We start from the raw sequence: 72089 nt of genomic DNA on the forward strand, positions 1-72089 counted from the left end.
GGAGGACTTGCGAAGCCTGTCAATGAAGCTGAAAGACACCATTGCACATTACTCAGAGAAAGTGAATATATTTTCAGATTATAAAGTGACAAAATGTGTTCACCCGTGCAACCACTTGTGATCAGAAATTCTTCACTTTTCTAAGCTGTAATGGCACGGTGGATGGTACTATTGACCCCCAAACAGTCAAGGAGAGATAAAGGAGCAGATATTTAGGTAAATCTCAGAGAAATGTAAAAATAATAAGATAATAATAGTAGGTGATTTCAACTTCCCCAATATTAACTGGAATAGGCAAAGCATGAAAGGATTAGAGGGGACAGAATTCTTAAAATATATCCAGGAGACCTTTTTAAACCAGCACATAGAAAGTCCTACAAGAAAGGGGGTGGTAATGGACCTAGCTTTAGGAAACAAAGCCAGGCAAGTGGTAAAAGTGTCGGGGGGGAGCATTTTGGTGATAGTGACCATAACTCAGTAAGATTTAAGGTAGTTATGAAAAAGGACAAAGGTGGACTGGAAATAAAGGCTCTGAATTGGGGGAAAGCTGATTTTAATATGATAAGACAGTACTTGGCCAAAGTGGACTGAGAGCAGCTACTTGTGGGAAAATCTATATCAGAGCAATGAGAGTCATTCAAAAATGAAATAGTGAGAGTGCAGGGCCAACATATTCCCATAAAGATGAAGGGTGAGACCAACAAGTCCAGAGAACCCTGGATGTTGAGGAATGTACAGGATTGGATAAGGAAAAAAGGAAGCTTATGATAGGTACAGAGGACTCAAAACAGCAGAAGCCCAAGAGGACTATAGAAAGTGCAGGGGGTTACTTAAGAAAGAAATTAGGAAAGTGAAGAGGGGGCATGAAAAAACACTGGCAGGTAAAATAAAGGAAAACCCAAAGACATTTTATAAGTATATTAGAGTCAAGAGAATAACCAAGGAATGAGTAGGGACCACAGTGGCAATCAGTATGAGGAGCCAGAAAAGGTAGGTGAGGTTTTAAATGAGTACTTTGCATCTGTATTCACTATAGCAAAGGATGATGTAGGTATAGAAATCAGGGAGGGGGGCTGTGATGTACTTGAACAAATTAGCATTGAGAGGGAGGAGGTAATAGTGGTTTTAGAGGGCTTAAATGTGAATATATCTCCAGGCCAGATGAGATGTATCCTAGGCAGCTGTGGGCGGCAAATGAGGAGATTGCAGGTTCCCTGACATTAATTTTCAAATCTTTTTTGGCCACAGGAGAGGTGCCAGAGGACTGGAGGACAGCGAATGTGGTACCATTATTCAAGACGAGAGTTGGGGTAAACCAGAAAACTATAGGTCAGTGAGCCTAACATCAGCGGTAAGGAAACCTTTGGAAAAAACTCTGAGGGACAAAATTAATTGCCACTTGAAGAGTCGAGGATTAATCAAGGATAGTCAGCATGGCTTTGTTAGTGGGAGATCATGTCTAACAAATTTGAATGAATTTTTTGAGGAGGTGACTAGATGTGTAAATAAGGGCAGTGTAGTTGATGTAGTCTACAGAAACTTCAGTAAGGCTTTTGACAAGGACTCACATGGTAGACTGGTCAAGAGGTTGGAGCCATGGGATCCAGGGCAATTTGGCAAAATGGATCCAAAATTGGCTTAGTGGCAAGAGGCAGAGGGTGAAGGTCGAAGGTTGTTTTTGTGGCTAGAAGCCTGTGCCCATTGGCGTACCGCAGGGTTCGGTGCTTGGTCCCTTGCTGTTTATAGTGTACATTAATGATATAGACATGAATGTTGGAGGTATGATCAGTAAGTTCGCGGATGACATGAAAATTGGTGGTATGGTAATTAGTGAGGAGGAAAGCCTTAGGCTACAGGGCAATATAGACGGGCTGGTGAGATGGACAGAACAGTGGCAAATGGGATTCTATCCTGAACAGTGTGAGGTGATGCATTTTGGGAGGACTAACACAGCAAGGTAATACACGATGAATGGTAGGACCCTAGGAAGTGCAGAGGATCAGGGGACCTTGGTGTGCATGTCCATAGATCCTTGAAGGCAGCAGGATAGGTGGATAAGGTGGTTAAGAAGGTATATGGGATATTTGCCTTTATTAGTCGAGGCATTGAATACAAGAGCATGGAGGTTATGTTGGAGCTATATAAAATGCTAGTTAGGCCACAGCTGGAGTACTGGGTGCAGTTCTGGTCACCACACTATAGGAAGGATGTGATTGCACTGGAGAGGGTGCAGAGGAGATTCACCAGGATGTTGCTTGGGCTGGAGCATTTCAGCTGTGAAGTGAGACTAGATAGGCTGGGGTTATTTTCCTTAGAGCAGTGAAGGCTGAGGGGGGACCTGATTAAGGTATACAAAATTATGAGGGGCATAGTTAGGGTAGATAGGAAGAAACTTATCCCCTTAGTGGTGATGTCAATAACTATGGGGCATAGATTTAAGGTAAAGGGCAGGAAGTTTAGAAGGGATTTGAGGAATGTTTTTTTCACCCAGAGGGTGGTGGGGGGATTGTAATCTGGAACTCACTGCCTGAAAGGGTGGAAGAGGTGGGAACACTCACAACATTTAAGAAGTATTTAGATGGACACTTGAAATGCCATAGCTGTAAAAAGGTCTAAGGAAGTGAGGTAAAGATAGGGTAAGTTTGTTTTTTACAAGTCTAAGAGCTAAAGTAAAGAATGATTTAATCAATTCTGGGAAGAAAGCATTTCTAAAGAGACTGGTTGAAACAATAGGCTGCGGGTCAAATGCTGGAAAATGGGATTAGAGTAGATAAGAGCTTGACGACCGGCATGGACATGATGGACTGAAGGGCCTCTTTCTGTGCTGTAAAACCCTATGACTCAAATACTGAGCTGGTCAACTACCAGAGGGAATCTTGAAACAGCTGCCAGAACAGTTTTTGTAATTTGTATAGTATGAGGAGCAGTTTTGAAATCAGGAAATTATTTCCCCAATACTTGCGATGATTTTATTGTGAAGTGAACATTTATTAAAAGAATAAAGGAAAAGGATAAAACAGAATTACATTTAAACACTAGAATGGCTTCACACAGTAAATAGTGCTTTAAAACAGTCCCACAAATCCTAACTACCCTCAGAGATAACAGTCCCCTTTTCTGTTCAGCAACTATCCCTACAGATTTTAAAATCTATAGAATTCCAGTAATTTTTACCACATTGTGCCTTTTTCCCTTGGGGTTTCCTCTGGGGCTGACAGCAACTGGGTCTTCAGGTCTGGCCTTGATCACACTGTCTTTTTAGAGTTCTGCCCAGCTTCCTGCTGTCTTCCAGGAGGTCTAAGCAGCTACCTCCCCACATAGGCTTCAGTATTTCCTTAAATGCATTCCTTCCTTTTGATCTCTCTATTGTTTCAACCAGTCTCTTTAGAAATGTTTTCTCCCCAGAATTGATTAAATTATTCTTTACTTGAGATCTTAGACTTGTAAAAAACAAACTTAGCCTATCTTTACCTCACTTCCTTACACCTTTTTACAGCCTGCATATATCCCCCTTTCAACTAAAACAACTCAGTTCGAACTATTCTTGTTATTGCTTTATGTAAAACTCTGATTGAAGTTTCTCTTGGTTCATTAACATTCAAAACCACTTCATACTGTTGACTTTAGACTCTTGTCACCATTCTAGCTCTTAATCCAATTACAGCCTGACTTCCAGTACATAAGAAAATATGTCAGGTTTATTACTAGAAGAAAAATATTATAATTTCTTGTTTTCTTGACAAGGCCAACCATTTCTTCTAGGTGCTGCCCTGACATCCACAGCAGGGGTGGAGACAGCCTGTGCAATGGTTGGCTCTGTTGCCGCTGAAGACTTTGGCGTGAGTCCTCTGGAGACCTGAGGCCTTGAGGGCCCCAGATTGCTTTGGCTGTTGTCCTGTGGGCCAGTTGCTCCCTCTGCGGTGACAGAGGACGAGGTTGAGGGGGTTACAGACAAAGGGGACACAGAGAGAGAGGAAAGCCTCTGAGATTCCTGATTGGATGACCCAGTGGTGTTCAGGTGCAGCTCCTCCTCCCTTTAGGTACCCGAGGGCCATGGCCTGACTCCTTGAGGAGAAGGAGCACCTGGAGGGACATCAAGATGCCCTGTTTCCCTGTCGTGTTGGCACTGCAGGAACTCATCCATGGATATCATGATGGAGCACAGGTCTGCACACATCTCCACGTTCTGCTGGACCAGGATCTCCATGATGTCTGCCACCCTCCCCATGGAGACCTCAATGTGTGCACATGTGGACACCACTTCATCAGTGAGCAGGCAGACACACTCCTCCAATTGCATGCCACGCTTTTAAGTGCTTCCAACAGCTCTGCTTGATTTCCCCCTGCCTTCTGCTGACTCGCCATGATGAGTTGGAAGGCTGAATCCAGAGGCTTGTCATCTGACTTGGACCTCACAGATCCCTCTTCCCCAGCATTGGGGCTGGTGATGGGTCTTCAAGGCTGCTTATTTCCAGCCCTTCAATGGAGGGGGTGTCCTCTTGGTTGGAGGTGAAGACCTGGATGAAGCTGAGGGGCTGGCTGGCTGAGGGTGTCGGTTGCTTGGCAGAGCTCCCTGTGAACCAAAGTAGAGATAATTAGTACATGGCAGCAGAGTCAAAAGCAGGAGAGAGAGCACTCACAGTTATGTTGAGAGAGGGATGATGTGGTGCAGGATCCTCACATGGGCGTTTGCTGCCAACCTCACCATCACCAAAGGCACAGTTCATGTCCTCACCAGTCAGCGCGATGACATGCTCCTCAAAGTGAGTGAGGGATCTAATGTGGGCCACTCCACCCCTGGTCTGGGATCTCTCCCTGCTGATGTGAGCCAGCTTCTCCTGCTTGAAAATAGATGGAGAGTGTGAGCAGGCCACATGACTCTGCGTGGAATGTTTGTATGGTGAGCGGAGCCATGGATGGGATGAGGACTCGAGCTTGAAAGATATGAGCCTGATGGAGATGTGAGGTGTGTGTGAAAGTTAGTGTTGTTGTCCCTTGAGGTGTGAGATCCCTGTGGATGTGTGATGGGTTTGTGAGTGTGTGAGTTGAGAGTGATAAGAAGAGTGACTTACCCTGGTGGAACAGATGACACCATTCATCCTCTCCCTGCACTAGATGATCCTCTTTTGCTATGATTATGATTATGAGAAAAGACTGGCAGCCAACATAAAGGGGAATCCCAAAGTCTTCTATAGGCATATAAATAGTAAAAGGGTGGTAAAAGAAGGAGTAGGGCCGATTAGGGACCTAAAGGTGAATTTACACATGGACGAAGGATCCACGGCTGGGGTATTAAATGAATACTTTGCATCCGTCTTTACCAAGGAGGTAGATGTTACCCAGGCCATGGTGACAGACGAGGAAACTCTGTCATTAGAAGGGTTCAAAATTGATAAGGAGGAAGTGTCGAATAGACTGTCAGTACTTAAAGTTGACAAGGCACTGGAACTGGACGAGATGTGTCCAAGGATATTGAAGGAAGCGAGAGTAGAAATTACAGGGGCACTGGACATAATCTTTCAGTCTTCCCTAGACTCAGGGGTGGTGCCAGAAGACTGGAGAATTGCAAACATTGCGCCCTTGTTCAAAAAAGGTTGAAAGAATAAGCCCAGCGATTACAGACCAGTCGGTTTAACTTCAGTGGTGGGCAAGATTCTAGAAACAATTATTCGGGAGAGAATTAGTAGTCACATGGAAAATTATGGGTTGATAAGGAAGAGCCAGCATGGATTTCTAAAGGGAAAATCATGTTTAACGACTAGCTGGAGTTTTTTGATGAGGTAACAGAAAAGGCAGATGAGGATAATGTTGTTGATGTGGTATACATAGACTTTAAAAAGGCATTTGATACAGTGCCACACAACAGACTTGTGAGAAAAGTTATTGATGGTGGGGCCTTCAATGGAGATGATGAGACCATGGGTTTAGAATTTAGTTGCAAGTTGGGCGCACCTCTTCAGTCTAACTGAACTCTGCTAGAATTAAGCCATTCCTGGCATCCCAGTCAGCTATGTTCTGTCGAAGGGTCATGAGGACTCGAAACGTCAACTCTTTTCTTCTCCGCCGATGCTGCCAGACCTGCTGAGTTTTTCCAGGTAATTCTGTTTTAGCTATGTTCAATGTTGCTGGTGCCCACATCACATCCTATGGATTTTCCTTCTCCTCCTCCTCCTCGGAAGAGCCAATGCACTCAGTACCTTCTTCCTCCTGGAGCTCCAGTTCTTCCTGCTGCACTAAACTATGCCAAGTGCAGGACACCACATTCATCCTCAATCCCAGCTGTTGCATACTGAACAACATCTCCAGGTCTATCTAGGCACCTAAGTCACATATTCAGCATCCCAATTGCTTGTTTTATGGCAGATCTTGCAGTCAGGTGTTGTCAATTGTATCCCTATGATGTTATGATCCCTGTGGGAGCTACAAACAAGAATAACCAAATTTACCAAAATGACACCCAAATGAAGAAATTGCCAACAAAATTTCAATTTTTTTAACTTATACTTTAACTTGAATCAGAAACAGTGCAAATTAAACATAATTAATGGACAAATGTTACTTCAAATATAATGGTAAATTTCACTTTAAATTGGCAATAAAACAAAGATACGTCTTACATGATGAGAAACTCCTGCATCACTTCCCATAGACATTTGGCACCATGCGCACTTCCAAAGTTCTCAAATTCGGCCTCTGGTATGTAGGATCTCTCACTTTCCCACCCAATTGATTTGGCTCTTGAGTCGCACTCCCTGGCAGCTGTATTCCGTTCAGGGTCCCTGGAAACAGACGTTACTCAAATGATACACACCTGCAGAGCCCCCTTAACTAGGTTCATGATAGTCTTGATGGCACAAATTCACCAGAGAATCCTTTATCTCATCTTTTGATAAATCCTGTTAAATGGCCGGGTCAGCTTTGGCAAAACTGAAACAACATCAGTGAAATTGTCTAATTCAAAATCTCTACTCTAACCCTGCTTCAGATTTCTATACTACTTAACTGTATTACGCATACACAGCTACTTTTGAATGTGCCTTCTCTACTCTTCCCTCTGCTACAGCTCTTCTTTGTGTGCAGCTCTCCTTTGTGGCTAGCCACACAGGTTTTGTATGTTGTTATGAAAACTATACTTACCTGGTTGCAGAGTGGAGGGCAGCAACTTCAATTCCCAATGGACCTTGGATGTTTGGCGCATGTACAGTCCAGGAGCAGGCTGCACATGCGCAGTTCTGCAATTTTTACATTCTTTGGGCCCAGCGCTTCTGTGCATGTGAGTTAATGCTTGAGAATCTTGACTTGGGAATCCAGGGAAACAGAAACTTGGGAGATGAGATTGAAATCCTATGAGGTAGGCCATTATTGATGCCGTTCAAGTTGGAGTGATTTTTGCAGAGAATTCCCAGGTTAGATCTTTGAAGGTGAAGACTGAAATTCCTCATTAGAGAGACAGATGGTGAAATCGTCCCAGATTTGCATTAAGTGTGGTAGTGGGTCGGGATAAAGGACATTTTATCCACTGGCTGCAATTGCGGCTTTTCACACTGTATTGCCTTAATCCTGCCTCATTAATAATGTATTCCTGCGAAACACGCCACTTCGATGGGGGAGGTGGGGTGGGCTCTCTTTCGCCCATCACACCATGAACTAGCTGCTTCATCGCACCAGGTGCCATATTTAAAGTGCAGCTGCGTGCACACCTCTCAGTGCTTCCAGCCCACAACTACTACAAAGAAGGCATGGCCCTGAAAGGCAAGGAGACTGCAGCCCCTGGTCTAATGACGTGTCCCTTGGGTGCCTTTTGGACACAGTGCAGGCGCACTGTGATATTCTCTACCCTGCTTTGGGTCGCAGGATGGGCAGCAACATCATTAGTCCAGCATGGGAGGCAGAGGCAGCGGTGGTCAGCACCAATGTCCTACCAAAGAGGACAGCCACCCAGAGCCGAAGAAGGATGAATGATCTCCTCTGTTCCACCAGATTAAGTCACTCTTCTCATCACTCTCAACTCACGCACTCAAAAACCCATCACACATCCACAGGGATCTCACTCACTGCCAGTTCAAGGGACATCACCATTCAATCTCTCATACACACCTTCATTGTCCTCATCCCATCCATGGGACCACACACCACCCACACATGCCAGGCATACTTATCATCTGACCTGGCAGGTGTCCTGCTTACATTTTATCCATCTCTATTCATGCAGGACAAGCTGATGCACAACAAGAGGGAGAAGTTGCAGACCGGTGGAGGAATGCCTGAAATCAAAATTCTCACAGACTTTGAAAACAGAGCCATTCAGCTGGCTGGCGAGGATCTGGACCATTCCTGTACTGATGGTGAGGTCAGTGGTGCTCTACCAAGTGAGGATACAACATTGCAACATCCATCAGACAACCATGCTGTGAGTGATATGTCCTATTCCATAAGCCCGTGCCATGCACTAATTATCTCTCCTTGCTTCCACAGGCACATTTGGGAAGCAATCGATGATGTCCAAGACCCAGGGCCTCCAATCAAGCCCAGAAGAAACCTCTGAAGAGGAGGTTTATTGAAGACCCACCACAGTGCTCGCCCACACCCTCCACCAACGCAGAGACACACACCTCAGTGGGACTTAGCTTTAGAGTAGCCTCGGGATCACAATCTGGTGAGCTCATCACACTTTCTGATCCACAGCAGGTGGCGGCAGGAACTTCCCAGGTCTTCGACACTCAGAGAACTGCTGGGAGCCAGAAATCTGCTAAGCCTGAGTCAGATGAGGAGCCTCTGGACTCGATCATACCTCAGTTGCTGGAGTTGCAAAGGTAAGCTCAAGAACATCAGGAAGGGATTTCTGCTGCACTCCTCAGATTGCAAGGGATGATGGAGGAGTCCATCCACCTTCAGGCTGAGGTGTTACCGAAGTCAGTCAAACAGACTGAGGTCAACACTGGTAGGATGGTAGCTGCTATGGAGACCTTGGTCCAGAACATTGGAACTGCACTGCTGTGAGGGCTGCACTCCATCGCTGATGCCACAAATGGTGTCCAATGGTGTGTATACGCGAGAGGTGCTGGACAGCTTGATCTCACTCTAGTTTCCCCTTCTCCTCAAGGAGTCAGCCTGGGGCCCTTGTGCACCCAAGGGGAGGATGATCAGTAGGTGCACACTCCGGGGCCATCCACCCAGCTGACTCCGGGAGTGTTTGTCCCATCTGAATCCCCGCTTCCTGATGGCACCAGCAGCTTCAGCTCCACAGGCCGATGAGGGTGCCACTGCCACACAGCAGGAGCCCGAATGCAGGCCAGGGCCCTCCAGGTCTCAGAGGACACCCACCAAGGTCATCATAGACAGGGCGTCACAGTCAGCAGGCTGCCTCCACCTCCACTGGGGCACTGCGGGAGCACCAAGACATAGCGGCAGGGTTAGGAAGGTCAAGATAGTGTAACTCTTTCAAGTACAAACACGTTTCCATCTGTTCCTATTCAGATGAAGTTACATTGTTTCATAGTTTGCCATCGTGAGATTTGAACTCTTGATAATCTTTTAAATGAAAACCAAATCAACAAAATTGGGATAAATCAGGCACAGCCCCTAATTCAGGTCAGCTGTAAAACCAAGAACAAAGTTTAAAGGAAACTTACAAACTTTAAATCAAAATGTGATTAAAGGGGTCTACAAAACACCCCAGTCCCCGCGGTGCCCACCGAGCACGGAAGGCCTCGAGAGTGCCAGCAGACACCGCGTGCTCCTTCTCCAGGGACATCCGGCAGCGAACGTAGCCGCGGAAGAGGGACAAACAATCGGGCGGGACTCCCCCGTCGATCGCCCGCTGCCTGGACCTGTTAATGGCCAACTTGGCCAGGCCCAGGAGCAGGTTCACGAGGAGGTCCTCCTCCTTCCCGACCCCCTTCCGCACCGGGTGCCCATAGATCAGGAGCGTGGGGCTGAAGTGCAAACAAAACATCAATAAAAGGTTTTTCAAATAACTAAAAAGGGAGTGCAGCCTACAACACCCTATGTATACATGGTCCACGGACTCCACAAGACCGCAAAAAGGGCATGTGTCCTGAGAGTCCGTGAACCTATGCATCCTCTTATTATAAGGGACTGCCGCATGCAACACCCTCCAACCCAGGTCCCCGATAGAAAGGGGGAGGAACCTCCGTAGAGGGCCTCCCATCGAGGGCCTCCGCCGCCGGACGGCAACAAGGCACGCCAGGGCGTGTCCGGTCGACGGACAAGGGCGAGAAAATGGAAGGTGTGCAGCAGCAGTCCATACAAAAAGCCCCTCTTTGCTGTGCCACAAGGCACAGAGGGCATGTCCCCGAGGCGGCTCATATTGCGGGGCACCAGCACCCGAGGGAGGGTTCGGGGCTTGGGGCCAATGTGGAATTCCGTCCGAACAGGGGAACGCTCAGACGGAAGACCACCGCGCACCTGGGCCACCTCAAGACCCAAAATAACGTCGGGTCCGAGCACGACCGTTCTCAGGTCTTGGATGGCATCGGCTGCGACCTGGACACTCACAGACGCGCGTCGCGCCAACTCCTGCGGGAGCATCCAGCCCAGTCCTCCGCCACCCAGCACGTCCCCGATCCTGGTCACCCCTGCGGCCACAGCCCTCCTCTCCGCCAACCACTGAAAAGGACGGAGGGGCGGATTCCTGAGCAGCGGCTCTCTGACGATAGCCGCTACTCCTGACGGGGGAGAGCTGCGTCGCGAGGTGACCACTTTCCAGACTTTGATCAGGTCCTGGTAAAAGACGGGCAACGCCTGCAAGGAGCCACCGAGGCCCAGCTGTTCTATAAACAGGAGCTGCACGTCATAATTCAGGCCGTGCACCTGACGGAAGAAATACGTCATCAGGGCACACCATCTAGGAGGAGGCTCAACGTAGAGGTATCGCTGCAGGGTTAAGAAGATGTAACTCTTTCGAGTACAAACCCATTTCCATCTGTTTCAGATGAAGTTACATTGTTTCATAGTTTGCCATTGTGAGATTTGAACTCTTGATTTTGGGGTTACAAACCCAGTACCATAACCACTTGGCTATTTAGGCCAAGCCACAAGATGTAACTCTTTCAAGTACAAACACGTTTCCATCTGTTTCAGATGAAGTTACATTGTTTCCCATTGTGAGATTTGAACTCTTGATCTTGGGGTTACAAACCCAGTACCATAACCACTTGGCTATTTAGGCCAAGCACCAAATTATTGAACTGAGTCACAGTAGCTGGAGCTTGTAACTCTTTCGAGTACAAACACGTTTCCATCTGTTCCTATTCAGATGAAGTTACATTGTTAGCCATGGTGAGATTTGAACTCTTGATCTTGGGGTTACAAACCCAGTGCCATAACCATTTGGCTATTCAGGCCAAGCCGTCAAGATGGTGTAACTCTTTTGAGTACAAACACGTTTCCGTCTGTTTTTCAGATGAAGATGGTGATACTCTTTTGAGTACAAACCCATTTCCATCTGTTTCAGATGAAGTTACATTGTTTCATAGTTTGCCATTGTGAGATTTGAACTCTTGATCTTGGGGTTACAAACCCAGTACCATAACCACTTGGCTATATAGGCCAAGCAAACATGTTTCCATCTGTTCCTATTCAGATGAAGTTACAGTGTTTCATAGTTTGCCATTGTGAGATTTTTTGAACTCTTGATCTTGGGGTTACAAACCCAGTACCATAACCACTTGGCTATTTAGGCCAAGCCGTCAAAATGGTGTAACTCTTTTGAGTACAAACACGTTTCCATCTGTTTTTCAGATGAAGATGGTGTAACTCTTTCGAGTACAAACCCGTTTCCATCTGTTTCAGATGAAGTTACGTTGTTTCATTGTTTGCCAGTGTGAGATTAGAACTCTTGATAATCTTTTAAATGAAAACCAAATCAACAAAATTGGGATAAATCAGGCACAGCCCCTAATTCAGGTCAGCTGTAAAACCAAGAACAAAGTTTAAAGGAAACTTACAAACTTTAAATCAAAATGTGATTAAAGGGGTCAACAAAACACCCCAGTCCCCGCGGTGCCCACCGAGCACGGAAGGCCTCGAGAGTGCCAGCAGACACCGCGTGCTCCTTCTCCAGGGACATCCGGCAGCGAACGTAGCCACGGAAGAGGGACAAACAATCGGGCGGGACTCCCCCGTTGATCGCCCGCTGCCTGGACCTGTTAATGGCCAACTTGGCCAGGCCCAGGAGCAGGTTCACGAGGAGGTCCTCCTCCTTCCCGACCCCCTTCCGCACCGGGTGCCCATAGATCAGGAGCGTGGGGCTGAAGTGCAAACAAAACATCAATAAAAGGTTTTTCAAATAACTAAAAAGGGAGTGCAGCCTACAACACCCTATGTATACATGGTCCACGGACTCCACAAGACCGCAAAAAGGGCATAAGACATAGCAGCAGGGCTAGGAAGGTCAAGATAGTGTAACTCTTTCAAGTACAAACACGTTTCCATCTGTTCCTATTCAGATGAAGTTACATTGTTTCATAGTTTGCCATTGTGAGATTTGAACTCTTGATCTTGGGGTTACAAACCCAGTACCATAACCACTTGGCTATTTAGGCCAAGCACCAAATTATTGAACTGAGTCACAGTAGCTGGAGCTTGTAACTCTTTCGAGTACAAACACGTTTCCATCTGTTCCTATTCAGATGAAGTTACATTGTTAGCCATGGTGAGATTTGAACTCTTGATCTTGGGGTTACAAGCCCAGTACCATAACCACCTGGCTATTTAGGCCAAGCTAACGTTTTGATTGTTGGTACCTCACACTTGACCAATTGCAGTAACTCTTTTGAATACAAACACGTTTCCATCTGTTTCAGATGAAGTTACGTTGTTTCATAGTTTGCCATTGTGAGATTTTTTGAACTCTTGATCTTGGGGTTACAAACCCAGTACCATAACCACTTGGCTATTTAGGCCAAGCCGTCAAGATGGTGTAACTCTTTTGAGTACAAACACGTTTCCATCTGTTTTTCAGATGAAGATGGTGTAACTCTTTCGAGTAGATGAAGATGGTGTAGTTGCACAGCCTGGGCATGGGTGTTAATCACTTATGTATAATGTTCGCTATTGTGAATAAACTCCAAAGAATGTCTCTCTGCCTATGGCTCCTTGTTCTGATGAGCAGTGTTTGTGTCACTAGATGTGACATCTTGGTTCTTGCACAAGATAAAGGCAGGTGTGTCTGCGCCTGAACTGTCTTAGCTGCAGAGGTATGGTCATTTTATATAAGGTTTCCATAATGCATGGCCACTTCCCTCCCCTCCACCTCGCACATGATTGTGCACCACCATCAACTGCAGTGCAGCCTTTGCCCCCCTCACCCAAGTCACCTCAGCCACAGTGCAGCCCTTGCCACCCCCCCCCCACTCACCTCAACTGCAGTGCAGCCCTTGCCCTCCCCAAGTCACCTGAACTACAGTGAAGCCCTTGCACCAACTCGCCTCAACCACTGTGCAGCCCTTCCCCCCCAAGTCGCCTCAACTTTGAAGTCCAACAGGTGACCTTTATGAGTGCTGCACAATGTTACTGTGCACTCACCTGCGAGTTTCCTTCAAAGTGTAGACCACCAAGTGCATGCCCTATATATGCTGATGTGAAACACATAGGCGTGCAATCACAGCGACATACTCAGATAATCCAGCATGGGGAGTGATCCCGGCAGGCTGGGCTTATAATGAGATGTAGATATATTACATTGAGGTTTCTGACCTCCGATGGCAGGAAATGTGGCCTACCACTGCCCCACATAGTGGATGATTACAAACTAATTGCTCAAAGTCATGAAACTGATTTTAGCATTCTCATCATCTTGAGGGGTGGATCGTGTGAAGACAGACCTGTGGAAAGCAGTCTCTAGCAACCCCAGGCAAGTGCTTGTTTGCTTCAGAAAGCAAGGATTTACTACAAGCCTTGGATTTCCATTGTCGAGTGAGAGGGAAGCTTGTGAAATACCTGCCTTATAGCAATAGTGGGTGCCTTGCAGTAATATTACTGGATGTTTTATAGATTAAGAATCTATTTGGACAATGGCCTGGAAATTTTATTTATTTGGGAATCTAGCTAAGTAGAAATCTTTTTGGAAATGTTGTAAGGTTAAATTTAACTGTGTATCTTGTGTGTTTAAGTTTTATTTTCTTTTGTTAATAAATGTTTTAATTTAATATTTAAAATCTCCAGAAGTGGTAATTGGACTTGTGACTTCAGTGCACATATCTTCTCATAATAAAACACAAATTGTAAATCATTGTGATAGCTTGGCCAAGTTTCCCTTTAGGATTTGGTCAGCCCAGCAATTACTACCTACCACATCATATCAAAATGTTATTGATCCCTAACTGGACCTTACCAAAACTCCTGTGGGCCTTGCCTAGGATCAGAACAATGTTAACTTCCTTCCTATTAGCACTGCTTCCAATACACACAAATCACATGGAGCACTCTTTCTTATTATTGAAGAAAAATTATAATTGATCCCTTTACAATTGATGTAAACTCTTAAAACCCTTTTCAAGCATTCTTAACACCAATTACAGATTCCAAAAACATGTTAAAGAAATTACAAATTGTCCTTACTGCACTGCTTCTGGGTCAAAGGATGTTACACGTTTTCCCCTTGGAAAAAAGAAAGCTTTGCCATAGTAAAGGTCACCATACCTAAATATTGTTGTCTTGCTTCTTAATGGGTTACATTAGCTAAGTTCTCAGTGAGTATCCTTTGTCTTCAAGGAACTGTTAATTCTGTGTCAAGATGGGAGGAGCTCTGGAGATTTGACTGGTATGGCATGAAAGCATCAATGCATCTCCGTGAGAATCATGCACAATATGCACATTGATTTTTTTTGGTTGCTGATGAGCTGCACATTGATAGAATGGAAATCCATCTGGTTGACAAAGATTCCAAGGTGATCTGGGCCACCTTCATTGCCATATATGTTTCACTGATAACTCCTTGGACCTGTGGGAAGCCAGCAGGTTGCATCCAGCTTCCTGAAGTGTTGTCAATTTCTGTCCTTTTAACCAGCCTGCTGCTCCCAAACCCACCCACTCTTTTAGGGGCAAATTATCCCTTTGTTCTCACACTCCACCTTCAGCCTTGACAAAGCCAGCCATAGGTTTCAAGCATATTTCCAATCTTTCTAAAGGCCTGAACTATTTTAGTTCTTAAGTGGCCATTTCCCTTTAAATTTTCAATAAAGCATGATTTTCCATCCTGTCTATTAAGTTAGCTTTATGCACAATCAGAAATGTACAGTGAACTATTGTAATATTGGAAATAAGCTGTCCCAGGAAAAGAGTGGGCAGTCAGCTCAATGCCCAGTTAGGTGGCTTTGAGATAGCAGCCACGTAATGGAGCCTACAAAGCGGGTATTATTCAGTAGGTCCTATAAATGCCAATGTAATCAATTATATCCAATCAACAACAACTTGCATTTATATGGCACCTTCAAAAAATAAAACTTTATGGACTGGAGATTTCTGTTCCAAACACAGCATAATGTAAGGAACTGTGGGATTTAGTTTCACAGAAATTTAGTTTAAATTCCAAGCAGTTGATAAAGAGGATGGAGAAAAATAACAAAATTTCTTTGACATTTAGTAGGTTTTAATATAATATAGTTGGCACAATTTTTTCCATTATAAATAATTGAAACAATAAACTGATGGTCTTGCATACATAATTACGTTAATTTTCCTAACATAAATCTTGTCACAACATCTCATTAGCGCTTTATTAGTAGGAATGTGCACATTTAGAAAATGGTCTGATGAACGTTTGTAAGAATGACAAACGATGTAAATGCTAAAATCACATACTACTTCTTTGTGATTTTTTAAAAATTCTGCTCATCAGGATTAGGGAATGGAACTCTTCCATTTCATGTGCCCAATGTCAATATAGCACAGCAAAACCAGGCGGAGAATAAAATTCTCTCTACTCTGCTTCAATGTCAGAAATGTACCAGGGTGACTATTCTGCTCCATTTCCTTCACCAACCATCTGTGACCGCTTTGAGTAAATGCCTAATAGCTTTGTGTATAGCCTGTACCCACTGGGAACTGCATTGAGACTGCTCAATTTAATTTGATGTAAGGCCCCTGCAGCCAGGGAAAACTGAATATGAATGAAGATCCTGAAGTTGAGAGATCTGTTTGTAACCTATTTCGCCATCCAATTTTCCCATTATATTTTCTTGGTGAGTTCAGGAACCTTGGTGGGATATAAGATTTTATGAGATGAACAATTACAGAGAATCTTTAGAAGCCACAGGTCAAAATATGTCATCTAATTTGGGCTGATCCATTACTTCTATGGAAATATGAAAGAAATATCATGATGAAGGAAATCAGACATAGAAGAGGTTGAATGATAGCTAAAGTAACTATTTCATTCCAAAGAACATAGGAAACTCCGAAGACTATTTAAAAATAAAATCTTATTGTAAACTAAGTGAAAATTAAAAGAGTTGGCATACAGTAAATTTGCAAATTTTGTAGGAAGTAACCTTCTGCCTTTGACAGGCTACTCAATGGTTCAGACATGAGAGTTACAAAAAATAATGGGAGGGCACTCAAGTACCTGAATTAAATATTAAATTTTAATAGATCAAACATAAAATGCAAAATTCTATTCTACTATGGACTATGTTGCACGAACAATACATGTTCCAAACAGATTCAAAGAAAAACATCTGAGCTTACAACAATAATCTATCTCACACACACGCACACAAAAACACAGACACCCGCACAGTTATAGGTTTCAAACAGAGTATAAGCTCTTCTTAGTGTACCTGATGATACAATACTCTTCTTAGTCTAACTGGCAATACAATGCCCTGCTCTGAAAAAGGGCCATACGGACTCGAAATGTTAACTCTGTTTCTCTCTCCACAGATGCTGCTAGGGCTGCAGAGTTTTTCCAGCATTTTCTGTTTCTGAATACAATGCCTTTCTTAGTTTACTCTTAGTGATAAAGGTGCTCTAGCCATGCAGTGTCCAAATATGTTCTAAGTAAATGGTCATACGATCACCCGTTTTGATTGTAGATATCCTTCTGATGATGGGTCAGGCTGCTTGAACTATTCTTTCGATATTGTATCCACAGAATCACACAGAGTCACAGAATCTCACAGTGCAGAAGAGGCCCTTCGGCCCATCGAGTCTGCACTGACACGTGAGAAACACATGACCTACCTACCTAATCCCATTTACCAGCACTTGGCCCACAGCCTTGAATGTTATGACGTGCCAAGTGCTCATCCAGGTGATTTTTAAAGGATGCGAGGCAACCCACCTCCACCACCCTCCCAGGCAGTGCATTCCAGACCATCACCACCCTCTGGGTAAAAAAGTTTTTCCTCACATCGCGCCTAAACCTGCTGCCCCTCACCTTGAACTTATGTCACCTTGTGACTGATCCTTCAACTAAGGGGAACAGCTGCTCCCTATCCACCCTGTCCATGCCCACATAATCTTGTACACCTCGATCAGGTCGCCCCTCAGTCTTCTCTGCTCCAACGAAAACAACCCAAGTCTATCCAACCTCTCTTCATAACTTAAATGTTTCATTCCAGGCAACATCCTGGTGAATCTCCTCTGCACCCTCTCCAGTTCCATTACATATTCTTCCGATGATGAGTTGGGCTCCTGTAAATACTTAACCGACGATGGGTCGGGTTGGGTTCTTTTAATGTCTAGTTCTGAGCACGAAACAAATATTCTTCCAAAGGTGAGTCGAATTCCCTCTATGACTGCCATTCTCCTTCTGATGATCAATCCCCTTGGTTGAAGTTCTACTTCCATGATCGGTCGCGTTCCCTCCTTGCCTACAGTAACAAAGTTACCGTAACATCTTCTTTTATGTATTTTTCCTTTCAATGGTGGAAGGATATTACATCATCAAAGCTTCACATAGATGATAACCAATAATGCATTACTTTTTTGTTTAAAACATTAAAGCTTGAATGATCTGACTTAAACTTCCTTTCAATGAATTTCATCATGTGAAGACAGCAGTAACAGTTGATTGGTTGGATAGATCCCACAAAGCTCAACCATCTAACAGGTAAACTTTCTGAGAAGGATTGTTTATTGAAGAGGCCTATGAGTTCTGCATAATCTTGTCAAGTGGCCTCATTTACACAGGTGTCTTCACTATGGCCCCAATCTTTGGTGAAGTGGCAATCACCATCAGATTGCCACTCTGACTGTACTTTTCCAGGCCGCAAGGCAGCTCTGCAATTCTGGCCAAGTCTTCCAAGTCTGGCTTCTTCAGAAATGCGGAGCATACAATCCATCGAAGAACTCCATCGCAGCAGAGTAGCATTGGCGGCAAGTCTAGACACTTTCCCTTTTTACTGCATTAGCTGCGATAAGTTTAAGACCAGTGTGAATGTTACTGAATGAGTGAATGAATGAATGTGAGTGAAGTGGGTGAATGGATGAATGAATGAATGGGTAGGACGGTAGGGTGGGTAGGTGGGTGAGGTAAGTGGATAAGTGGGTAGGGTGGTGAGGAAAGTGGGTAAGTGGGGATGGTGGCTGGTGGGTCAGATGCAAAGTGGGAAGGGTGGTAGGTGGGCAGGGTGGTAGGTGGATAGGATGGCAGGTGGGTAGGGTAGCAAGTGGATGAGGTGTGTTTTTTATTTATTCATGGGATGTTGGCATCGCTGGCTAGACCAGCGTTTGAGTGAGGTGGGTAGTTAGGTGAGGTGGGTCGGTAATTGAGTGGGTAGGTGGTTTGGGGGTTAGTCAGGTGGTGAGGGATAGCCAGGTCTGGTCGGGGGATAGTCAGGTGGTGGGGGTAGTCAGGACTGGTTGGGTGGGGTAGTTGGGGGTTAGTGTGGTCTAAAGGGGTAGTTGGGTCAAGGCAGGTTGGGGGGTTTGGTCAGAAGGTCAGAGGGGTAGTCTGGTCAGGTCAGGAGGGGTAGTCACGTTGGTCAGGTTGCAGGGTAGTTGGCGGGTTGGGGGCTAATAAAGTGGTCAAGGGGGTAATCATGAGTTCAGGGGTGTAGTCAGGGGGTTGAGGGGAGAGTCAGGGGTCAGTGATGAGGGGCCAGTTCCGTAATTAACCAGGTGTTAGACTAGGATTTTTCTGTCTAACAGTTTCAGGTAAGTACATCAGAATTGTCCGAAGTCTCCAACTCTGACTCAGAGACAGCAGCACTAGTGGAGGGTCCCGGGGAGCAGTGGAATTGCAGTTCAAATTTCCCGGACAATTCCCTCGGAGTTAGTGCGTTGGGACTTCTGCTGGGTCCCGGCGTACATCTTGGATCGAACTCCCAGTCTTCAATGATCCGGAAACTGGAAGATCTGGGCCAATGCCTTTTGGTACTTCTTGAGATCATCATCTGGTTTTGCAGCTTTGCAATAGTCCAACAGGTTTTCATTTTTAAAATTAGCTTTTTCCCTATCAGCACTGTTGTGGTTGAATGTCCAGCTTGAAAATTATGTCAAAAAGGACTTCACTTCCTTACAATTTTAAAATACAAATTAATCTCAATATAAACCTTACATAGAGCACTTTTTTTAAAGTGTGCCATATAAATCAGTGATCAATAGCCAGACAGAAACTTTCTAAAGTACTGACTATGAGATGATATGTTTTGAGCTTTCTTAATAATGAAGAATAAAAGCTATTAGCCCTAAGTAAATATACTTAATTAATAATAAAACCTAAGCTGTATTGAGGAAAATTATGTTGATATGCTTCATAAACAAATAAATAAGGCTGGATTTTCAGCCAGGGCTGTGACTGGAGGTGGACAGGGTTGAAAATTAGCCCTGTTGGCCGACATGCTAAATCCCATCCATCCCACCTCTACGCCATTTTTGCAGGGGGCAGACAATCAGGCTCATTGAAAGACTTATTGAGGAAAATTAAGGGAGATAAAATGGAATTTTCCACTCAGCCTCCAGATTCCCGCACTGGTGGAGATCGGTTTAGACATGCCTTCATTCTGAAGTGCCTACTCTCTCACTTACTTTTGATTACAGCCTGCTGCTCCTGTCAAGCTGGAGGTCTCTGATTGACCTTCCAGCTTTGAGAGTCCACTCACAGCCCTTAATTGGGTGCAGAATCTGTCTCTATGCCAATTCAGGGGACGCCCCCATGAAAATCCCAATGAGTGACTGTTTCGCCTCTGGCAGGCTTAGGTTCCGAAAAATGTTTTCTGCCCCCGGAGGGAAAGTACAATCCAAATTTACAAAGTGCACTTTACTACAGAGCAATCACTGGCTACAACACTTGTCCTAAACTCTAAGAGGAATTTAGAGAAAGCAAGCTTTACATTTTCGCAGATATGCAAGGCAGCTATGATAATAATGTGAAAGTGCTCCAGGATTAAGTTGTTAGGAGTTAATGTCTTCATCTCTTCATACTTGTTGGATCATGGTCCTTAGTTTAATTACCACAATACTGGACCATGTATAACTCATCTGAATGAAAAGGAAATTTTCCAAATAGAGTTGTTTCCAGATACAACAATCAATCACAGAAGGTATACACCTCACGAGCCTCCAGTCGTACGAACATACAAAATAGGAAAAGTAGGCCATTCAACCCCTTGAGCATGCTCCGTCATTCAATAAGTTCTTGGCTGATCTGTTTGCGCTTTGAATTCTACGTTCCCATCTCCCCCGATGACCCTTGATTCCCTTACCTAACAAGAATCTACAACCTCTGCCTTAAAAATATTCAACGACCCCACCTCCACTGCCTTCTGAGGCAGAGAATTCCAAAGTCGCACAACCCTCTGAGAGAAAAACATTCTTTCCTAAAATGGGCAATCCCGAATTTTAAATCAGTGCCCCTAGTTCTAGGGCCAAATTCTGCTCTTTGATGCTAGGGATGTTATTTCACTGATAGACAATTTTATTCAAAACTAGTAAGTTTTAAAAGTCTAAAAGGTGATTTTTAAAAATTGCCTGATGGTGAAATTGGCTAGTCTTCTAAAAGGAGCTGGGAATCACAATGCTTTCCGCCCTCAATTTTCTGCTTCTATACATGTATATATTTGGAGAAAATTGGGGGTGAAAACATGTTTATGGCCAGGATATTCCCCACGGCGATTTGGGGGCGGGGTCCGGTCACTGAGGGGAAAATGACGCAGGATGACGTTGGGAGGAATCCCTGATGTCATCCCAGACCATTTAAATTTTTAGGAAGGCTGGCAGACAGTGAAATCAGCTGTCCGCCCGCCGACCTGTCAATGGCCAACCGAGGCCATTGACAGGCTAGTTAGAGTACTTAAAGACCTGCCTGGCCAACCTTAAGGCTGGCGGGCAGGCCAGGAGCCCCAGCAGGCTTCTGATTATTCATGAAACTTCATCCACTGGCGGGATGAAGTTTCATGTTTCTTTTTAAAAACTTTAATAAATGTAATGTTAAATTTATTAACATGTCCCATCTCGTGTGACATTGTCATATGAGGGGGACATGTTAATAATTTTTTATTGTTTCTATTTTTAAAGTCTTTTCCAATGTCACTATTCTCACTGAGACTTTGCCTCAGGGAGCAGTGTGTTCTTTCGTGCGCATGCGTGAAAGAGCGCACTTTGACAGCTGGGGATTCCCTACCACCCCCCCCGCCCCCACCCCACACAGGAAGCGCATAGCGCTTCCTGTCAGGGATGCTGCTGGGCAGGCCTTAATTGGCCCGCCCACTTAAAATGGCGAGCCAGTGGGGCCTGCCCGCCATCCAAGGGCAGGATTCTGCCCTATAGCTGCAGCCATTCTAATAGAAAATAATATTTGTAAATGAGTCACTTTGAAACAATTTTTTTTATTGAGAAAGGTCTCGTCTGTGCTTTATAGAAACACGCTTTCTCTTCTAGAATCCAAGAGACGGTGAACATCAACAATTTTGCAGGCATTATTACTGCAAAATTCAGGCCTATGTTATTGACACAATATAAATTGTTATTCTTATTGCAATTCAGTGTAAACTATATTGAAATCTTTAATAACACATTTTAGCTTCTCCCACACCCACCTCTACCAACCTCCCTTAACTCTAATTACATTTTCCCCATAACCACAATGAACTTTGTGAGCTGGAACAGGTTCATACTGGAGGTTCGATGGCTGGGTTTAACAGGATGTCAGAATAAAAAGCATCAAATACCTGAAAAGCTCCATTTAAGTCTGAAGTCAAGGAAAATACAGACAACAATGCAAAAATAATTGGCACTTAGCTTTAATTTAGTTCATAAATAGAAATATTTTGCTTGTTACATATCATTAAATAACAAGCCAATAAGCATCATTCTGAATGGTGAAAAAAATGTAGACTTAATCAAACAAGGTCAAACCTATTTGCAAATTAGTGAGTATAGAAAGTACAGGGATGAAGTAAAAATGGAAATTAGGAAAGCAAAAAGGGGATATGAGAAAATATTGGCAGGTAAAATCAAAGAAAATCCTAAGATGTTTTACCAGTACACCAAGAGCAACAGGAAAACGAAGGAAAAGGTAGGGCCGATCAGAGATGCACATGGTAACTTGTGTGGTTGATTAATTATTTAGAATTAAATGTTGAAGGCATGATTGGGAAATTTGCAGATGATGCAAAAACTGGCCGTGTAGTTGATAGTGAAGAGGATAGTTGTCAACTACAGAATGATATCAATGATTTGGTTGAATGAGTGGAAAAGTGGCAAATGGAATTCAATCTAGAAAAGTGTGAAGTAATGTATTTGGGGAGGGCAAACAAAGCTAGGGAATATGCAATAAACTGGAAGTCATTGAGAGGGGCTGATGAAGTTAGGGACCTTGGAGTGCATGTCTACAGATCCTTGAAGGTGGGAGAACAGGTGGACAAGGTGTTCAAGAAAGCACATGGAATGCTTTCCTTTATTGAGCGAGGAATTGAATACAAAAGCAGGGATGTGATGCTGGAACTGTATAAAACACTGGTTAGACCACAGTTGGAATTTTGTGTAGTGTTCAAGTCACCACATTACAGGAAGGACATAATTGCTCTGGAGAGAGTACATAGGAGATTTACAAGAATGTTGCCAGGGCTTGAAAATTGAAGCTTTGAGGAGAGATTGGACAGACTAGGGTTGTTCCCCTTAGAACAGAGGAGGCTGAGGGGTGACCTAATTGAGGTGTACAAAATTATGAGGGGCCTAGCTAGGGTTGACAGGAAAGACTCATTTCCTCTAGCTGAGGGGTCAGTTTCTAGGTGATTTAAGGTGATTGGTAGAAGGATTAGAGGAAACATGAGGAAAAACATTTCCACCCAGAAGGTGGTGAGTGTCTGGAATTCACTGCATAAGCTGACGGTTGAGGCTGAAATGCTCAACTCATTGAAAAGGTACCTGGATCTATACCTGAAGTTCTGTAACCTGCCAGGTGCTGGAAAGTGGGATTAAAATGAGTGGCTAGTTTCTTTTTTCTCTTTTTGGCCAGCGTGGACATGATTAGCTGAATGGCCTCTTTCTGCACCGTAACTTTTCTATGGTTCTACAAGAGTTGGTGTCTCCCTGCGCTCAATCAGTTAGACCCTGGGAATCTGTGGATCAGACTCAAAAGTTTATCAATTGGTACTTAAAAATAGTTCAGAGTTTCTTATTTTCCATTAACACATCACACTTAATTCCTTGCCCAAATCAAATTAAACAGAGATTTTTGAACCTGTTGCCTAAAAAGCTGAGAGTTTGAACTTCACCACGACAATGGAAAAGGAGTTCTCTCAATTACTGGAAAAAGAGACATGCTATCAAAGATTTTTGTTTTGCACTCATCAGGATAGCTTGCAAGAATTTTTTCCAACTGTAATGGGCGAACAATTTATGCTGCATGAGAAGAGAGTGCTGTTTGATTGTCAAATGGACTCCGATTGGTGGAGGTGTTGCCATGGAGAATGCATCATGAAACAATTAACCACCCAGCTTTGTTCAAATTCAAACTCTGAAGAGGAGCACATTGGACACAAAACGTTAACTCTATTTCTTTCTCCGCAGATGGTGCCAGAACTGCTAACTTTTTCCAGCCCTTTCTGTTTTTATTTCAAGTTCTACAAGGTTGGGGGTATGGGGGGGTATTGGGGGGGGGGGGTCGTTGGTTAGATAAGCAAGCTTGTATGGGTGATGTCCCAATGTCATTGATTTGAAATCTAACCTAAAGGGAATTATTTTCTTGATTTCCATTATAAGTTGAGCATGGATGGGCATTCCAGGGAAATAAACTTGCAGGACTATGGGAATAGAGAAGGGGAATAGGACTGACTGGTTTACTAAACAGAAAGCCAGCATGGACCCAATGGGCTGAATGGCCTCCTTCTGTGCTGTAAATAACACTGACTATGGTAAATGAAGTCTGCAGGAATGGGGAGAAAATGAGTAAATGATTTGACCAGGATATTTTTTATATATAAATGATAACTACCGATTAGTTTCAGGTAGTTGGGAGCAACATAGAGATATATAAATTGGTCACCCAATGAAAAACAGTTACCGAAAGAATAGGAGCAAGGTGGAAAACAAAATAGAGCACAACAGAACATGCACCCTCTTAGATAACGTTGTCTTGATTATTTCATATAAAATTTGCTCTTCCATAAATGGCAGGGAAATAACCTTACTGAATCAATTTGTTAAACAATCTAATTAAATTGTTTTACACCAAAAGCCAAAGGATTTTAGATTCAAAATGATATAGTACAGGAGGCTTTCCTCATACTTTTTTTTAATTTGCCTCTGCATTTCCACCATAAACATGTCTCAAACGTTATTATACTTAAAGAAGAAAAACAAGTGAGCACTATAGGAAGTTTTATGCATCATGGAGGAATCTATATGATATTCTGACATCTAATATGGGGAAAATGTAAAATCGGACTTTTAAGTCATTTGAGCATGCAGAATGTGTAATAAATTAAAAGTAACTTAAGCTGTCATAATTGACAATGATGGACAAACCATAATCACCCTCTGTGACCTCAAATACTACTCTCAAAATTGCATTATCAAAATTGCCTCCTAGAAGCTTGGTTTTTTTTTTCTTCTTATATTGCTGATTTAATGTTTCATCCAAAAGAGGGCACCTTTGATAATGCAGCACTCCCTCAGTATTGCCCTGAAGCATTAGCCTGGATTTGTGTGCTCAAATCCCTGGGGCAGAATCGTCCCAGATTTTCACTAAATGCAGTAGTGGGCGGGAGAAAGGACAGTTTTCGTGCTGGCCGTGATGGTGGCTTCTCACACCACATCATGCCTCATTAATTATGTATTCCTGGGAAACATGCTGTTTCGATGACGGGTGGGCTCTCATTTGCCCACCACACTCTCACCTCACTGCTTCCTCACCATATTTAAAGTGCAGCCATCGCACACTTCTCAGTGCTTCCAGCACAGGACTGCTGCATAGAAGACATGGCCCTGAAAGGCAAGATGACTGCAATCCCCCAGGTTTAATGACACATCCCTTAAGTGTCCTTTGGACACTGTGGAGACCCTCCGGGATGCCCTCTACCCCCACTCTGGCCGCAGGAGGAACAGCTATATCACCAGCAGGCTAGGGAGGCAGTGGCAGCTGTGGTCAGTGCCAGTGGCCTACAAAACAGGACAGTCACGCATTGTTGCAGGAGGATGAATGATCTCCTCCATTCCGCCAGGGTAAGTCACTCGTCTCATCACTTCTGACTCACGCACTCACAAACCCATCAACACACCCACAGGGATCTCACTCACTGCCAGTTCAAGGTTCATCACTATTCACTCTCTCACACACACTGTCATTGTCCTCATCCTATCCATGGGACCACTTACCACACACACATGCCAGGCAACTTATCATCTGGCCTGGCAGGTGCCCTGCTTACACTCTCTCCATCTCTATTCACGCAGGGCAAGCTGGCACACAACAAGAGGGAGAGGTCGCAGGCAGGTGGAGGAATGCCTGAAAATCGAGTCATTCAGCTGTGCATTGATGATCTGGACTGGTCCTGTGCTGATGGTGTCATACAGTGAGTTATTTCCCCTGTTCCACAGTCCCCAGCCATACACTAATTATCTCTCCTTGCTTTTGCAGGCACACTTGAGAGACAGTCGACGGAGTCCACAACCCAGGGCCTCCAAAAAAACCCTGAAGAAACCTCTGAAGAGGAATCTGAAGGCACCTTCCTTGAAGTCCTGTCACAGTGTTCACCCACACCTCCACCAGCACAGAGACACAGCCTGAACACGGGTGCTAATCACTTGTACGTAACGTTCACTATTGTAAATAAACTGCCAAGGATGTCTCCCTGCCCATGGCTCTTTGCTTTGATGAGCAGTGTTCTTGTCACTCAGATGTGAAACGTTTCTGCACAAGATAAAGACAGGCATATCAATCCAGGGCCTCTTCCCTGTGCTCTGTGTGGCCTTTAGACCACAGTGATGGTCCAGCCTCACACTCCCTGGACAGATTAGTGATGACTGCACCTCAGTGGTGCTGGTCATTGCTGCCAGAATGTAGTGGGCAGATGTCACAGAGTTCCGTCATTCTGTGTGCTCTCAGCACCTTTAAGGTGGGGTGGCCCCCATCTTGTCAGCATCTGTGACCAGTGACACTGTGCTCCTGAAGGGCTCAGGTGCTGAAGGCTAACAAAGGGCCAGTTGCATTTCATGGCTGCGTCTCTATGATTATGACCTTCATCACAGAGTGCAAGCAAGCTGCCCTCAGCCAGACAGGAGGGTATGTGAAGATCTATGGAGTGTCCTCAATGCATGTGGTCATCATCCTCCTGGAATCAAGTGACTATTAGGGCTTCTGCTGCATCTTCATGATAGGAGATTTATCACAGACGGTATGTGCACTGCCATAAGCCAGACTGGAGACAAACATTCACATATGCAATGTGAGGATCTATGGTGTCTCTGGAGCACTTGGTGGTGCTTTCATGCTTCTGCATTGCTTGAGGGGGCAGATAAGCTAGGGGCCGGACTCCACACATGTCAATGTGGCTGTGCCTGAACTGTCTCAGCTGCAAAGGAATGGTCACTTTATGCTTCCCTTGCCCCAACCCCTCATGTGCCTGTGCACTACCATCAAACTCAGTACAGCCCTTGACCACCCCCCCCCCAGCAAACTTGCCTCAACCATAGTGCAGCTTTTGCGCCTACCTGCTAACCTGCCTCGACTGCTGTGCTGCCCTTGAGTCCCCCAAGTTGCCTCAGCCTTGGTGCAGCCCTTGCATCACCCCCCACTGCCACAAGTCACCTCAACCTTGAAGCCCAACAGGCGACCCTCACAAGTGCTGTGCAACCTTACTGTGCACTCACCTCCGAGTTCACCTCAAAGTGGAGCCCGCCAATTGTACGCCTTTTATATGCTGCTATGAAACATGTTGATGTGCAATCTCACTATTGTACTCGGATGATCCAGCGTGGGGTGGATGATTCTGATGGGCTGGCCTGATAATGAGGTTCCTGATGTCTGACGGTAGGAAACGCAGCACGCCATCGATGGGCAGGGCGGATGATCACTAACTGGTTTCACGACTTTGTGAAACCGATCTTTGGCCTTCTCACCTTATTGTCTACTCACGCTGCCTAACACGCCCGATACCAGTGGGCATGGAAAATTCCACCCCCGGAGTGGGATTTGAACCCATGACGTCCTGACTCATGGATGAAAGTGCTACCAATGAGCCAAGTAAAATTTTCTCTTTTAATGGTAATTTTTGCCAAATTAGGGATATTTTTGGGCAGCCAGAATAAACAATAATGAAAACCAATTTAAAGTCTCAGAAATTTAGACCTGGTAGTTGTTTAAAGCTGGGAGACAGACTTATGCTTCTGCTTTAGTTGTGTTGGCATCACAGACTAACCTCCAAATCCCGCCAAAACTTTTATGTAGAGCTAGCTAAACCAGGTATGATCTGCTGAAATGGTAGCCCTGAAAATGAAAAATTTGCAATGGAAATAATCTAAATTTGGGTGTTGAAGATTTCAAGATGGGGTCGTGTAGGCCGCACTCACCCATTTCAACCCTGGATTCAAATCCAGTGTCACCTCTACTAGCTGCAAAGAGTTCTATGTGAAATTATTTTGGGAAGTCAATCCGATTCCTAATTAGCAGGAACACACAGCACTGGCGCATGGGTGGATCGGGCATATGGAGGCCATTCCTACCATATAATGTCATGTGCTGCTGTGTGAGGCCAAGACAGGGCATAGCCAGGAAAATGGCAGCGCTTGTCTCAAATCAGTATTGCACACTGATTGATGCTGTAAGATGTCTGTTTTCTGTGCTGCCAGTGGTCATCAGGTGCATGGACACAAGTCCCTTTACCAAGATGGCGCCTGGTGCACTTCCCATCTGAACATCTCAAGCTCTATTTTCTACTGTTTAGAGGCCATGTAGCACCTGAAAGAAAAAGTGCTGCAGAGCCCAATTTCTCCCCCTCAGAGACAAGTGCTATACCCCTCAGTTATATCTTGTCCATGTTCCTATCTCACCTCTAAAAACTTCTGCTAGCTTATATTGATAAATCATCAACTATCATCAATGATATTTCTTCCATCCATTTGCTATTGCAACATATAAAGAAAGCTTTCTACCCAGTAAAAAGAGAAGTTATTAATTTTGAACTGACACATTTTTGGACACTTATTTGTCTCATTCAAATGATTTTCCTCTTCCTGCCTTGGATCCCGCCACTTCCCTCCGCCCCACAACCACCCCACCCCCACACACAACCCTCCCAGGTCATACTCATTCAGTGACTGAGAGGGAAGGAAAGTAGCTTGTTTCAAAACAGTTAACCCTGCTGCTCTTGGTCTAGGTTTAAAGAGAGATTCACATTTCCTTGATTATGTTTTGCCAATGTTAATACTGTTAATAATTTGCATCTCAGTTTTTCAATGGCCAAATGCTGCAAATTGCAAGCTTATTTTTTTAAAACTTCAAACATTAAAGTAAGTCAGAAATACAGATTTTATAAAACTTTTGTTGAAATATGATAATAATATCAGCACATTCATATATGTTTCAATACAGATATTCATTTCAAATGAACAATATTACTGATCATTAAATATTTACAGACCAGTTATAATTCTGTGCTTGCAGCTCCACTGAAATATCTCTATTATTCATAGGACCATAGAATCATAGAATGGTTACAGTACAGAAGGAGGCCATTCATCCCACCATGTCCATACTAGCTTTCATCAAGTCCCACTCCTCGAACTTTTCTCTGTAGCCCTAAAAATATTTTATTTGCAGATAACTATCACACTTCCTTTGAAAAATCATTCTTGCCTCCGCTGCAACCTCAGGCAATACATTTGAGATTCTAACTCATCATATAAAAAAGTTTTTTGTCATGTTGCCTTTGGTTCTTTGATTAACTGGTATTCTTTGGTTCTTGAACATTCCGCTCATGGGAATAGATTGTCCCTATCCAGAAAGAGGGATGTGACCCTGAAAGCAGATTTTAGCGAATTAGCAAATAAATTAAAAAGCAGGACTTCAAAAGCAGTAATCTCAGGATTACTCCCAGTGCTACATGCTGGTGAACATAGGAATAGGAGGCAAAAACAGAAAAAGCTGGAAAACCTCAACAGGTTTGGCAGCAGCTGTGGAGAGAGAAACAGAGTTAATATTTCGAGTCCAACACGGGCAGGCGAAAAGGCCAAGTGGCCTTTACATTTTTTAGGAAACATCATCCACGAGCGGGATAAGGTTTCCTAAAGATAACACAAATTAAATAAAAACTTTCTTTTGACATCAAAAACATGTCCCATCTCATGTGACACAGTCACGTGAGGGAACATGTTTCATTAAATTTTTAATCTCTTAATTTGTTTTTTTGAGAAAGTGCTTCAATCTCCCTGAGGCGGCTCTGTGCCTCAGCAAGAGTAAAGCACTCTTTCGCGTGCATGCGCGAACTGTGCAACAGGCCTGCTCTCCCTCCTCCCCCCGTCCGCACAGGTAGCACTCAGTGCTACTTCTCGCCATCAACGCAGGGCAGGCCTTAATTGGCCCGCCCATGTGAAATCGTAGTGCGGGACTGATTGTGGGTGGCAGTCCCTCCCTCCGCCCCCGCCCTCTCCCGCTGAGCCCTCACGCCGAAGGTAAGATTCTGGCCATAGAGTCATAGAGTCATACAGCACAGAAACAGGCCCTTCAACCCATCATGTCCATGCCGGCCATCAAGCACCTATCTATTCTAATCCCATTTTCCAGCACTTGGCCCCTAGCCCTGTATGCTCTGACGTTTCAAATCTAAATGCTTCTTAAATGTTGTGAGGGTTCCTGCCTCTACCACCCCCTCAGGCAGTGTGTTCTAGATTCCAACCACCCTCTGGGTGGAAAATGTTTCCTCAAATCCCCTCTAAACCCCTCTGCCCCTTACCATAAATCAATGCCCCCTGGTTATTGACACCTCCACTAAGGGGAAAAGTTTCTTCCTTTCTACCTTATTTATGCCTCTCATAATTTTGTATACCTCTATCAGGCTCCCCCTCAGCCTTCTCTGCTCTAAGGAAAACATTCCTACTCTATCCAGTCTCTCTTCACAGCTGAAACGCTCCAGCCCAGGCAACACTCTGGTGAATATTCTATGCACCCTCTCCAATGCAATCACATCCTTCCTATAGTGTGGTGACCAGAACTAAACACAGTACTCCAGCTGTGGCCTAACTAGCATTTTATACAGCTCCATCATAGCCTCCCAGCTCTTATATTCTATGCCTCGGCTAATAAAGGCAAGTATGCATTCTTAACCAACTTATCTACCTGTGTTGCTGCCTTTGGGGATCTATGGACATATACGCCAAGGTCCCCCTGATCCTCTGTACTTCCTAGGGTCCTACCATTCAGTGTTTATTCCACGCCATGCCAACCCTCCCAAAATGCATTACCTCACACTTCTCAGGATTAAATTCCATTTGCCACTGCTCTGCCCATCTTACCAGCCCATCTATATTATCCTGTAATCTAAGGCTTTCTTCCTCACTATTTACGACACCACCAATTTTCGTGTCATCTGCGAACTCATTGATCACACCTCCGATATTCACATCTAAATCATTAATGTACACTACTAACAGCAATTGTCCCAGCACTGATTCTTGTGGTACACCACTCATCACAGGCTTCCAATTGCAAAAATAATCTTCAACTATCATCTTCTGCCTCCTGCCACTAAGCCAATTTTGGATCCAATTTTCCAAATTGCCCTGGACCCCATGGGGTCCTACTTTCTTGACCATTCTCCCATGTGGGACCTTGTCAAAAGCCTTACTGAGCTCCACGTAGACTACATCAACAGCACTACCCTCGTCTACACAGCTAGTCACCTCCTCAAAAAATTTAATCAAATTTGTTAGGCATGATCTCCCCTGACAAAGCTATGCTGATTATCCCTGATTAATCACTGCCTCTCCAAGTGGAGATTAATATTGTCCCTCAGAAGTTTTTCCAATAGTTTCCCTACCACTTTGGAGTTTATTCTTTAGAACTTTCTTTAGAATACTCTTTAGCATTCCAAAAAATGAGAGGTGATCTCATTGAGACTTACAAAATTCTTACAAGGTGTGAGAGGGTAGATGCAGGAAAGATGTTTCCCCTGGTTGGTGAGTCTAGAATCAGGAGACACAGTCTCATAATAAAGGGAAGGCCATTTAAGACTGATGAAGAGGAATTTCTTCACTCAGAGGGTGGTGTATCTTTGGTATTCTCTACCCTAGAGGGTTATGGAAGCTCAGTCATTGAGCATGTTCAAGACAGGAATCAATAGATTTCTGGATACTAATGACATCAAAGGATATGGGGATATTGGGCTAAATGACATAAGAGGTGGATGATCAGCCATGATCTGTTTGAATGGCAGACAAGGCTCGACAAGATGAATGGCCTCCTCCTGCTCTTATTTCCTATGTTTCTATGTTTCTATTCTGTCTAGATCCGTCATTATTTTGAACACTTCTATCAAACCTGCTCTTAAGCCTCTCTTCTCTAAGGAGAACAACTCTAGCTTCTCCAAATTACCCATGTAATAGGAGTCTCTCTTTCCTGGAAACATTCCCATAAATGTTTTCTGCACCTTCTCCATTGCCTTCCTAAAGTGTAATTCCTGGAATTGGACACAATACTCCAGTTGAGATAGGACCAGCCTTTTATAAAGGTTCACCATAACTATCTTGCTTTTGTACCTTATGCATATATTAAGCCCCAGGATCTCTCACCTTATTATTCATTTTCTCAACCAGCCCTGCCACTGTCAACAATTGGTGCATGCATACCTCCAGGCTCCTTTGTTCCTTCAAACCTTTTAGAGTTGTATCTTTTATTTTTTATTGCCTCATCTCATTCTTCCTACCAAAATGTACCATTTCACACTTCTCTGCACTAAATTTAATCTGCCACGTCTCTGTCCATGTCACCAGTCTATGTCCTCTTGAGCTCTATCGCTATCCTCCTCACAGTTCACAATGGCCAGAATTTTCTTGTTGATGTGCGGGGGCGGGCCCTGCACCCAGATGCTTAAAATGACACAAGTTGACGTTGAGCGAGTGTCCTGATGTCACTGCATGCCATTGCGATATTTAGGTGGGTGGGCACGTGTTTTTTTTGGATGCGCACCCACCATTAATTAATCAGCTAGCAAAGGCCCTTGAGACAGCGATTGTCTGCAATTCTTCGGCGCCCGTGCGATCTTCAGATCGTCACATGGGAGCAACGGGCAGGCGTATGGAGACATTTCCATAAACCTCATCCATGGGCAGGATAAGAGGGATGAGTGGGGTCACAAGTGGTATCTGTTAGATATTTAATTGCAAAAGTTACTGCTACTTGCCTGTGTAAGCAGGAATACTTCAAAACTCATACCAGCTGCTTGGACAGGAGTAAAAGCCTTAGGTCAGGACTCTACAGTAAAGATCATTTTTGGGGCCTGCAGGTTTCAGGAAGCCTTCCCTTAGCCTGGGAATGGGAGTTGAGCTCTCCACTGGAGGCATTTCCTCTAAGGAGGAAGGGAGGGCCAGAATGGGGAGGAGGCCAGGAGTCCACATTCAGCTTCTGGGGAGCCACCTTTGGGAGGACAGGCGCAAGCACAAGGGGTGCAGGGACCAAGAGATAGTCCAAGGCGGAAGGGGCCGCAGAAGACGCCACTATCCTGCTGCCAGGGTATACAGAGCACAAAGCAGCTACCTCAATATGTCTGAGGTGCAGTGCCGAAGGAGGTTCCATCTCTCAAGGGAGACAGTCACTTCCATCGATCAGATGATAGACCCTGAGATCTGCGCCAACTGTGTGGGTGGGCATCCCATGTCAGTGGCGCTGAATGTCACGGCTGCCCTCAACTTCTATGCCTCCGGTACTTTCCAGGGGTCAGTGAGTGACCTTTGCGGAGTCTCCCAGTTAGCTGTCCACACTTGTGTCAAGCAGGTGACAGACGCTCTGTTCAGGCATGCATTGACTTTCATCCACTACCGCTGGAACGAGGCCAAACAGACAGAGTGAGCTACAGGCTTTGCCGCAATTGCTGGCTTCCCCTGCATCCAGGGTGCAATCGACTGCACACATGTGGCCACCAAGGCTCCAGCAGGCGAGCCCGGTGCCTTCGTCAACATGAAGGGCTTCCACTCCAAGAACATGCAGATTGTGTGTGATCACTGGATGCTGATTCTGCAAGTCTATGTCAGGTACCCAGGCAGCTCCCATGACGCCTACATCCTCAGACACTCCCAGGTGTTGAGACTCTTCAGTGCTCCAGCCTGGCTGCTGGGTGACAAGGGCTACCTCCTCAAAAGGTGACTGATGACACCTCTCTGCTATCCAAGAGCAGAGGCTGAGCAGCGGTACAATTGGAGCCAGGGCACCACAAGGGCTGTGGTGGAGAGAACCATCGGTCTTCTCAAGATGCGCTTCTGATGCCTGGATGCTCAGGGGATGCACTCCAATACCCCCCAGATTGTGTGTCACTGATAGTGGTTGCATACTGCACTCTCCACAATCTAGCGCTGGAAAGGGGCGACACAATGGATGAGGAAGACATGGACACAGTTGCTCATGCTGCTCACGATAAGTCCAGCAGTGAGTCCAAGGATGAGCATGCACAGGAGAACACTGAGGGAGTAGATGCTGACCTTGGCATACTCCAGGGAGGCAGGGACACCCAGGAAGCATTAATGCAAAGAACCTTCAGCTAGCCCACCACAGATGGACCTCCAACACATGCCAGGGCTGCAGGCTCCATACTTGATTCCTGAGTGCAATATCTGCCTGGATAGGAACATTAACTAAGGCCCTTGTCAATAAAGCTCAATGTCAAACAACTCACTCATAACATCATGGCTTCCCGTCCACCTGCAGAAATAAGGAATCACCCTGAGCCATGCTTGTGTATAAAAATTTAATGATATAACAAAATGAAGTTCAGAAACCAAAAGAAAAGTGTTGCAGATCACACCAAATCTTAATTAACTAATAGCGGGGCAACACAAAAGCATCAGTGAGAAGTCCCTGGCATGCCTAAGGTGATTTAAATTTACGCTTTCGGGTGCTACATCTTCGTGCTGTCCCCTCGCTGGGACTGGCATCTGAGACAGCCTGCTGACTCTGCTGTTGACCACGATGACCTTTGCAGACGTCCTCTGGCCTGCGAAGCCATTCATGACCCCGACTGGGAAGTAGTGGCCAGTGACACAGCTGGCATCTTCCCAGTTGTAGCAGCCTCATCAGATGCCATGGTCACTGGCAGAGGTGCGGAGGAGCTGCTGCCCTCATCTGGAGTGCCCTGAGGGGAGCCCGCAGGACAAAAGGCAGCTGCTGCACCTATGTGAGGTTGCTTCATACCTCCCTGCTCACCGTGGATGGAACGGCACCAAGCTGGGAAGCTTGATGCCCAGACCATCTCCCACACTGGCACTGACCAGCTGAGGTCAATGCCGATGTGAGGGCTTGTTTGTCCGAGTGCAACCCGAGGAGGCCCTGATTGTTCTCCTGGAGGAGCCTCTCCACGAGAGTCTCCACTCTCTCCATGGAGGAAGCATGGCGCTCAGCCATGAGGCTCATTGCATCGGTGATACTTCGCGTAGACTTCTCCAGCACAGGCACCATGCCACGCATTGCCTCATGTATCCGCCAGATCATCCCACATACCCTGCTGCACTTCCAGCGTTTGCTGCCTCACGGACGACTCCAGAGGCCGACCTTCAGCCACCAACCGAGCATGTGCTTGGTCCCCTGCAGCCCTCCGACTGCTGGCACCATAGGCACTCTCTGTCTCCGCCCGTACCTCAAGCGACCATGAAGTGCCCTCACCGCTGTGCCCCGGAACATTAGCTGAAGATCAAATTCCCACCGAGGTGCTAGTACCTGCACTGGTGCCTGCCTGGCAGAGATGGTGTGACGCTGGTGAGTCGATATGTTCAGGGCCCTCAGGTGTGAAAGGTGGCCCCTCTGCCTTCTCCTCCCAGCCCTGCTCTGGAGAAGCTGAAAGGAAGGACAAGGGCATTCGATTAGTTTAACATTGTCTCCATGTGCATCCCTGTCCCCTGGATCATTATGCGCTCATCCTTCCATAGTCAATGGTCAACCCATGTTGCAAACTTCAATCACTGAGCATTCAGCAGTGCCATGGCTGCTGGGATGCACATGGTGATCTCAGCGCTTGGCAAACATGCCTCCCCATGGCACCCCAGCCTCACCGCCACCAGTGGATGTGGACGCATGGCACCTCTCCAGATCCTTGGCCTACTATTCAAATGGAGTCAGGATGGCCAACTAGGCCAGGCGTCTGCCAGTCCGCATCCGCTCGGTGGAATTGTGTGCAGTCTTCTCCTGAAAAGGAGAGAGGAGCATTGATTAGTCCATCGTATCCCTGCCAACCCAACCAGAGTGGGACATTGCAGGGTTCCAATTCTTTGTCACCCTGCAGCTGCCCCACACTCACACAAACAAGCCAGGGCTGACCCCACCCCCCACCCCTCTCCCCACCCCCATTGCCCAAATGCTGTCTCCATCACATTTGGCAGCACAAGGTCTAACCTTGCAAAGCAAGGAGGCACAAGCATGTGGAATGCAAAGGGCAGCAGATGGATTGGTGCCCTGCCACCTGGAAGCTCCCCTCCCAGCATGTTAGCACCCTGACTTGGACATGCTTCACAGTTCCAGCACTGTGCATAGGTGCAGCTCCTTGAGTTTGCCCTCAATTCTAAACTCTGGTGTCAGTGTCACACATGCTGCGGGTGCAGAACCCATCTCAGTACAACCCTCTCTGAGTCAAATAGGCATGGGCAATATCTGTTGGCCTACCTAGCGAGGGACACATGCTGTGAAGGGTTCAATGCTGTAACTGCTCTCAGAGTTGTTGTGGCGGGGAGTGAGGGGCGGTTTGATGGGGTGGTGCATTGGAGATAAGGCTGACGACAGTATTGAGTGACCTCAGCTAACATGGTACTCACCCTTCCCAAGCACAGGAGGTGGTTGAATCTCTTGCGGCACTGGATCCACGTGCGTCAGACCACATAATGGGAGTTCACACTCTCGGCCACCTCCTCCCCACTAACGTTTGATCAGGTGGAGAGGCCTCCGCCTCCCATCCCTCGGAATCAAGTCCTCCCACCGCGCTACCACTCCTCCAGGAGGGCAGCTTGGCACTCATCCGAAAACTGAGGGGCACACTGCCCTGCTGCCCTACCCTCCGGTCTGGCCTGCTCACCAGAAGCCCTCCGGTGAGCCCTTCTACCTGCCATTGTCAGCAGCCTTGCAAAGGCTGTCAGCGCTTTGTATAAACAGGCCACCAGGTCGTCATTAGGTCCAGTGGTCACTGCGCTCCTGCAGCCGCCCGCCCACTCCCGCTATCCTCAGGAGCTGAGAAATACACTGGGAGGGTCTTAACTGGCCCGCCCACATAAAATGGCGGCGCAGACCTGATCGAGGGTGGAGATCAGGACCGCGCCGCCCATGCCCACTCCCAATCGGCCCACCCAACATGGGGAAAATTCTTCCCAATATTTCCAAGTTTTCTGTCATCAGCAAATTTTGAAATTTTTCTCTGTTTACCCATGTTTAGGTCATTAACATATACAAAAAAAACAGTGGTCCTAGTATCCAGTCCTGTGGAGCCCCACTGTATACCTTGCTCGAGTTTGGAGTTACATAGTGGTGGTTTTAAATCCACCACTATTCTCTGTTTCCTGTCCTTTAGCCAACTTCGAATCCATGCTGCCCCTTGCCCTTTTAACCCATGGGCTTCAACTTTGCTGACAAGTCTGTTATGTGACTCTTTATCAAATACATTTTGGTCACCCTAGGACTGCATTACCCTCATCAATCCTCTCTGTTGCTTCATCAAAAAAAACTCAATCAATTTAATTAAACATGATTTGCTTTTAGCAAATTCACGCTGGCTTTCCTTAATTAATTTATATTTGTCCAAGTACTATGAGAGGGTAGATGTAGGAAAGATGTTTCCCCTGGTTGGTGACTCTAGAATCAGGGGATACAGTCTCATGATAAAGGGCAGGCCATTTAAGACTGATGCAATGTGGGGACCAGTTAGTCTTCAGCCATCCTTTCATCTGACAGTGAAATTGAGTTCCAATTTTGTACAAAACAGAGGGTGGAATCAGAGGCCGACCACCAGCGAGATGGCGTGTTTCCCGTGACTGCATAAGTTATGAGGCGGGAAGGGGATGATACAGTGCGAAAACCCGTCGGTGCAGCCGACGGGTAAAATGCCGTTTTTCACGCCCATTCCCGCACTTAATGCAATTCTGCGATGATTCTGCCCAGAGGCTTTTGTTCCTGATGTGATTAAAGTACTGAATTCTCCTCTACCCAATTTCAGTGAACATTCCATTATTCAAAATGAACAAAATACTAAAAATAACTTACTGAAGAACCTGTGGATGATCATTTCATTTGGCACTTCAGGGTGTTAGGGCAATGTTGGGAACTAGAGAGTTTTAAATAAGTTATATTTGTTGTTATGTGTGTTAGGAATAAGCTATATCTTTAAGTTTAAGTTTTAGTTTTAAGTTTAAGTTTAATTTTTGTGTTTTATTTGTGGGGTTAAAAGGGTGAAACCTGGGTCTACTTTCATTTAGAGTTTTTCTCTGGGAGAATGTTGCCGGCAAGCCTGTGGGTTTGTTTGTATACCTGCATCTTAATAAGGTTTTGCAACCCTTGAACATGTTTAGGGAAGTTAAAACAAAGTAGAACAGCTGTGCTGTTGCCTCACAACAGGAGACCTACAGGGAGACAGAGAGAAACAGAAAAACGGTTTTGAGTTCAGCTGGAACAAAAACAAAAATTGCTGGAAAAACACAGCAGGTCTGACAGCATCGGCAGAGAAGAAAAGAGTTGACATTTTGAGTCCTCATGACCCTGCAACAGAACTGACAGCATCTTTGGAGAGAAAGACAGAGCCAATGTTTTGAGTCCATATGACTCTTCTTCAGAGTTTAGTTGGTCTGTAGATATCACAGGGTGAGGAAGATGGACAGGAGATGGAATTGCAGAGAGCAGATTTCCCAAAAGAATGAAAAGATAAGTCCCAAAACCAGGGAGTGGAACAGGAGCAAGGTCCCAAGAAGACAGTTAAGTTAAAGGACAAGGACAGGAATCTGGTACAGATCCTGCTCAGTGAAAATTAATGTAAGAAGCAAAGTAAAAAACTCAGAATTTTTTTTTATATTCATTCACGGGTTGTGGGCTTCGCTGGCTGGGCCAATATTTATTGCCTATCTCTAGTTGTCCTTGAGAAGGTGGTGGTGAGCTGCCTTCTTGAACCACTGCAGTCCATGTGGTTTAGGGACACCCACAGTGCTGTTAGGAAGGGAGTTCCAAGATTTTGACCCAGCGACAGTGAAGGAACGGTGATCTATTTCCAAGTCAGGGTGATGAGTGACTTGGAGGGGAAATTCCAGGTGGTGGTATTCCTATGTGTCTGTTGCCCTTGTCCTTCTAGGTGGTAGTGGTCGTGGGTTTGGAGGGTGCTGTCAAAGGAGCCTTGGTAAATTCCTGCAGTGCATCTTGTAGATGGTACATACTGCTGCTACTGTGCATTGGTGGCGGAGGGAATGAATGTTTGTGGATGTGACGCCAATCAAGCGGGCTGCTTTGTCCTGGATGAGTGTTGTGGGAGTTCCAGGCAAGTGGTGAGTATTCCATCATGCTCCTGACTTGTGCCATGTAGATGCTGGACAGGCTTTGGGGAGTCAGACGTGAGTTACTTGTAGCATGAATACTAGCCTCTGACTTGCTCTTGTAGTCACAGTATTTATATGGCTAGTCCAGTTCAGTTTCTGGTCAATGGTAACCCCCATGATGTTGATAGTGGGGGATTCAGTGATGATAATGCCATTGAACATCACAGGATGATGGTTGGATTCTCTCTTGTTGGAGATGGTCATTGCCTGACACTTGTGTGGTGCAAATGTTACTTGCCACTTGTCAGCCCAATCCTGGATATTGTCCAAGTCTTGCTGCATTTGGACATGGAGTGCTTCAGTATCTGAGGGGTCATCAATGGTGCTGAACATTGTGCAATCATCAGTGAACATCCCCACTTCTGACCTTATGATGGAAGGAAGGTCATTAATGAAGCAGCTGAAGATGATTACGCTGAGGACACTACCCTGAGGAACTCCTGCAGTGGTGCCCTGGATCTGCGATGATTGACCTCCAACAACCACAACCATCTTCCTTTGTGCTAGGTATGATCCCAACCAGAGGAGAGCTTTCTTCTTGATTCCCATTTTGCTAGGGCTCCTTGATGCCACTCTCTGTCAAATGCAGCCCTGATGTCAAGGGCAGTCACTCTCACCTCACCTCTGGAGTTCAGCTCTTTTGTCCATGTTTGAACCAAGGCTGTAATGAGGTCAGGAGCTGTGTGACCCTGGCGGAACCCAAACTGAGTGTCAGTGAGCAGGTTGTTGCTTAGCAAGCGCCTCTTGATAGCACTGTTGATGACCCCTTCCATTACTTTGCTGATGATGGAGAGTAAGCTGATGGGGCGGCAATTGGCCTGGTTGAATTTGTCCTGCTTTTTGTGTACAGGACATACCTGGGCAATTTTCGATGCTAGTGTTGTAGCTGTACTGGAACAGCTTGGCTAGGGGTGCGGCAAGTTCTCGAACACAAGTCTTTAGTACTATTGCCAGAATATTGTCAGGGCCCATAGCCTTTGCAGCATCCAGTGCCTTTAGACGTTTCTTGATATCACGTGGAGTGAATCGAATTGGCTGAAGACTGGCATCTATGATTCTGGGGATCACTGGAGGAGGCTGAGATGGATCGTCCACTCGGCACTTCTGGCTGCAGATTGTAGTAAATGCTTCAGCCTTATCTTGTGCACTGATGTGCTGGGCTCCTCCATCATTGAGGATGGGGATATTTGTGGAGCCTCCTCCTCCAGTGAGTTGTTTACCACCATTTATGACTGGGTGTGGCAGGACTGCAGAACTTAGATCTGATCCGTTGGTTGTGGGATTGCTTAGCCCTATCTATCACTTGCTGCTTATGCTGTTTTGCGTGCAAGTAGTCCTGTGTTATAGCTTCACCAGGTTGAAAGCTCATTTTAAGGTTTGCCTGGTGCTTCTCCTGGTATGCCCTCCTGCACTCTTCATTGAGCCAGGATTGATCCCCTGGCTTAACGGTAATGGTAGAGTGGGGGAATGTGCCAGGCCATGAGGTTACAGATTGTGTTTGAGTACAATTCTGCTGCTGCTGATGGCCCATAGCGCTTCATGGATGCCCAGTCTTGAATTGCTAGATCTGTTCTAAATCTATCCCATTTAGCACAGTGGTAGTGCCACACAACACGATGGAGGGTATCCTCAATGTGAACACGGGACATTGTCTCCACAACAACTGTGCGGTGGTCACTCCTTCCAATACTGTCATGGACAGATGCATCTGCAGCAGGCAGGTTGGTGAGGATGAGGTCAAGTATGTTTTTCCCTTTTGTTGGTTCCCTCACCACCGGCAGGTGGTGAGGGAACCAACAAAAGGGAAAAACATACTTGACCTCATCCTCACCAACCTGCCTAGCGACTATGTCCTTTAGGACTCGGCCTGCAATAGTGCTACAGAGCCACTCTTGGTGATGGACATTGAAGTCCCCTAGCCAGAGTACATTCTGTGACCTTGCCACCCTCAGTGCTTCCTCCAAGTGGTGTTCAACATGAAGGAGTACTGATTCATCAGCTGAGGGAGGGCAGTAGGTGGTAATCGACAGGAGGCTCCCTGACTTCATGGGGTCCAGAGTTGATGTTGAGGACTCCTAGAGCAAATTCCTCCTGACTGTATACCACTGTGTCGCCACCTTTGCTGGGCCTGTCCTGCCAGTGGGACAGGACATACCAGGGATGGTGATGGTGGTGTCTGGGACATGATCTGTAAGGTATGATTCTGTGAGGATGACTATGTCAGGCTGTTGCTCTCCTAACTTTGGCACTAGCCCCCAGGTGTTAGTAAGGAGGACTTTGCAGGGTTGACAAGGCTGAGATTGCCATTGTCATTTCTGTTGCCTAGGTCAATGCTGGGTGTGGTCCGTCCGGTTTCATTCCTTTTTTTGTAGCAACTGAGGTTTGTTACAACTGAGTGGCTTGCTAGTTCTTTTCAGGATCAACCACATTGCTGTGGGTCTGGAGTCACATGCAGGTAAGGACGAGAGATTTCCTTCCCCAAAGGGCATTAGTGAACCAGATGGGTTTTTACAACAATTGAAAATGGTTCCATGGTCATCATTAGACTTTTAATTCCAGATTTTTATTGAATTCAAGTTCCACCATTTGCCGTGGTGGGGTTCAAACCGGGTCCCCAGAGTGTTACCCTGGGTCTCTGGATTACTAGTCCAGTGACAATACCACTACACCATTGCCTCCCCTTAATTAAAGAGCAAAAGCTGCAGGAGCAGAGTCAAGGCAAAATGGACTTGCAAGAAGCCAGGAGTTTCAAGGAGGCTGCCAAATGTTGCTGACTCCTTACTACGAACATGTGAAGCGGTGATGTTCTGTTGGCATGGCTGAGTATTTGGGAGAGAAGCTTGAATGTGCGTGGCAATCCAAGGGAAAGGAACATCAGAAGGAGGGAGCAAAACCCTGGAGGTGGACCCTTGTGGAAGACATCCAAGAGAAAGCATTGTGTAGGAGAAGGTTCCAAAGTGAGTTCCTCGATGGTGGAGATTGGAAGCCCTCATGTGAAAGATGGAGTTCAGTGAGACCAGTTGACTCATGGTGGGACAAGTGTCTGGAGCGAATTGATGAGAGATCCATAGCATCTGTTTGGCATGGCATCTGTCACTTGGTTTCAGAGTGTGGTGTGTCTGACCACAGGTCACCTATTGGTTTACATGGGCTGTGTATTTACTGTGAACCTAGAGCATAAGATAGCTTTGGTAACTTGTGTTCTCCTTACGAATCTGGTATATATCTGTAAAGGGATAGTTGTGGGTGAAGGAGTATTATGATATAGTTCATATTTTCTTGTTTAATAAATGTTTTATTCTTCTGTTAAAAGTTCATCAGCCGACTCCTGTGACCCTATTCAGTAGTTGCCCTCCACTTTTCTAAACAAAAAAATAAAAGTTAGGATTCCTGGGTTCCACCCTGGGATCTGACTTGTCCAGTAGTAACATCAACTGGGATCATAACAGCAGTGCCAACCTCATTATATAGCAACAATATGTAAATAATGACATGTAACAACACATTATTATTTAATGGAAAGTAACAAGATTGTATCCTTCAGAAATGTACAGAGCTATTGTCAATACAATTAACCAATAAAAGCCAATATCCCTATTCAACAAAAATATTTCCATGCACCAGAAATAATTATGATTAACAATATTAAGCTAGCTGAAGGCATGCTGTTTGTTGCCTTTCCAACAGCTACCAAACAATAAGCTTAGATTACTAATAAAATAGGTATGATGAAAAGGGTTATTGTTAAAAGGTGAAGTTTAAAGAGGTTGTTGATACAATGAGAATTAACACTCAATGGGGCTGGTAGGTATAACTTCAGTAGTTTTTGGGTGTGCGGACAGAGGCAATGTAAGATCAAAAGGCAGCTGCAAGCCTCCAATTGGCTCCACAGTGGAAAGAACCTCATTTTCAATTCGTAAGGTGAAAATGCTTTGCCTGGTGTTTGGTTAAGTCTATGGGTTGTTTTTGCCTTAATGGAGATTAGTTTGGGAATTTGTTAAAAGTTATGATAGTAGTAATTTGTAGCCATGTGTACATATATTTTAACCTGTGTAAATTAATAAAATGTTTCGTTCAGTTTAATGTAAAACCTCGAGAATTAGTGGTCTGATTCCTGCGTTTAGAGTTGCATCTCAAACATAACACTTAAAATTATTGATTATGACAGTTGTTTAAAGTTTCCCTCTGGGATTTTTAAATAACTCCGCTTTACCAACTACATCGGTCATAACAACTGGGGGCTGTGCCGGGATTAAATTATATTTCTAATTCCTTGATTGGTTAGGAATTGGTGATTCTTAAGTTTACGAGTAAGAGTGGCACTTCGAATTCAGGAGTTGGTGAGGTATTTTAGAAGTAGCGAGACTGCAAGATGGCTTTGGCAATTGCTAAGATTTGTCTGAGAGTAGAAGAGATAACTCTTAAGTGGGTTGGAAAAAATAACCGAAAGTAAGTTCACAAAGTTGGCGGATAAGTTAAAATTCGGATTAACTGCAGGAGCTAGGAAATCTGATATAGTTAAAAGTATAACACAGCACCTACAGTTGGAAGTGAAACCTGACACTAGTGAGTCACAGCTGGAGATAGTGAGACTTTAGTTGCAAATGAAAAGCTTGAATTAGAAGCGAAGGACAGAGCAATGTTTTTTTAAAAAGGAATTAGAAATTACGAAGATGGAGAAGGAGGAAAGAGAAAGAGAGAGAGAGAGAGAATTCCAGCTGAAAATGTTGGCAGTTAGAAAAGAGCTGTCAGTAGGTGAGGAAGGATTTATCTCCAGAGTAGAAACCAGTGGGGAGATGTTTAAATTTGTACAAGCTCTTCCAAAGTTTGAGGGAACAGAAATTGAAGCATTCCTTATTTCATTTGAGAAGCTCGCTAAACAGATGAAATGGCCACAGGAAAACTGGACAGTACAATTACAATTAAGTTATTAGATAGAGGTCTTGAGTGATATGCTTCGCTTTCAGAAAAAATGTTGGTGAATTATGATGTGGTGAAAAAAGATATTTTGAGTGCATATGAGTTGGTTCCTGAAGCATACAGGTAGAAATTTAAAAACATGAGAAAACAGCCTGGGCAAACTTATATTGAGTTTGAAAGAGTAAAACAAAGTAATTTTAACCAGTGGATACAGGCATTAAAGGTAGAGACAACATATGCAACTCTTAGAGGGGTTATTCTTTTGGAAGAATTTAGAGATTCAATTCCTTCAGTAGTGAGAACTCAGGTGGAGGAATAGAGGGTTGATTCTGTAGGACAAACTGCAGAGATAGCTGATGATTATGAGCTAAACCTTTTTTCCGTCACCCTTTCGAACTGGAAAAGGATGAAAAGTGGGAAGGTGAAAGGAAGGCAAGTAGTCAGGCAAGAGAAGGAGTAGCTCGAAGTTCCCAGGAAGTTTTTTCTCAGAACAAAAAGAAAGGTGCTGAAGGTAGAAGTGACATTCGAAAATTGAGGTGTTTTCATTGTAACAAAGTGGGGCACACGAAGTCAGTGGGAAAAATTTCCCCCCCATTGGTGGGGGGGGGGTGGTGGTGGGGAAGTGCAGGGGCAGGCGTGCCTCCAACTGGCACCCCCAATTGGGGGTGCACCGTCATTTTACTTGGGCGGGTCAATTAAGGCCCGCCCAGCATGACGTCCGCCAGGAAGCACTATGCACTCCTTGTGCGGGCCGGTGGGGGGGGTGGGGGGGGGCGGTGGTGGTGGTGGTGGTGGTGGGGGGGTGGTTCCGTCAGCCGGGAGTGCGCTCTTTCGCGCATGCACATGAAAGAGTGCACCGATCTCCTTCAGCCTAAGTGCTGCCTCAGGGAGATCGGCTCCAAATTAAAAATTGTTAAACAAATGATAGCAAAATTTCCCTGACATATCCCCTCATGTGATACTGTCACATGAGTTAGGACATGTCCATAACTTTTACTGAAACCTTTATTAAAATTTAAAAAACCCTCATGAAACCTCATCCCACCTGTGGATAAGGTTTCATGCTTTTTCTTAAGCCCACCAGGGCTCCCGGCCTGCCCGGGCAGGTCCATTAATGATGTTAATGACTTTTTCAATGGTCTCAATTAGCCGTTGACAGGTTGGCGGGCACGCAGCTGATTCGGCTGTGGCCCCGCCGACCTGAAAATGGAAATGATGCAGGGTGACGTCAGGTGTTCCACTTGACATCATCCACATCATTTTATGTGTCGGTGAGTGGGTCTTGCCCCTGCTCACCGATCAGAAGATCCTGCCAGTGTGTTGGAGGTTGCAGGAAAAATCTATAGGAATTATTGGGGTACAGAAAAGCTCTGGCAGTAAAAGTACTGTGGGTTCTGAGGTTCAGGCACAGGAGAAACCAGTGGTTTGTGTACAGGTGAAACAGGGAGAATCAGTGAAAGGTAAAGATGTGGGAATGTGTTCACAGTTTACTCAAGAGAATTCTGGGGAGCAGGTCATAGAAATGTTTAAAGGCTTTGTATATGAAGGAAAAGTCTTTCCATGTGTACAGGGCGGGGTAAGTAAAGGTGTTAAAATATTTAGAGACACAGGGGCCAATCAATCCTTAATGTTGTGGGATAGTGATATTTGTTGTTCGGAGGGAGTGTTGCAGGAGAAGGTAACAATAAGTGGGGTTCATGGAGATGCTAAATCTATTCTGTTGTGGAAGGTAAATTTAAAGAGCAGATGGAAGACAGTGACGATAGACGGAAGATAGTTGGAGTGGTGGAAAACTTGCCCATTGCAGGGGTTCAATTTATTCTGGGTAATGATATAGCTGGATCGCAAATGTGGGTGATGCCACCTTTAGAAGTGTTTTCAACAGAGGTGTTACAGAAGGAACATCCTGGATTGTTTCCTGATTGTGTCATAACAAAATCAAAAGCTCATAGGGAAGAACAAAATAAACAAGATAAGCAGGCAGTTCAAAGGCAAGAAGAAGGTGTTGAAATTCATTTAGCTGGCATTGTATTTGATAAGATTGTTCAGGAGGAAGGAATGCAGGACAGTTCAGTTGAAGTGTGTAACTCAAAGAGGTTAGTGGAGTTACAGAAAAATGATTTGCAATTAAAACAGTTATGTCAGAAAGCTTATTCAGAAACCGAAGCAAAATGTATTTCAGCATGTTGTTATCTTCGGAGGGAATATATTAATGGGAAAATAGCGGTCAGATTACATCTCAGCAACTGAAAGCTGGAGGGAGGTGCATCAGATTATTATCCCATTAGGTTATAGAAATGAGATTCTGAGGATTGTTCATGAAATTCCAATGGGTGAACATTTAGGAATTAGGAAAACACAGGAAAAGATACAGAGATTTTTTTTGACCAGGATTGCATAGGGATGTGGTCAAATTCTGTAGAACTTGTCATACATGTCAAGTAAGAGGAAAATCACAAGCCCTGATTAAGCCTGCACCTTTAAGTCCAATACCAGCATTTGAAGAACCTTTTACAAGGGTCATGATTGATTGTGTAGGACCCCTCCCCAAGACTAAAAGTGGAAATCAGTATTTATTAACAATAATGGATGTGTCTTCTAGGTTTCTTGAAGCGATACCTTTAAGAAATATTACAACTAAGAAGATTGTGGAGGAGTTAATTAATTTTTTTTACAAGATATGGTTTACCTAAGGAAATGCGATCAGATCAGGGACCAAATTTCATGTCACAGTTGTTTAAGGAAGTAATGAACAGTTTGGGGATAAAACAGTTTAAATCAACAGCTTATCACCCAGAGTCCAAAGGAGCTTTGGAAAGATGGCATCAAACTTTGAAAACTATGATGAAAGTATACCGTCTTGGTTATGCACAGGATTGGAATAAGGGAATTCCATTTTTGTTATTTGCTATTAGAGATGCTCCTAATGCATCAATTGGTTTTAGCCCTTTTGAACTAGTTTATGGTCATGAGGTAAAGGGACCACTGAAATTAATTCATGAGAAATTGGTGGGTCAAAATTCAGAAACTACTTTCCTGGATTAAGTATCAAATATCATGGAAAGATTGAATAGGGAATGTGAGTTGGCTAGAGAACGTTTAAAGATCTCACAGCAAATGATGAAAGTGAAAGCAGATAAGAAGACTAAAATTTGCAGTTTTGTTTCTGGAGAGAATGTATTAGTTTTGTCACCAGTGCTAGGGGATTCATTAAATGCAAGATTTAATGGACCTTACAGGATTGAAAAAAATTGAGTGAAGTAAATTACTTAATAGATATTCCAGATAGGAGAAAGAAGCAGAGGGTGTGTCATGTAAATACGCTTAAAAAGTACTTTGACAGGGAAGAGGGAAAAAAGAGGTATTAGTGATGTTGGATGATGAGAAAGAGGTAGAAGTGCAGGACTCTGAAATTGATCTTCCTCTAATCCAATTGGATAGTGAGGGGGTGCTTGAAAATTTAAATGAAATATTGAGTCATCTTCCAAGCAAGTGTCATAGTGATTTGGAAAAGCAATTGCAGTCACACAAACCTATATTTGTGGGAATAATTTGTGAAAGACAGGTTTAGCTATATATGATGTCTCTGCACAGGTTTAACCTTCAATAAGGCAATACCCTTATAAATTAAATCCAACAAAGTTATCACAAGTACAAAAATAAATTGAATTCATGCTTCAAAATGATATCATTGAGTCTAGTTGCAGTAACTGGAGTTCGCCTATTGTACTGGTCCCGAAACCACATGGATACAAAGACTGTGTGTGGACTATCGAAAAGTGAATGCAGTGACAAAAACGGATTCATATCAAATACCATGGTTGGAAGATTGCATTGAGAAAGTGGGACAATTGAAATCTATCACAAAGAGTGGCTTGCTAAAAGGATATTGGCAGGTACTGCTGTCGGAGAAAGCAAAGGAGATATCAGCTTTTGTAATGCCAAGTGGACTATATCAGTTTAAAGTCATGCCATTTGGTATGAAGAATGCACTTGCGACATTTCAAAGATTGACAAACCAAGTAATTGCAGGTTGAAGCAATTGTGCTGTTTATATTGATGATTTAATTTTTTTCAGTCAGATGTGGGAGGAGCATTTACAGCATCTGGAAGAATTATTTACTCGGCTACAAGAAGCTATTTTAGTGATGAACTTGGCTAAAAGCGAATTTGCAAAAGCGCAAGTTACGTATCTAGGCCATACCATTAGACATGGTGAGGTGGCTCCGAGAGTCAAGGCTATCATGAATTTCCCAATGCCTTCTACAAAATGAGAAGTTTTGAGATTTCTGGGCATGAGTAGGTTTTACCAGAAATTTGTACCAAACTTTAGCCAAGTGGTTGCTCCAGTGACTGAACTATTAAAATAGAACAAGAAGTTTCAATGGACACTAGAGTGTCAGAAGTCATTTGATAGTTTGAAAACTGTATTAACTACAACACCAGTTTTGGCAGTACGCAATTATGCCAATCAATTCAAGTTGGCTGTTGACACAAGTGATGTAGGCATTGGGGCTGTACTGTTACAAGATGATGACACTGTAATTGAAAAATCAATAGGGTATTTTTCATGGAAACTGAGTGTACAACAGAGAAGATATTCAACGATCAAAAAAGAGGCTTTGAGTTTAGCGTTGCAGCATTTTGAAATTTATGTTGCAAACAATTAATCAGAAACAATCATTTATACAGAAAATAATCCTTTGAAGTTTTTGGACAAATTTCATGCCAAAAGTGCAAGGCTTTTCAGATGGAGTCTGTTGTTACAACCATTTAATCTATGGATTATACATATTGCTGGAAGAGAAAATCTGTTTGCGGATGCATTATCGAGAGTTTGAAGCTTGAAGGAAATTGGGACATTTAAAAAAAAACCTGGACACTGAAAAAGAGTGATTTCTATTGATATCAAGGGCTTGTGTATATATATATATATATATATATATATATAGTAATGTTAATGCATGCATCTGGCAATGTAATAGTGTAATAAGTATAGAAGATAGTTTGAGATGGGTTATTGAAATGAAGCAGTGTTTTAGAATTATGACGGTTCATCTTTTGATAAGAAGGGGGATGTCATGAAGCTATTAATGTAGATAATATGTTGGAAAATATATATTTTTTAAAACAGAGGTTTGGTCTGTGAGTACATCTTAATCGGATTAAAGCTGGGTGCTTTGATGTACTAATTTGGGATGTAAACCGAGAGGTAGCGTGCATTTGCATTTTTTGAATACAGCATTCAAGACGTGGGGTGAAAATTGATGCCTTTCTAACAGCTACCAAGCAATATGTTTATATTACTAATAAAATAGGTATGATGAAAGGGGTTTCATTGTTAAAAGGTGAAGTTCAAAGAGTTGTTGATACAATGAGAATTTACATTCAATGGGGCTGGTAGGTATAACTTCAGTAGTTTTCAGATGTGCAGGCAGAGGCAATGTAAGATCAAAAGGCAGCTGCAAGCCTCCAACTGGCTCCACAGTGGAAAGAACCTCATTTTCAATACATAAGGTGAAAATGCTTTGCCTGGTGTTTGGTTAAGTCTATGGGTTGTTGTCGCCTTAATGGAGATTAGTTTGGGAATTTAAGACATATGATAATAGTACTTTGTAGCCAGTGCATATATTTTAACCTGTGTAAATTAATACAATGTTTCATTTAGTTTAATGTAAAACCTCGAGAACTAGTGGTCTGATTCCTGAGTTTAGAGTCACATCTCAAACATAACACTTAAAATTATTGATTATGACAGTTGTTTAACATTTCCCTCTGGGATTTTTAAATAACTCCGCTTTACCAACTGCATTGGTCATAAGAATGGACTCAAGGGAGAGGGGCTGCACATGCTGCAAAATACGGGGCCCTGGGGCTTAGATGGACCCAGGCTCGGTGTTGTAAGCTGAGTTCTCGTTGTTATCCAGACTGAGCAGCCAGAGTTTCAGACCCAAAAAGCTGGCTTTAAAAAAAAATGGAACCATCAGCCTGACAGTTCTGCTTTTTATTTAAAACCAGTCTTTCAGGTCAGTTTCACTGACAGTTGCTGCCCTGCTGCTTCTAAACCTCGGGCAGCTTCAAGGTTCTGATTTTTTTTTTTAAAGCCCCCTGGAAAACCATAAAGCTGCCTGAAAGTCAGCAGCAGCAGTTACTACTCACAGGAACTGTCACGAGAATGCTCTTGGCTAACAACCTGTTCAAAAAGTGGAACCTCTGGAATCATTTTAGAGCCAATTGGATGCTGTGGTGGGGGCAGTGTGGTGGGGGTATTTTTAAGATCATCCTGGATGGATGAAATGAGTTGGGCTAGATTGGCTTTATCATCCACAATCATCTTGCAAGCAGAGGATGCAATCATGACTAGAGTTCTGCTTATTAAGTTGCTAATGGAAGTTTTCTGTGAACAGACTTTGTGGGGTGAAATTGCGAAATAGGCTCATAGCGAATCAATAAATTGCATTATACTACACATGATTCTCAAGTGTCTTTTTCATTAACTTCAATCTTGTCCTTTTACTTTACTTACTTGTTACTTACCTATTATCACCCTTTATCTTGGTGCTTTTATGAGTTTTTGGGGTATTGAAATATTGTGATAAAGCTGTGCTGTATAGTTAATATTGAAAATATATTGTCAGTGAGAGGCAACAATAAGCAAAGGCTTCAGACTTGCTGATCAAGAAAACACAGATACAACTATGAACCATTCAGTCTTTGTCCTCTGGCTTCTTAAAAACTATATTGCACAGGGACATCTGAGGGCTCCAATATTCTCACTGACAGACCTATGTTGGTCAATTATTCCATTTTGTTGGTCAGGAGTCATTTCATCTTTCTACCTTGTGAGGTTACTGATAAAATAGAATCCTTGTATGAAATAATTATTTTGAATAATATCATGCTCCCTGGCAGGAGAAAGTCTTCTACTTCTTCCACAGAATTGAAAAGATCTCGTGTAGTTTAATAAGGTTTCCCAAAGCACTTTGCAGCCAATGAGCTACTTTTTAATTATAGTCACTGCAGTGAAACTGACAGTTCTGATTTTTTTTTAAAGCTGGTCAACCACAAAGCTGCCCAAAGGCCTTTCTCAGCATCTGGAAGGGAAAACATTGACTGTCAGTTAAACTATCAGTTTCTGAGAGTTGGAAATGACAGTAGAGCAGTGATTGGAGGAGCAGTAAGCATGGGAAAGACAGAGCTGGCCCTTCAATCACAGATTCTGTCTCCCCAATGCTGGATGCATGCCAGTTTTTCATTTTGTTCTTTGATTTCTGGTGATTTGCTTGCCAAGTTGGTTTTCCAGTGGCTCTATGTGGTGCTATCTGTTCCTCACTCCCTCATGCTGATTGGTCTACAAACGTTGTCTAGCAATGCATTTCATTTTATACATGAAAAAGAAATGATCAAGTTATAGGGTATGAACAGATCTGCAGGTGTGAGTGTACTGCTGAGGGCTTTCTAACAAAACTCTTATGTTATCTTCCTTTAATGTTGCTAAGACCCATTGAATGCAATCTACTAGGGGAACCAATGAGGCAAGGCATTAGACTATGTATTCAGAGAGGCTGGAGTGGCGGCTGGAGTCACTGTAGCGCATACACCATGGATAGCATGTTCAGAGAGGTGGTCACACCATTGTTTAAGGGCCTGGAGGCAGAGAGGGAATGGGTGACCACCAGGGAGTCCAAGAGAAGTAGGCAGATAGTGCAGGAGTTTCCTTGGTTCCTGCTCACATATCAGTTTTCCATCTTGGAAGCTGGTGAGGGCGCTGGTTCCTCAGAGGAGTGCAGTCAGAGCTAGGTTTGTGGCACCATGAGCAGCTTGGCTGTGCAGGAGGGGAGAAAGTAAAAAGAGCAATAGTGATATGGGAATTCATTAGTTAGAGGAACAGACAGGTGTTTCTGCGTTCATAGGCATGACTCCAGGGTGGTATGTTGCCTCCTTGGTGCCAGGGTCAAGGATGTCACAGAGTGGCTGCAGGAAATTCTTCTGGGAGGGAGGATGAACAGCCAGAGGTCATGGTCCACATTGGTACCAATGACTTAGGTAGAAAGGATGATGTGGTCCTGCAATCAGAGTTTAGGGAGCCAGGTAGAAAATGAGCAAGCAGGACCTCAAAGGTAGTAATCTCCAGATTACTCCCAGTGCCACGTACCAGTGAATACAGAAATAGGAGGATAAGGCAGATGAACGCGTGGCTGGAAAGATGGTGCAGGAGTGAGGGCTTTCGATTCCTGGGACTCTGGGGCTGGCTTTGGGGGAGATGGCACTTGTACAAGCTGGACGGGTTGCAGCTGAATAGAGCTGGATCTGAGTTCCTTGTGGGACATTTTGCTAGTGCTATTGGGCAGGGTTTAAACTAACTCGACAATGATGTGGGAACCTAGAGAAAGTACTAGAGAGGAACACCAGGGTGCACAAAATACTGGGAGGGGCAGGTAGTGCTAGTATAGAGAATAGTAATAGTGAATTTGGGGTAAGGGAGAAAGAAACAAAATCTAAATCAGGGTTACTATGCATGTATGTGAATGTACAGAGTATAGTAAATAAGACTGGGGGATTACAGGTGCAGATTGCCATGTGGAAATATGATGTGGAGATAACAGAGACCTGGCTCAAGGAAGGGTAGAACTGGTTGTTAAATATTTCCAGGTTCTAAGTCTTCAGAAAAGATAGGAAAGGAGTGAAAGGAGGAGGGGTGGCGGTATTGGTTAAGGAGAGCATTGCAGTGCTGGAGAAAAAGGATGTCCCAGAGGGTCAAGGACGGAATTAATTTGGCTCGGTGTAGTCTATAGGTCACCAAATAGTGAGAAGGACATAGAAGAACAAATCTTCAGGGAAATTGCAGAGAGATGCAGGCTTATAGAATAGTTATAATGGGGGACTTCAATTACCCAAATGTAGACTGGGACAGTGATAGTGTAAAGGGCAATGAGGGATAAATCTTCTAGATTGTGTTCAGGAGAATTTTCTACAGCAGTATGTGTCTAATCTAACAAGAAAAAATGCACTATTGGACCTGATTCTTAGAAAGTTCTATTGGGCCAAGTAGATCAAGGGTCAGTGGGGGAACATTTAGGAGACTGATCATTGTATTGTATGATTTAGGATGATGATATAAAAGGACAATAGGCAATCCAGAGTAAGAATAATTAACTGGATGAAAGCAGACTTCAAAGGGGCAAGATAGAAGCTGGGCCAGATGGACTGGAATGAAAGACTGGTGGAAGAAACTGTAGCTAAACAATGGGCTACCTTCAAAAAAGAATTGGTTCAGGCACAGTAAAGGTATATTCCATTGAAAGGGAAAGGTAGGGCAAACAAATCCAGAGCTCCCTGGTTGAAAAAGGAGATTGAAATTAACATAAAGAAGAAAACATGCGCTTATGGCAGGTGTCAGGTAGAAAATACAATTGAGAACCAGGAGCAATACAGAGGGTTCAGAGGGGAGGTGAAAAAGTGTATTAAAGAAGTGAAGTGTGATTATGAGAACAGACTGGCAGCCAATATAAAGGCGAATCCCAAAGTCTTCTATAGGCATAGAAGTAGCAAAAGGGTGGTAAAGGAGGAGGAGGGCCAATTAGGGATCTAAAAGGGAATTTACACATGAATGAAGGGGCCATGGCTGAGGTATTAAATGAATACTTTGCATCCATCTTTACCAAGGAGGTAGATGCTACCCAGGCCATGGTGAGAGGCGAGGAAACTCTGTCACTGGAAGGGTTCAAAATTGATAAGGAGGAAGTGTTGAATAGACTGTCAGTACTTAAAGTTGACAACGCACCGGGACAGACAAGATGCATCCAAGGATATTGAAGGAAGTGAGAGTAGAAATTGCAGGGGCACTGGCCATAATCTTTGGGGAGGTGCCAGAGGACTGGAGAATTACAAACATTTAGCCCTTGTTCAAAAAAGGTTGGAAGGATAAGCCCAGCAATTACAGACCAGACAGTTTAACTTCAATGGTGGAAAAGATTCTAAAAACAATTATTTGGGATAGAATTAGTAGCCCCATGGAAAAATATGGGTTGATAAGGAAGAGCCAGCATGGATTTCTAAAGGGGAAATCATGTTTAACTAACTTTCTGGAGTTTTTTGAAGAGGTAACAGAAAAGGTTGATGAGGGTAATGCTGTTGATGTGGTGTACATGGACTTTCAAAAGGCATTTGATACAGTGCCACACAACTGACTTGTGAGAAAAAATATTTCTCATGGAATAAAAGGGACAGTAGCAATATGGATACAAAACTGGCTGAAAAATAGGAAGCAGAGAGTAATGGTCAATGGATATTTTTCAGGCTAGAGGAAGGTTCGTAGTGGAGTTTCCCCAGGGATCAGTATTGGGATCCTTGCTTTTCCTAATATATATTAATGATCTAGATCTTGGTGTGCAGGAGACAATTTCAAAGGTTGTGAATGATACGAAGCTTGGGAGTGTTGTAAACTGTGAGGAGGATAGTGTGGAACTTCAAGAAGACTTGGACAAGTTGGTGGAGTGGACAGATAGGTGGCAGATAAAGTTCAATGCAGAGAAGTCTGAGGTGATGCATTTTGGTAGGAAGAACATGGACAGACAATATAAAATAAGGGGTGAAATTTTGAAGGGGGTGCAGGAGCAGAAATACTTGGGTATATATGTGCATAGATCACTGAAGGTGGCAGGACAGGTGGAGAGAGCAGTTTATAAAGCATACTGTATCTGGACTTTACTAATAGGGGCATAGAGTGCAAGAGCAGGGAGGTTATGCTGAATTTATATAAGACACTCATTAGACCTCAGCTGGAGTATTCTATACATTTCTGGGCACCACAGTAGAGGAAGGATATGAACACATTGGAGAGAATGCAGAAAAGGTTTATAAGAATGATTCCAAGGATGAGAAACTTTAGTTATGAAGATAGATTGGAGAGCTTGGGACTGTTCGCCTCGAAGGGAAGAAGGCTAAGAGGAGATTTGATAGAGATGTTCAAAATCATGAGGGGACTGGAAAGTGTAGATAGGGAGAAGCTGTTCCTGCTCATAAAAGAATCAAGAATGAGAGAGCACAGGTTTAAAATGATTTGCAAAAGAAGCAAATGTGATGTGAGAATTTTTTTTTTCACGCAATGAGTGGTTCAGGTCTGGAATGCACTGCCTGGAAGTGTGGTGGAGGCAGGTTCAATCAAGGTATTCAAGAGGCCATTAGATGATTATTTGAATAGAAACAATGTGCAGGGATATGGGGAAAGGCAGAGCAATGGCACTAGGTCATAATGCTCATTTGGAGAGCCGGTGCAGACACGCTGGGCTGAATGGGCTCCTTCTGTGCTGTTAACATTCTGTGATTCAGTGCTCAGGTAAGTTATTGCTCCAGCCTCTCCAATAACAGGTTCCCCCCCTCCCTCCAGAGACAGATTCTATGATTGGAGGAGCAGTAAGGGTGGTAGAGAGGAAAGCTGTGATTGGAAGAGCTAGAACAGTTATTCTGGCCATTCCCACTGGCCATCAGGAAAATTTATGATGAGATCTTCTCGGAGATCAAGGAGAAGAAACAGAAAATTAAAGAACAGGACGGAGTCTCCACCAGTAACGAGGTGGGATCAAGGCCAGGGGAGCTGTCACTCAGCCTTTTGCCTGGCTGGACCTGGCAGTCTGCAACATGAGCCATTCCAAGGGAACTGGATCTTCGTTTCTAGAGTTACAGACTTATCTTGAGTGAGGTGAGTGAGCGCTCTGTCAATGTGTCCGGGGACGGAGGAGGCAGCTTAGGTAGCAGCAAGTGAATAGGGTTGTCCCTCTCCTCCTCCCCTCTCCCCCTCCCTCTTCCCCTTCTACAACTCTCCAACCATGAAAATATGCAAGTACAGCATGGAGTTGGTCTTTCTTTGCTATGCAGAACAGATAGTTGAAATATATTTTACTAGGACATTTCTGTGATTGTTTGGTGAATAGATTGGTGAATCTTGAAAGGGGAAAAAATAACATGCATGATTGAGGAGGGGGGTTAAAGTGGGGCTTTGGGGGTGGAATAAGGGGTGCGGAAACAGGAAAAGGAAAAGGGTGCATGACTTCTCTCCCTGGCCCTGCCCAAGATTGATCTTCCAGTCAATATGGGCAAGATTTTAACAGCTTGAAGTAACAGGGACCACTGTTTTGTTCAGTGAACTGTGACTTGTTCTCAGAGAGTTGTATTGCCATTGCTAGTAAAATGAGATTGGTGACTTCTCTCCCTGCCCTCCCAGCTGCTCCAGATCGCAAGGAAGTGAGGGCTCAGAGAGGGAAGACTGATGGGAAAAATACCCCAAAATGAGAAAGACCCCATGTGGGAACTAAAAGCTGTTATTGGTATTTTACCACTTAGATTTCTCTGCTTAAAGATCTCATTCTGGAACTTTCTATTGCTGTGAGAAATTACACATGGCTAACACATCTTGACATCAATCACGCATCAGGAGAAATGCATAGTAGAAAGACATTTCTTTCAAATAATGAAACCAATCACACTAAAATAGATCATATTTCATACCCTGCCTGGGCGGGCTGGAATATATTCACTGGTGTATAGTCATTTTGATAGAAATTTGCCACGCAGCAGTTTGCATTTTCTCTCCATGGTTTTGGCAGTTTACTTGATTAGTGTTCTGTTTGAATGGCTTGAAAACAGCTGCAATCTAAACTCACTGCTCAGGTGCATTTTCATTGCTCTCATTTCAACTTGAGTGGCAGCACTTCTCAAAACGTCTATATGTAGTAAACAAGCATGACAACACCTCAGACATGGGTCTACATTTTCCAGTCAACTGCCTTTACCTCACTGCAGGCTAAGTAAGATTACAACTCACACCAACAAGCAAAAAAAAAAACACACAGCTTGTTCAAAGATAACAACATGTGTGACAATGTCTTTACATTAGATTGCTACAGATGGGTTATGCCAGTGAATATTTCATCAGAACATTTCAATGTCTAAATAAACTTCAGCAACAGAAATGGGAGTAAACAGTTCGACTTCTCTGGCTCACTGTTTCCATTTGCTAGCAATTACATTAAAAGTAACAGCTACTTTGATGGCTTCATAAGTATAGTGCAGGTAGGACTGAGTCAGGTCCAAAGCTTACTCTGTGCTGAATCATACTGTGTCAGCATGTAGAAGTCTTGTATTCAGTAGGCCTTGGGCTCCAAAAAGCAACCAGGGTTCCTGTTCCTGATATCTATCCAATGACACCCATCCATCCACCCTGACCATAAACTCTGTCTGAATATCAGCTTAAAAGATGTTCAGGTTAGGCTCTACGTAATTCCTATGGTTAAATAGTTTTCCTGCACTCAATGGCTGTGATTTAACGTGGTGGCCTTGCCCACCAGCTGGAAAGTCTGGGGCAATCCTGCCTCCACTGGTGCTGAAAACTGTGACCAAATTGATGGTTGTCAACAATTAATGCTTGAGGTCGTGGTTTCAAACCTGTGAGGCAAAACCCTAATGAGAGGGCTGGCAGCTCTTCAGTCCAAGCAGTGCCACTGGGAGTAGTGGCCATTGATGGTTTGCAGCTAGTCCCTGACCAAGAGCAGTGATGGAGGTTGGAGGATCAGGTTAGTGGGGCGGGCTTGACGGGACCTGAAGGAGAAGAGAGTGGTGTTCGTAAAGCCATGGAGGGGGTTGAAGCATAGGGTGGCCCTGTCTCCCAGGGTGCTATCCATCTGGGCCCCCACCCCACCTGAGACTGCAGTCAAGCCAATAAGATAAAGTACCAGTGGATGTGGGTAAGCAGTGGGCAAGTCACCCTTCCTATGCCATCGCACCTAATTTTACAACCCCCCCACCCCACCCCACCCCTTCTCCTGCCTGTCTGCTTCTGAGGGTGTGTAAAAATCTGGCTAATAACTAGATTCACACATGAAGTTGGCTACTTGTTGAGGTACAGGAATGTGGCTGATGCCTGTGAAACCGTCCCTGAGCAAGAATCAGCACCCTCATGAAAGAATGATCTTGGTGTCTTTTGGCACCATGATACAGGTGGCTACTCATATGTGTGACAAGGCAGGAAGCATCAATAGGGATTTGATTGTGGGACATCATGGCTGAACCTAAACCTGTTCTCAAACAACATCCACACATGCAGCTCCAGCAAGAGGAGTGGTCATTTGAGCTCATGTTTTTGTGCCAAAACCAAATTTGATCGATCTTGTTGTTGAGATCAGCTCATCCCAAGGTTAAAGAAGGCAGCTCATCACCACCTTCTCAAGAGCAATTAGGGATGACCCAGTCAGCCACACCCACATCCCATGAACGAATAAAAAAGCCTGGCAATTTTCTGATTGACAGCAGCCCGTGGATCAGTCCGGAGCAGTATGTGACCTACGGAAGGAGCCCAGCTGTGGGCTGGTTACAAGAGCGCTGTGGAGTTGGGAAGAGCACACTGATAGGTTTGTTACACACATTTGATCTTGTAGTTGCAACAAGCAGGAAATGGACTAGTAACATGTTAGTGAGGGCCAATGGTTTAAATCACTGTGCCCTCATGCAGTCACTACCTGAGACCAGTGATTTCCTGCCATAAACCTGTTGACAATTAAAATTTCTCGTCTGCCTCCCCCACAACTTCCCCCAGATGCTCGCATCAACCAAACCCACATCAGGTGCTTTAAGGTCAGATGCAGAGCAAAGACCCCCTAATACTGTACAAATATACCCTAGTCCCAGTTTCAGATGAGCACTGATACTGCACGAGTATCCATTTTCCACAAGCCTTTCTGAGTGAGATTGCCAATTAGTATCAAATTGGGCACAATAGAAAATGGATTGAGTCTGTCCAAACTCATTTCACGGTGTCATTTTGGAGCACAATGCTCCAACTAATGGCCTCGATTAACCTCCCACAGCTAAATGCGCATTCATTAACAGGAAGGGCTCCTTCACTGACACTATTCAAAGAAATCATCAACTAGTTAGAGGTTAGTTGCTAGTTGACATCTTCTGGTTGTTGCTTCATTTCTAACAGTGTTTGCACTTTCCCCCCATAGTTGTTTCAAGTTGCAGAAGTCTACAGTGAGTGTGGGCAGGTGTTGAAGTACTTTTTGCTGACTTCAGGCAGAGCCAGCCATAGGCATTTTGACCCTATGAATCAAGCTCAGTTTAGAACCAGGCCCCCATTTATTTCCCACAATTCTGTTATAAAAGAAACGGATTATAAAATAATCTGATAACGATTTCAAGAATTTTCAGCATTGGACGATGCAAATTAAACACAAGGGGTGAGAAATTGGGCTTCCTAGTGCCCAGGTTTTTGGGCGTAATGAATGCCCTAAGAGCTTTAAAATTGCATTCTGGGTGTGCGTGCACTCTAGTGGGCTGAATCATGCCAGATGCCACATTGGTGAGGGCATTAGGGTGCGCATAGTGAACATCTGCTGCAATTATACAGAACAGATGGAACATGATGTCAATCCATGTTCAATGCTGATTTGATGGTTCTGGTGCCATTTTGGAGCTTAACACTTCAATTAACGCAGGAAGAATCTGCAGCAGCACTATTTAAAGGATCATCAACTACTTACGGTTAGTGGCTGGTTCATTTTTTCTGGCTGTTTCTGTATTTGATGCTTTCTATAGTTATTCCACTTTGCAAAAGTCTCCAGGGAGTGGTATAGCAGGTGCTGAAGAAGTTTTTGCTGTCTTCAACACTTCTGTATTATCCAGTTGCTTCCAGACATGGGTGCGCGCGTAGACATTCCCCTTGGAATACGACATGACTTGAAGAATGAGCAGAGGTCACACAGAGCAAGCCCATCTGCTGGATGAGGGAGGAGGAAGAGGGGATGAAGAGCTCTCAGCAGGAGGCCATATCTGCCCAGAATGTTCAGGCAGCAATTCTTCCACCTGAACCTCAGCAAGGAACAGAGCAGGGGAATTTTAACTCTAAAATATGGGCAGATTTGGCCAGGTGGAAAGCTAAAGGATTAAAATTTTGAATCCCTCCTCAAACACGCTCACTTGCAGTTTTAACGGAGGCTGGATGGGGTGGGGAGGGGAGGGGGGATGGGGGGTGGATGTGGTGGTGTGGATGTGGGGAATGGCAGGGTTGGCAGCCAACGGGCTCCCAGGAGACTGGTTGGCAATTTATATATGATAATGAGTTTGGTAGCCTCATATTGAGCCCTGGTTTCAAATGTAACTCTGACCAGATAGGCTTCCTTAGCCTTGCAAAACTCAGCAGCCAGAGGAAGGTGGATACTGCTAGACCCTGGGGGTTGGGAGTGGTGGGAGGAGGTGTTGGGTCCGGATGTGGGTTGCCTTGCCATCCTCCTGTGTTCCTTCAACACCCCCTCCCCCGCACCTCCCCCCAAATCCTTCCAACTTCCAACTTCCCCTGACCTCTCTGACTCAGGCTACGAACTCACACCCAAGACCTTTGATCTCACATTCTTGCTGGTTTATGATTGGAAACAATAGTTTTTCTTTTTCCATCCACAGCGCTTATCCAATCTTTCTTTCCCCATCTTTATTTTTCCTTTTTGCATCTGATTTGACATTGAATTCACCCGCTCTAATACATGCAACCTATTCAGCCCTTGCACTGTTAATTTCACATTCCTTCAGTCTGATTTATTAAGGAGATACACACTTGCTTGTCCTCTTTGTTCAGATCCCAGATGCCCATTTTCCCTCACTGCAAGATTGCACTTTCAGCACTTGCCTCACAAAAGACTTTAAAGCCTAAACTTGCATCACCAAGTTGAATTAATGCCAGGAGATTCACTTCTACAGCAAAGTGTGGCCTATTGTTTCAGTATTTACTTTTTATAAGTTTGGACATTTCTGTTAGAGCTCTCCTTAACCTTTTCTGCTCTAAAAAAGACAACTTTGATGCAAAACAGGGTGATTTCCCAAAGTGGTACAATAACGCTAGGTGGAATTCTCCCAAGCCCCTGTTGGCGGGTTTAATGGTGGGTGGAGGTGGAAAATTTGGCGGGAGGTCCAAAACTTGGTTTCATGCCGACATGAAATGACAGCGGTGTCTTCCGTTACTGCCTGCCAAGGCAGGTTGCAATTCCTGCCAGAGACCGATGTGAAACCGATTTGCATTCTGCTAACAGGATGCAGATGAAGTCCTGACTGGAATTGCCCCCATCACCCAATCATCCGCGACACCATCTAGGAAATTACGCTAGTCCAGAACATGTCCAGACAAACGTGGCAAGTAAAAGTTAGGACTTACCTTAAGAAGACCTTGGGCAGAGATTCGAATAGAAGATGCAGGCCTCCTGTGATCAGACCTTGGAACACCACATGCAGCACTGGGTGGGTGGAGCCAAAACCATGTGGATCTTCTCTGCGAAGTGGCATCCAGGAGATGGCAGTTCTCGGCGCAGCAACTTCACCAGGGGTCCAGATCTACATCCAGAGATTTCACCAAAGGAACAGATCATCCAGATGAAGGTGAAAAGCAGCGGGAGATACTGTTGGGTGGCAAGGGTCTATTGTTGAAAGTAGGTGGGTGGAGAGGAATAAAGAAATGGTATGGGGTTCAGCAGGTGTTAAGGGGCATGAGGGGTTGTCGAGTTCTGAAGGGTGTCGTGACCAGAAGACAGGAAGCAAAACATATAACTACATCAACCTTGCTACTCCATAGAATTAAAAGAAAATTGGACCAAGGCTTTATCCTGACTTGCCATGACTCATACCAGATGAATTTCTAGCCTTCAGAAAACCAGCAGGGACCTTGTTATCTTTAAAGAGGTGCTAATGCCCCCTGTGACTGCAGAAAATCAAATTCCAAAGAAATACATGAACACCCTTGATATTTCTAAGGCAGATCTCCGGCTAATGCAGATGGTATGTCTGCAAGGACAAAATGGGACCCTGACCCCTCTATTAAACACCTCAAGATTCCAAAGCCCAGGAGACGAAGTGGGAGGTATGTCAAATGACCTCGCCCAAGCTGCTTGAACCTATAATATTGTCATGTGGAACTGAACCCAGACAGTCTAACATTTTACCATCTAACAGGTAGCAGCAGAAAGAGCTCTGTCCAGGTGAAGTGCCTGGCCCTAATCTACACTGTGAACTAGTGGAACATCAAAACTCCTGTATCTGTGCCTATAAGACTCATTCATCTCCACATGCCTTCTTTCATTGGGGAAATCATTGCTTCTGGAAAGACAGATCACCTTACAACAATCTCAGCCTGCTAACCTCTGAAGGAATACGCCAATGGATGTTTTGATTCTGGACTCTGGACTCATATAAAAGCATAATTCTTATTTTTATCGTGGTCTTGCGCTATACCCTTTTCTTTCCCTTATCCGTCTTTTATTGTATGAGTGCAAACAGGGGTGGGCGTTGTGAAACCCCTTTCTGGGTTGTGTCTGTGTAAAAATAAACCTTGTCTTGAGTTTGCTGTGGGGTTATTATTAGAGGAGTGGATCACTCCAAACTGAAGGGCTGGGGAAAACACGCCACCAATTATAAAGGGAGAAATCAGATATCAAAAACACCTTTCTGTTTACAGTTGGGTAGTGAGTGGAAAAATCAAGGTTGTTTAAATTAATCCCCGTCTGGTCCATAACAGAAATTGGGAGCTTACATCCCTGATTGATCCAATTCAAATTTAACCTGAATCTGAGTTAGAGACAAGCCAAATTTGAGATTAAAGACTAAGTTGGAAGTCAAAAGAGGGAAAACCTGGTTTCTGGAACTCATTTTAAGATAAGTAACTTACCATAGCAAATTCCTTGGTCGGGATTTTCCATCCCCGCTGGCTTTGGGTGTGTTCAGTGGCCTGAGCAGTCAATATGGCGTGATGGGTTTCACAATGGCATAAAATCAGTTCGCGATTTCCCACTCAGCCTGCTGATGGCGGGCCATGTTCCCTGTCATAGGATGTTGGGAACTTCATTGTAATACATCAGCATTTCAATATTAGGCCTGCACTGCTGGAATCGTCACCCCTGCTGGAATGTCCACCCAGGTCAAGGCGAAAACACGCCTGTGTAAAACATGCCTTGACAAGCGTGACGTACAGAAGTCGGGACTTACCCGTGAGGGCTTTGCTCACATCATGGACATCCAAGGAGCAGAAGATTCTGGACCCTGACAGCAAGAGCACACTGGAGGAACATCCATGGCATGCTGAGTGAATTTTCGTGGCCCATGGCTCTACTGCGAAGCAGCTCAGGGTACTTGGATTGTCACCATTGATGCTCACCAATGGATGATGGTTGAGAGGGATGGAGAGGGAGGTCTAGAATTAGCTGGGAGAGGAAGAGGTGTTATGGTGGGAGTAAGGTTGTGGTGGGGGCAGGGGTGGGAATGAAGGTGTGGGGTGGGAAGTTGATAGGGGTGAATGAAGCTATCAGGGGCATGAGGTTGCGAGAGAGGAATAAAAGTGTCGGGGGGTGTTTGGGAGGGGGAGGGAGAACGGGGGGAGGAGGGGGTAACCGGAAAGAAGACTGCAACTGGGGTGATATGTGTAAGGAGGGTAGAAGGTGTAAGGGAAGGAGAGCAGAGAGGGGAAAAAAAAGCAGAGAGAGAAAGGAGTGCAGAGAGGGGAAGGAGAGCAGAGAGGGGAAGGAGAGCAGAGAGGGGAAGGAGTACAGAGAGGGGAAGGAGTACAGAGAGGGGGAGGAGAGCAGAGAGGGGGAGGAGAGCAGATAGGGGATGGAGAGCAGAGAGGGGGAGGAGAGCAGAGAGGGGAAGGAGTACAGAGAGGGGAAGGAGTACAGAGAGGGGATGGAGAGCAGAGAGGAGAGGGTGTCAAGGGAGAGGAATGGGTATGGAGAGGGGGGGAGGCTCCAAGGGGAGGAAGGAATGTGGAGAGGGGTGGGAGTAAGGGTAGATAAAGAAGTGAGACTGGAGGAAGAGGTAAGGCTGGAGGAAGGAGTCAGGAAAGGGGAGGACTAAGCGAAGGGGAGTCTGGGGACATTGGAGGAAGGTGGGGGGAAGGGGTTTGGGGAGAAGGGTTTCAGAGGGATAGGGGTTCTGGGGGGAAGAGGTACGAAGGGGAGAAGGGGTGCGGATGGGGGATGTGCAGGTGAACATGCATGGGAGGGAACAGATAGGTCCATTTTTGCCTCCTGGGGAGCGAACTGAGAGTGGGCGTGGTATCGAGGAAGGGTGAGAATGACCAAGGGCGGAGTGAGGCGGTAGGGTGAGAGGTGAGGGTTCTATGGTAGCGGTAGAAGGGATGACTGGTGGAAACTATGAAGCAGACATAGACCCTGGGGTGGGAAGGAGGAGGTTGGGGAGGTTTATGTGGATGGGGATGGGATTTTCGGGAAGGAATAGAATGCGCACTTTCACCCAGACAACCCCAAAGGAAAGGGTTGTGGCTGGTAGGTCACGGACGGGTGGTGGAAGGTGATGACAGGGGGCATCAACTGTGAGGGGGGAGAGGAAATGGATGACTGGGGGAGGAGAAAAGATGGGGGACTGCACAATATAGTGAAACCAGACCATGTTATCTAAATCGAAAGTGAAACAGGGGTCATGGTGGGCAAGATCAGGCGCTGCATGGGAGCGTGATCATTGGGTGGGCGGAGATGCAGGTTAGCTCAGATCGACAACTGAAAGCAAACCCCAGCAGGCAGCATTCAACATGCTCAGGATATTGAAATGAGTGTGAAACGTGAAGGATCGGCGCATGTGGGAGAGTGTTTGCTTGAGGCTCTGAAAGGCCCTGTCACACACACACTTCTCCCTCCAGTATCACTCATGGGCTGGCTGCTCCCTCTGTGGTGACAGAGGATGAGGTTGATGGGGTCACATGGAAAGGGGACTCCGAGGGAGCAGTCAGCCTCTGAGATTCCTGAGTGGATGACCCAGGGATATCCATTGTCGCTCCTCCTCCCCTCACATGCCCCAGGTCCCTGGCCTGACTCCTTGAGGGGAAGAAGCACCTGGAGGGACGTCGAGATGCCCCATTTCCCTCTTGCATTGTCAATGCAGGAACCCACCCATGGCTACCACAGGGTGCAGGTCTGTGCGCATCTCTGCATTCTGCTAGACCAGGATCACCATGGCGTCTGCCATCCTTGCCATGGGTACCTTCATTGGTGCACATGTGGGCACCACTGGATCACAGAGCATGCGGATGCACTCCTCCAACTTGTATGCCACCCTGTTAAAGGCTTTCAACAGCTCTGCACGATGTTCCTCGGCATTCTGCTGACTCCACAATGAGTTGGAAAGCCAAATCCAATGGTTCATCATATGACTCGGACCTCACAGATGCCTCCTGCTGAACCTGCCTCCTCCTGCTGCGGACAGGATGCCCATGAGGTTTCCATCAGATTGTGAACCTGAGCCTGCTCTAGATCTAGGTCCCATCGAGGTGTGTGTCTCTGTGCTGGTAGATGTTGTGGGTAAGCACTGATGGGTCTTCTGGACTGCTTATTTCCAGCTCTTCAGTGGAGGAGTCGTCCTCTTGGTTGCAAATGAGGACATGGATAGAGCTGAGGGAGTGACTGGTTGAAGGTGTTGGTCCCTTGGCAGAGCTCCCTGTGAAACAAAGTAGAAATAAGTAGTGCAGGGCAGCAGAGTCAAAAGCAGGAGAGAGAGCACTTACATTTGCGTTGAGAGAGGGATGATGTGGTGCAGGATCCTCACGTGGGTGTCCACTGACCTCACCATAGCCGCACGTATGGTCCATGTCCTCACCAGTCAGCACGATGGCACACTCCTCAAAGCGAGTGAGGGGTCTAATGTGCGCTACTCCACCCCCCCGTCTGGGACCTCTCCCTGCTGTTGTGAGCCAGGTTCTCCTGCATGGATACAGATGGAGAGAGTGTGAGCAGGACACATGACACTGCATGGAATGTTTGTGTGATGAGCGGAGCCATGGGCAGGAATTAGGATATGAAACAAAAACAGAATTACCTGGAAAAACTCAGCAGGTCTGGCAGCATCGGCGGAGAAGAAAAGAGTTGACGTTTCGAGTCCTCATGACCCTTCGAGGATATGAGCCTGATGGAGATGTGAGGGTGTGTGTGAGAGTTATCTGCGTTGTCCCTTGAGCTGTGAGATCACTGTGGATGTGTGATGGCTCTGTGAGTGTGTGAGTTGAGAGTGATGGGAAGAGTGACTTACCTTGGCGGAACGGATGAGACCATTCACCCTGTAGTGGCACTGGGTGTCTGTCCTCTTTTGCTGGGCATTGGTGCTGACCATCGTTGCCACCGCCTGCCCTGCTGGATTGGTGATGGCACTGCCCATCCTACTGCCAGAGTGGGGGTAGAGGACATCATGGCTGGCTTCCATGGTGTCCAAATGGCATTCCAGTGACGTGTCACTAAATCTGTGGGTTGCAGTCTTTTGCCTTTTGTGGACATCTTCCCTGCAGCGGTTGTGGGCTGGAAGCACTGAGATGTGTGTGCGCGGCTGGACTTTAAATATGGCACCTGGTGTGATGAGGCAGCGAGGTGAAGGGACTGGGCGGGGAGGGTGGGGGGTGGCGAATGACAGCCTGCCCGACATGGAAACGGCGTTTTTCCCAGGAATGCATAAGAAATACAACGGGTTTGGGACGATATGGTGTGAAAAACCACCAAAAACTTTGTTTTACCCACCATTACCGCACTTAGGGCAAATCTGGGACAATTCTGCCTCTTGTCCTAACACTTAAGAAAATGGCAACATTTGATGCCCAAATGTTTGTTCAGCAAGAGAATTTAAACCGGGAAAGTTTGGAGACCTTTTGCACAGATCAATTGAAAGCTGTGGCTGGGGAAATATAGTTCAAATTGTCCGGAAAATCAAAAGAAATGAATTAATCCTGGCATTGGAGGAATGTCTGGATCTGATGTTACCAGTACAGCAGTCAGATGAAGAGTTCAATTATGACTCTGAATCCCCTCCCCTAGCCAATTTTGAGCTGGAAACCTTAAATTGGAGTTAGAAATTAAGGAAAGGGAAAGAGAGAGGACGAGAAAGGGAGAGAACAAAGGAACAGGAGAGAGAAAGAGAAAGAGAGGGAAGTGAGAGCAACGGAACAAGAAAAGGAGAATTCCAGCTCTGAAAATTGGAAATGGAGCTAGCAGCTCAAAGGGTGAGAGAGAGCAGACAACCAGACGTTCGCTGCAAGAGAATTCTCTCTCTACCCAGCAGCACTCATAATCCCCCACAACAAAAACAGAATTACCTGGAAAAACTCAGCAGGTCTGGCAGCATCGGCAGAGAAGAAAAGAGTTGACGTTTCGAGTCCTCATGACCCTTCGACAGAACTAGGTGAATCCCAGGAAGGGTTGAAATATAAGCTGGTTTAATGTGGTGGGGGGGGGGTGGGGGAGAGAAGTGGAGGGGGGTGGTGTGGTTGTAGGCAAAAGCAGTGATAGAAGCAGATCATCAAAAGTTTTCACACACGGCAGAACAAAAGAACACAGGTGATAGGTGTCGAAGTTGGTGATATTATCTAAATGAATGTGCTAATTAAGAATGAATGGTAGGGCACTCAAGGTATAGCTCTAGTGGGGGTGGGGGGAGCATAAAAGATTTAAAAATATTTAAAAATAATGGAAATAGGAGGAGGGAAAAAGAAAAATCTATATAATTTATTGGAAAAAAACAAAAGGAAGGGGGAAGAAACAGAAGGGGGGTGGGGATGGAGGAGGGAGGTCAAGACCTAAAGTTGTTGAATTCAATATTCAGTCTGGAAGGCTGTAAAGTGCCTAGTCGGAAGATGAGGTGTTGTTCCTCCGGTTTGTGTTGGGCTTCACTGGAACAATGCAGCAAGCCAAGGACAGACATGTGGGCAAGAGAGCGGGGGTGGAGTGTTGAAATGGCAAGCGACAGGGAGGTTTGGGTCATTCTTGCGGACAGACTGCAGGTGTTCTGCAAAGCGGTCGCCCAGTTTACGTTTGGTCTCTCCAATATAGAGGAGACCGCATTGGGAGCAACGAATGCAGTAGACTAAGTTGGGGGAAATGCGAGTGAAATGCTGCTTCACTTGAAAGGAGTGTTTGGGCCCTTGGACGGTGAGGAGAGAGGAAGTGAAGGGGCAGGTGTTACATCTTTTGCGTGGGCATGGGGTGGTGCCATAGGTGGGGGTTGGGGAGTAGGGGGTGATGGAGGAGTGGACCAGGGTGTCCCGGAGGGAACGATCCTTACGGAATGCCGATAGGGGGGGTGAAGGGAAGATGTGTTTGGTAGTGGCATCATGCTGGAGTTGGCGGAAATGGCGGAGGATGATCCTTTGAATGCGGAGGCTGGTGGGGTGATAAGTGAGGACAAGGGGGACCCTATCATGTTTCTGGGAGGGAGGAGAATCCCCCTAACCTGGAACCAGTCTTTGAGGTCTTTGAGTATGCGAGGTTCCTTCCCAAATTTGGAGAGTAATGTGGAGCCATTTTTTACTGCCTTTGAGAAAATAGCAGGGCAGCTAAAATGGCTGTCAGAGATTTGGACATTTTTAATTCAAGGGTAGTTGTCAGGGAGAGACCTAGAGGTCTACTCCATGCTGCCTTCTGAGGTGTGCCTAAATTATGAGCAGACTAATGCTGCCATCCTGAGTGCCAACAAATTAGTCCCAGAGGCATACCACCAGCAATTACGAAATGCTGCTAGGAAGCCCACCCAAACCTACACTGAGTCTGAATGGCTGAAACAAATTGCTTTTGACCGATGAATAAGATCCCTAAAAATCCCCCACACCTATGAGGGGTTGCGTGAGCAAGTACTGTTGGAGGAATTCAAGAATTGCCTACCCTCCAGCCTGCGAATATACCTAGAAGAGCAGAGAATCCTCACCAGCCAGGGGTGCAGCAATCCAGGCAGACAGCTACGACCTCACCCATAGGCCTGTAAACTACACCCATGAGTATTGGAAAGAGAAGGAAGATGATCTAGATGGGAAAGGGCCCCCACACTGAAAAGAAAACACAAAAGAGGGTGTGGGAAGCACCCCCCCCCCCCAATCCCCTGCAGCCTGAAAGGAGAATTCCCGGAGGCAAGTGTGTTCTTATTGCAGCAAAACAGGCTATTCCAGGCCCGAATGCTGGAGATTGCGAGGCAAGCCAGTTGGCCTAGTAGGGCTTCACATGAGTTGTCCCTCGAAGGACACCCAGGTGGTGGTGCAGTGGAGCCTCTCGCTACAGAAACTTGGAGGGCATGGCACTATGCGTGTCCCAGAGAGCTTCCAGAGTTATATCCTTTCAGGATTACTACTACTCAGCCCAAAATGTGAGAAAGTCCATGGCACTGCTCCAGGACACAGGGGCCACCCAGTCCTTAATGTTGGAGGGAAACCTAAACCTACCCCCTGAGTCCTCCCTGAAGGCCAAAGCCCTGACCAGTGGAGTGGGAGGAGGATCTGTGTCCATAAGTTCGACCTAGAGTGTGGCCTTGTTTTAGGCCTGTTACAGTAGGAATTGTCCCTAAGGTGCCAGTAGCGGGAATCGATTTCCTCCTTGGGAACGACTTGGCTGGCAGCCAGGAGCTAGCCAGCGAAAGAAGAGAGGCCAAGACCAAATAGCAGAAATCTACAGAGGGCAGAAAGTCAGGGAAGATCCAGAGGCCCAAAAGGGTGGGATAGCACCCATTGACCTCGAGCGAGAGCTGCTTGAAGGTAGTAAGACCGAAGCCAGCCCAGCAGAATGAAACGGGTTCCAGACAAGGCCCCTAGAATCTGAAATAAATTCCCCAAATTAAATAGGGACCAGAGAACTCCTAAAGCAGGAAAAGAAATAGTGAGTGAGATGCCCCGCATAGCCAAAGAGCCTGAAAGAAGACAGGCTATTAAGCCCGGAAAGGAAAAGTTTAAGGACTTGCCTGAAATATGGCTGGCAGAAACCTTCTTTCTGACCTTAAATAGGAACAAAAGGAGTTCTCAAGCCAATAAGCAGATAGGGAGAGAAATGGCACCCCCAGTCGAAATGCCGCCATGGAGGGTGGCTGGATCTGCATCTCCACTCGAGGGAAGTGGTGTCCAGAGGGCATTGTACATGTTAGGACAGCACCTCCTCCAAAGCCAAAGGCCCTGGCGAGGAAGCCAGTGACTGATTTCACTGACCACTTTATGGCAAATTTAAATGTAGAGCGGAACAGTTCCAAGATTGGCCCAGAAAGTGTGAGGGTGATGCCCCACACAGTTGATAATCCACCTGGAGGTACAACAAAAGCTGACCATTCCCCAGAGGGCAGTAGTGTCCCAAAGAACGCTGAACCTATCACGGACCTGCCCAGGAGAGAGACCCAACCAGATTTGACCCCATCCTCACCCACCACCATGCAGGAGGACCGGACAGAGTTAACCACCGCCTTAAAATGATCCATAACCCCCACCAGGCTACAGCCCTGTAATCATATCTGGTATGGATGTGGGAAAGGCCCCTGTCAGGATGCCATCTCCCTGTCATCCTGTCCTAGAAAGGTTGGCTCAATTTCAGGAGCCAACTGCCCACCTGTTGCCATGCCAACCAAAAGCACCTAGCACCAGAAGCTGGAACTCTCCAGTTATGCCGGCCCTGAACAGAAATATCCTGAAGAGGTCAAGGTCCCTTTAAAACACTCCGTTCTCCTGACCTTCTGCCAAACCTCAGTCTGTGGGTCCAAACACCTGAGCCCACAGGTTACCAAAGTGGACAGGCAATAGCTAGGCTGGACAAGAGCAGCTCAGCCCTATGATCCCAGGGCCTGGCACCCACAGAGTAGGATGTCCAGCACACCCCTGCAGATCACCCAGAGCAGCTTGACCATCATTCGCCCCCTGAGTGCTAACCGCCCTGTAATACCCCCAGACCCTTTTTGAGGATACTTATTCAGGAGGTTGGAATGCTTAACCCCCAACAGAGGGAAGTCAGCAACTGTAGCACCAAATAGACTTCCCCGTGCAGCAGAGAACTACTAACTGTGTGACTGATTTGCCAATATGAATGAGAGAACGTCTGTATACTTCTGCACTTCCTATTCTTCCTTTCCTAAGACCAAAAAAAAAATGAAATGAAATGAAATGGAATTCATTTAATTTTTCTCCAATGGGGACGGCATATCCCAGCCAGAAGACAGGAAGGAAAATATATATCTATGTCAACCTGGCCACTCTATAAAATGATATATATTTTTTAATTGGACCACAGTTTTATTCTGATTAGCTGTGACTCATATCAGAGGAATTTCTAGCCTTCAGAAAACCAGCAGGGACCATGTTATCTTAAAAGATCCTCTAATGCCCTCTGTGACTGCAGAAAATCAAATTCCTAAGAAATGCCCCAACACCCTTTACATATCTAACCCAGAGCTCTGGCCAATGCAGATGGCATGTCTGCAAAGGATAAAAGGGACCCTGACTCTTCTATTAAACACTTCAAGATTCCACACCTAGGAAAATACATCCTTTGTCGAACACCCAGGAGAAGAAGTGGGAGGCATGTTACATGACCTCTGCAAAACTGTTAGAACCTGTAATATTGCCATATGGAACTGACCCAGGCAGTCTACCATTTTACCATCTCAAAGGTGGCAGCAGAAAGAGCCCTGTCCAGGTAAAGTGCTTGGCCCTAATCTACACTGTGAATCACTGGAACATAGGAATTCCTGTTTCTGTGCCTATAAGACTCATTCATCTCCAAGTGCCTTCTTCCATCGTGGAAATCCTCACTTCTGGAAAGTCGGATCACCCTGAAGCAGTTTCAGCCTGCTAACCTCTGAAGGAATACTCTCCATTCTGGACTCTGGATGTGAAACCATAACTCTTATTTTATCGTGTCTTAACCTGTATCGCTTTCTTTCCCTTATCCCTCTTTTACTGAATGAATGCAAACAGTGGCAGACATTGCGAAACCCCTTCCCATATTTAGTGTGTGTAAAAATAAACCAACCCTCTTATTTTACCTTATCTCGAGTTTACTGTGAGGTTATTAATAGAGGGGTGGATCGCTCCAAACTGAAGAGTTGGGGAAAACACGCCACCACTTATAAAGGGGGAAATCAGAAATCAGAAACATCTTTCTGTTTATGGATGGGTAGTGAGTGGAGAAATCAGGGTTGTTTAAATTAATCCCTCTCCTGTTCATAACAAGGGGTTCACAGGGAAG

Source organism: Carcharodon carcharias, chromosome 3 (assembly GCF_017639515.1).
Source record: "Carcharodon carcharias isolate sCarCar2 chromosome 3, sCarCar2.pri, whole genome shotgun sequence".
Lineage (NCBI taxonomy): Eukaryota > Metazoa > Chordata > Chondrichthyes > Lamniformes > Lamnidae > Carcharodon > Carcharodon carcharias.